The sequence below is a fragment of the Sturnira hondurensis genome, unplaced genomic scaffold, assembly GCF_014824575.4.
Source record: "Sturnira hondurensis isolate 20B ecotype Veracruz unplaced genomic scaffold, ASM1482457v3 Scaffold0006437, whole genome shotgun sequence".
NCBI classification, from domain to species: domain Eukaryota; kingdom Metazoa; phylum Chordata; class Mammalia; order Chiroptera; family Phyllostomidae; genus Sturnira; species Sturnira hondurensis.
Genome location: NW_028079068.1, coordinates 2,945,575 through 3,017,663, shown reverse-complemented (window position 1 = coordinate 3,017,663; position 72,089 = coordinate 2,945,575). Strand labels below are relative to the sequence as shown.

The following is a 72,089-nucleotide window of genomic DNA, read 5'->3' as shown; positions in this document are numbered from 1 at the left end:
AGCTTGGCACCCCCACCCCTGGCTGCCTTGTGGGAATAAAACACACAAATTGGGGGTGGGGAGCTACAATAATGACAGTGTGATATAGGCAAAAGAATAGACAAGCAGATCAGGGGAGGAGAAGAGAGGAACCAGAAATAGATCCACCTGAGTATAATCAACTGATCTTCGACAGAGGAACAAAGGCATTCATTAGAGAAAGGAGAGTGTTTTCAACAAATGAGGCTGGCGCGGCTAGACAAATACCTGTAAAAAAATTATCTAAACTTGAATCTTAACCTTTCACAAAAAGTAACTCAAAATGAACCACAGATCTAAATTTAAAATGCAAAACTGTACACTTTCTAGATTACAACATAGGAGTCCATCTAGGGGTGTTGGGTTTGGCAATTAGCTCTTTCATACAGCACCAAAGGTGTGAAAAGAAAAATGATGATGCAGGAGACTTCACGAAAGATACTCTTATAGGAAAGGAAAGACAAGCACAGACTGGTAGAAAAAAATATTTGCAAAACACATGTCTGACAAAGCACTGGTATCCAATACAAAGAACTCTTAAATTCAACAATAAGAAAACAAACAACCGGCTTATAAAATGGGCAAAATATTGAACAGACACCTCACCAAAGAAGGCGCACAGAGTGGTAAATATGTAAACAAGAAGATGCTCGACTCTGCGGGTCATTAAGAAATTTCAAATTAAAACAAGGAGAAGCCGTCACACCTGTTAGAACGGCCGAAACGCACAACGCTGACCACACTGACACTAGCAAGAATGTGGAGTGACAGGAACTCCTCCTATGTCGCTGCTAGTGGGCACACGAAGAGGCAGCTGCTGTGGGTGACAGCTTGCCAATTTCCTACCAAAGTACATGCTCTTACCCTAAAATCCAGTAATCCTGCTTCTTGGAATTGAACCAGATGACTGGGAGACTTACAACCACATAAAAACCTGCCCGTGAATGTTTCTGACAGCCTTATTTATTCATAATTACCAAAGCTTCAAGGCAAACACAATGTTCTTCAATAACTTAATGGGTTAACAAACTGTGGTGTCCACAGAAGGAGATATCGTCCAGTGACAGGAGGAAACGACCCACCAAGCCACAAAAAGATGCATGTCACTAAGCGAAGGAAATCAGTTTGAAAGCGTACATTGTGTATGCATTCAACCATATGAAATTTTGGAAATGGCAAAACTATATCAACGGTAAAAAGATCAGTGGTTGCCACAAGTTTCCAGGGAGGGAGGGAGGAAGGACAGTTGGACCACAGGGGACTTTTAGGGCCGTGGAACTAATCCCTGTGATATTGCAGTGATGGGTACGTGTCATCATGCCTTTGCCAAAACCCAGAGACCGTACAACTCAGGAGAGGAAACCCCAATTTAAACTGTGGACCTTAGTCAATAATAATATATCTCCATTGGCTCATCGATAGTAATAAAGGCACTGGGAAAACTGGGAGGAAGCTTAAGGGAGTGTGTGGAAACTCTTTTTCCTATCTGCTCATTTTTCTGTAAATATAAAAAAGAAATCTATTAATTGAAAAAAACTGTCAACTCCCCACTTCCACTGTACATTTCAAAATAAAAAATGTTACTAATTCACATGATAATGGATTCATATTCATTCTAAATATTTTGTCTGATTTTATAAACTAGCCGTACATGATAAAAAACAAAGGCAGAGTTCATTCAGGTTTACTGTGACAATTTATCCTTTCTTAAGTTATTATTAATAAAGTCCATTCTTACAAACCATGACACAAGAATAAAAAGCCTTCGGTGTCACCACCACAGAAGCCAGCAGTGAAAAAAAGATTGCTGAATATCAGAAATACGCAAGTAATAAAGAGAGTGTGAAACTGATGGAAGAATTGACAAATTGATCAATAGAATAACGTTGAGAGCCCAGGAATAACCTGCACAAACACACGTAACTGATTTGGGGCAACGGAACAAAGGCAATTCAATGGCAAAACAAAACTCTTTTCAACAAATACTACTGAAACAACTACACACCACGGGCATGAGGAGTTGCGAGGGCAAATGAACAGCCAACAAATCTCGAAAAAGAACAAATTAGGAAGACTCACATTTGCAGATATCCAAACTTGCTGGGAAGCCAAGTAGCCAGGAGAGTTCGGTATTAGTGGAATAGCAGATATGAAGATGAATGAAACGGAATTGAGTGCCCCCCCCCAATAAATTCATGAATCTGTTACAGTCAACTGATTTTCAACAAGGGTGCCAAATCATTTTTAACAAATGGTGCAATTAGGACATTCAAACTGTGTTGCCGTTAGTATTGCAATATCTTCACAAAGTTTATTTCACTCGGAGTTATTGGCTTCATTATCCAGAGGCCATGCCATCATCCGTGTAAACTGAGTTTCAGCAACGTTTCTTCAGCCTCTATAATATTATAGAAGCCATGCTAGTCACTGAGAGTTTTTCAGACCATGTTCCTCACCCCCGAGAGCTCAGGGTCCTGGGCCCAGAGACACATCGGTGGATAATCTTATTATAATGGGTCTTAGGCAGTAATGCATTTCTTTCCTTTGCAATACTGTAATATTCAGCAGATTTTATGGAAAGAACCTTCAAAAGTGTATTGATTCAGCTTGGCCTCAGAGGTCTGGAATCAGCTCAGATGTACCCTGGCCCAATGTCATGTTTACCCGATCAACATAACGTAAAGATAACAAGGATGACCATGCAGCCCTTCCCTAGCCTGGACGGGGGAGGTCAGCAACCACTGGGAGAGGAAAGAGAGAAACTGCGATAACTCAGTTGTCGCTGGGAAAGCCAGGAAAGGGGAAGCAGGGTGGGAAGAAGGAAGGAGGGAAGGAGAAAAGGGAGGGGGTGGGGGAAGGGCGGACATAAGCTTCCCCAAATCAACCATTTGGGTGAACCTAAATAACCATTGACTGAAAATAAAACAACCATAAGAATATGCGGTTGGTGAAATACATATAAAATACAGTTCCTGATAACAATGCTATAAAAATCAGGAGAGGAGTAAATGGAGTAAAGGGAANGTGGGAAGAAGGAAGGAGGGAAGGAGAAAAGGGAGGGGGTGGGGGAAGGGCGGACATAAGCTTCCCCAAATCAACCATTTGGGTGAACCTAAATAACCATTGACTGAAAATAAAACAACCATAAGAATATGCGGCTGGTGAAATACATATAAAATACAGTTCCTGATAACAATGCTATAAAAATCAGGAGAGGAGTAAATGGAGTAAAGGGAAACCTCTGAGGAAAGGTTATAAAAGGCCAACTAATACCTTTTAAATCAACTCTATCGGGGTATCATATACATACAATAAAAGGTACCCCTTTTAAGAGTATAGTTAGAGAATATTTGTCAGAATACATACCACCGTCACAATTAGATACAGGAGACATTTCCATCATCTCAAATAACCCCTTGGTGCCCCTTCCCAGTGAGTTCCAACCTTCCATCCCAGGCCCCGGGCGATCCCTGGTCAGCTTTCCATCACCGGACAGAAAGTGTTTGTCCTCATGGAAATGGACTCTTTGATGCTTCTTCCAGAATGTGCAGATTTATGCAACGCCACATAACCATGCTTCTGACTAAAGATTGCATTTCTTGGCAACGGGAGTATAGCCAGAGAGGCTGCTGTGCACACAAGTCCTGGTTTAACCAGCAACCAGAAACCACCGGCTTAATACACCTGTGGAATGGTTTGCAGAAGACTCAGCCAATGAGCCCAGAAAAATAATGGGTTTTTTTTTTCAAGATTCTCCTTAGCATTTCACAAATAATTTAGTAAGTGAATGCTTTGTGCACATATAATTTCATGTTTTTAATCATAGAGCTATGGATAGATTCCTGCTGGATCAATAAGTAAATGCACATGTGATATCACAAGCTATTTATTGACAAATTTCCCACCCCCGGGGTGCCCCGTCTTGTGTTGGGTGCCCCAACGCCTGGGGTGTTCCATTGTCAAAGCGTGAGAAGGCCCGCTCTCCCTCAGGCCCTGCACCTGGGCAGACTGTTTTCCAATCTGATATGAAAAAAATAATAATAATGTCTTAGTTATTGAATATGGATGACATTGTACATAATGGGTTGCCTCATACAGGACGCAAAATATATTCTGAACCTTCTAATTTTGCCCACTTTCATGTGGTCAACTAAAAGAGTTCCTGATTTGTTTTTGACCAAATATATTTTCTATAATTTTACATTTCACATCCGTCTCCTTAAAAGGTCTCTTACACACAGCCTTTGGATTCACGTAACAGTGAGGAGGGTTGGACCTTGGCGATGCCTGATTCATGGAGCACAGACACTGTCGGCGGGACACTCTGGGTCACTTGTCTGTGCTTTCCTCTGCCCATCAGTGACATTCTCTCATGTCATCGTCCTCCTGGTGGCAGTAACCACACTGCTTGCTTCATCATGTACACATCAACTTGAGCTTTTTAAATTCAAGAGATACCCTGATTGACCCAACCTACTTTACAGCCCTACCTTCTGGACCGATGGATACCGGCCAGGAAGCGGAGAAGACACTACGATCTGCAGCCTCTAAAATAACCAGGTGACTAGAGTAAGTCGAGGAGCAATTTTCAAAAAGATGGAGGGAGGATGCTCTGTAGAAGATGGTGGGAGTGCCAGGCAGGCAAAACAATAGATGCCCAACAGAACTGATGTGCTCTGCAATACTGCCAGGTGTAGTGTTTTTCTATTGTGGCTTCTTAGGCTTTGCTGTAGAGGCGGTCTTTACAAGGTTATTTGGGCTTGCAACAGGGTGACAAGCAGACAAATAAACAGAAAAGTCTTGGGCAACCCTGGGGCTGAATTAGAGGCTCGTTTTGGTGATCGGGATGCACCACATCGTCCCCTGGGGCTCCTCAGGCCCTGAGATTTTCTTCCCTGAATCATGATAAACCCATGAGCCTGACATAACCATCGAGAGCGAATGTTTCCACACACTGGGGGCTCGTACTTGGCAAGGCATAAATGGAAACTTCCAGCATTCGTAAAGAAGAACAGAACACATCTCACTGGTGCAAAATGGGTAACAGAGCACAGGGTATTTTTCCCCACAGTGTAAAATTGAAAATCATAAGAAGTGATAGACAAAGGAAGGACTTTATGGGATAGTCTTAAAGATGCAAAAGTTTCCAGAAATTATGTACAGTACATGGTTTCCAGGAAAAGAAACGTTTTACGTATTTCCAGTTGAAAAATTTGTCTGCAAATGAAACACTGTTACTTCATTCTTTCTGTAGTACTAAGAGTATGTATGAATACCTCTTGAATCATGTTATAAAATATGTTTCTTTCTGAGGTAAATTATATAAAATATGTGTTCACTTAAAAAAGAAGTAGTGAGACAGTGCTTGGTTTCCTGTCCCCCAGTTTTCTGTATGTCCAGAAACTTTTTGAATTGTTTACTTTGGGAGAATTGGTTACTTTGTTAAATATAAAAATGAATGTAAATTGTTGACCGTCTTACGTCTAATAGATACAGAAAAATACAAGGACGGCCTTTTTTAAGGACAGGATATAAATAGGATTTTTCTATTTTTCGAAGAAATTGTTGCTGATTAAGATGATAAATTCAATATGGGAAATGTCATTTTACTTAATATGCTTATAAATTAATTATATATTAAGACTAAAATGAAAATCTTTTATGTTCATCACCTGTTTGTATATCTATATATCTCTCTCTGTCTTAATACTTACATCTAAGGGAGTATTGGTAAACCCTTCATTACAAATTATTACATAAATAGGGGACCAAAGGAGGAAATTACAGATTGAGTCCTCTTTCTGCAAAACGAGTCAGTTATTCTCTGTCATCGAGGTTCTTTTTTTTATTGTCACTATATCCTGTTAGCCCTCATTACTTCCGGCATACACTTAACTCATTTTAACAAACAGTTCCCTATTGCTTCAAAGAACTAAAAGCTTCTGTTCATTATTGTTTCTGGTTGTGATGTGCTTTTAAAATATTGCCTGGGTGGGTAGGTGGAGGTGGCGGGGGTGGGAGGATGGAGATGGAAAGAGACTGCGTGGGGCAGAGGGCATACGATGCAGTGTGGAGATGATGTTTTCTTGGGTCGTACACTTGAAACACGTATGCTTTGGCGAACCAATGTCACCCAATAAATTCAATAAAAAAGTAAAATTTTAAAAATGTTAAATAAAACAAAAAAATAATAAATAAAACATTCCTGGAAAAAATAAAACAGTTTCTATAACTGGTCCATATCTCTGGAGACTTACATCTTACATTTATGACTTTTCTCCCCCAAAGACTTTTGATTTTACCTTCCCCAAATTTAGGCCCCAAATTCAGAAAAATAGAACAACATGGACAACAGAGTTGGCTTACAGATGGGATGGTATAACTCTATCTCTGGGTCTCCTGGATGACATTATTGCCTCTTGGCTAAGAGAGGAGCAGTTTTGCCCTGTCTGGTGTGACTCAGTGGATTGAGTGCCAAAGGGTTGCAGGTTCAATTCCCAGTCAGGACACACACCTGGGTTGTGGGCCAGGTCCCGGGTAGGGGGTGTCTGAGAGGCAACCACACACTGATGTTTTTCTCCCTCTCTTTCTCCCTCCCTTCCCCTCTCTAAAAACAAATAAATAATTTTTTTTTTAAAAAGGAGCTGTTTTATGCCAGTTGCTCAAAGGTGAAACTCCCCTAGCAACCCCACCCCAAGGCCAGTTTTTTTTAACTGGTTCATGGTGTGCTTCTGACCAAACCAGTTCAGTTAGCTGGGCTTGATTATGTGGCCAAAGAGTCATGAAAAGCTATGCTGGGAATATCATGTTTGTGTTCTAGCCTAAGCTAAGATATCACACACGGATCTTGGGGGAAGCCTGGCATGTTCCATGTGTGTGAATAGAGGAGCGTGAGCCTGGGAGGTCGTCTCTCCAACCTGTTATGCTTGCCAGCACTGCCTTGCCACGCTCTCCTTCATCTCTAAATCAAAGTGTTTTCTGACCATACAGGATCCAGCGTTTCAAAAGTCCTTTTGCAACTGAATGCAGGTCTGGCTGCCTGCTGCTTCGAAAGCAGTACTCAGGAGGCAGGTGCCCGTGTAAAGAAAAGTGTTTTCTTTCAGGTGCTGGCAAGCTGGAAGATGGGGGTCTTTTGTCTGAAAGTCCATCTGAGCCTCTCAGGCATCCCGGCTAGTTTATACAGGGGGGCCAGGGGAGAAGGGGGCCTGAGTTATTTCCGGTGATGTGCAGGCGTTCAGCAATGCTCTGAGGTGGTTTCAGAGTTATCTCCTGCGTGCCTCCTCGTGGAGTGTCATCGCTCCCTCTGTCCACAGCTGATCTGTGGAAAAGGGACCTGCCGTCTGCGTTTCTGCTGGTTCTGATAGGAGCCCCGACACTTACCCAGTTCCTTGGGGACAGGGTCGTTCCTTGGTGAAGCAGGAGCTGCACCTACTGATGTCTACAAATACTTATAAGGAAACTTTTAATATATGAATCTTCTATGAGTTGGTTTGGACAGCCTTTTCTGAATTATCACCTGATTGGTATATTATGTCTACTTCCATCACTGTTACACTTTCAAACGCCCCACCTTGCAAAACCTTTTCTTTAAAACGTCTGTTGATAACTGAACACTCATTGAATCACTAGAAAGACCACTAAGTACCACTAAGATTTATTTTTAAAATAAGTAAAAATAGCCCTGGCTGGTGTAGCTCAGTGGATTGGGTGCGAGCTGCAAACCAGGCGGTCGCCAGTTTGATTCCCAGTCAGGGCACATGCCTGGGTTGCAAGCCAGGCCCCCAGTAGGGGATGTGCAAGAGGCAACCACACATTGATATTTCCCTCCCTCTCTTTCTCCTTCCCTCCCCCTCTCTTTAAAAATAAATAAATAAAGCCTTTTAAAAATAAAATAAGTAAAAATAATAATGTTTGCTTGGCATTCTCCAAAGCTTCATTAATTTGGAGCAATTGTGCAAACTTTTTCATTCACCAAACTTAGACGGAAAAGGTAGGGGAGCCAGATAAGTAAAAAAGAAAGTTTATCTTCTTGGGTAAAATATATTAACATAAATACATACAAATAAGTGTGTGCTTTTCAGGTTAAAAGAAACATCCCCATGTTTAAATAGAAGACTGGTGAAATTACTATGTTAAAATTTTTTTTTTGCTTCAGGATTTTAGATTTAAATATTCTTGTCAATTGGAAACAATTATAGTGCATTTTATGAGATGAATGAAATGCCCTGAAGATAGGATATTGCCATCACGGCTTCTCCTTCACACATCGCTATCAGTAGCTGTGACGTTATGAGCCCAACAACGCTCCTTCTCTACCGTGATTATTTGACCTGTGTAAGCAAATGGTCTGTGCCTTGTCCACACTTTTAAATATTCCTGTCATATACTATGGGTTAATCTCAACTGGGCTGCATTGACCAAATGCTTATCACTAGAACTGCATGGGGCATAACTGACCTTGACATCACTGCAGAACCTATTCAGTTCTGTAACCGTGAGTTGTTTGGGGCCATATGGAACAGCAATGTTTAGTATTAGTAATTCGGTTGATAACTTGCACCTGATGTGTGGAGGGTTGAGAGTTCAGGTTGATCTTGTAGCTGGAATATGCTTGGGTGACAAGCTCACCTTGAACAAGTTTGGGCTTCCTGGTCCCGAGGTGCTTCATACATATGGCCTGAAGACAAAGAATATTCTAGAATATTCTAAGCACTCCACAAGTGGTGGAAGGGTAAGAAAGCTCCCACCTGACCCCTCCCAATGCACTTCCTTCTGACATTGCCGTGTTATACTTGTCGCCTGTAACATGTAAATTGAGTTCTGTGACTACTTTCAGTCATCAAACACCGAATCAAACATAGGAACACACCTTTTGAAAGTCTCAATTTTATTGTGTTCGTTACCAGCTAATACTTAAACACAAAAACTAAAGCTTGTCAAGCAGTTATGCTTCTGCAGATTCACATTCCCTCCTGGCATAGGAGCCTCTTCCAAAGTAAAGTTCCTTCAGATAATAGTTATCTGGGCCAGGCTGCCATAAATAGCGCAGAATAAACAAGCACATGTTGGTTGAACCAGTATTTTCTAGTAATCTTTGATCACTCTCGGCTTATTTTTAGGGCAGATAAGGCTTTTTTGCCAGACTTGGAATAATTTTACCTTTTACTCGAAAATGTTTATTGACCTTATCATTAATCTTCAGAAAAACGCAGCGCAAACAAACTCTAAAACTAAAAATAATCAAAGTTCTCAGAGACTAGAATTTCCACATCCCAAGCTGTTCCCATTCACTTTAATGATATCAGCGCTCCCTTTTATCAGCCAATAACAGACCACCCTGTGCATTTAGCCACTTCTCCCCAGTCCTAGTCTTTCCCTGTCTGCATCCTGAGATGAGAAAATGCGAGTTATCTTGCAATATACAGGTCCAAGCGTGGTTTTCAACTTAACGATATGTGTAGTTTTTTTAATGACCTAAAATCTAGAGGTCGGACTCTAAACACCATTCAAAAAGATTGAACATTATCCAAGTTAATTTTTTTGCTCCATGAAAGACACAGTGAAGAGAGTGAAAAAGCAAGCTACAGACAGAAAAACATTGCAAACCATGCATCCAGTAAAGAACATGTATCAACAATTTACCAAGAAATCTCAAATCTCAACACTAAGACAAACAACTGAGTTGAAAAAATAGGCAAACTACAAGAACAGGCACTTCACCAGAAAAAGATTTAGATGTCAAATAAATAGACAAAAAAAGCATTTAATGTCATTATTTACATGGGAAATGCAAATGAAAATAACCATGGGACACCATGACAAGTCTGCAAGAATGACAAAGTAAAAAACTATAGACAATATGCCCTGGCTGGTGTGGCTCAGTGGACTGAGTGCCAGACTGTGAATCAAAGAGTCTGGATTCCCAGTCAGGGCACATGCCTGGGTTGTGGACCAGGTCCCTAGCGGGGGGCCCATGAGAGGCAACCACACATTGATGTTTCTCTTTCTTTCTCCTTCCCTCCCCCTCTCTCAAAGAGTAAATGGATACAATCTTTAAAAAGCAGGAGCGACTTCCAGGGTGTAGGGGTGGTGGAGAGTGTGATTACAAAGAAATGGCATGAAGGCATTCTGTGAGTAATACAATGGTTCCAGTATCCCAAGTGTGATGGCAGTCACACGCATCTGTACCTGCGCTAACACTCATAGAGCTAAAAAGTCAATAATAAAGAGACATTCTAGCCAACATCTTAGCACACAAATGTGATTGGGTAAAGAGTATTGGTTGGGTAGATTTACAAACGATGTTGAGGACTGCTACTACCCATGACCCACACTGCCCCAACCTAGTGGGAGTCACCGTGTCCACTGGCTGATTAGCTACAGGTCAGCAAGTGTGAATTTCCTAGAGATAGGGCAAGTTGATTACAGACAAACCCCTGGACATTTTCCTCTTGTCGACTGCTGTCACCTGTATACACAGCACAGTCCTTTAGAGCAGGAATTTTTAACTGGTATGTTGCAAATTTTTTTTAATTTAGTCACTTTTGAATTATTCAAATACAGTTGACATGCATTACTATATCAGTTTCAGGTGTATACCCCAGCGATTACACATTATATAACTCAGTAAGTGATCATTCTGATGAATCTTGCACACATCTGACACCATATAGAGTTATTGAACTATTATTGACTATGTTCTCTATGCTGTACTTTACATCCCCATAACTATTCTGTAACCACCAATTCATACTTCTTAATCCCTTTATCGTGTTTACACATCCTCCCAACCCTCCTACCTACCTGGCAACTGTCAAAATGCTCTCTGTATCTATGAGTCTGTTTCTGTTTTGTTTGTTCATTTACTTTGTTTTTTTTTTAGATTCAGTCATTGATAGATTTGCATTTGTTGCCATTTCATTGGTCATTTTTTACCCTTTTTCTCCTCCTCCTTCTTCTACTTCTTCAGGAAGTCTCCTTAACATGTCATATAGTATTGGTTTTATGGTGATGAACTCCTTTAGTTTTTTTCTTTTTAATGTGAAACCCTTATGTGTCCTTGGACACTAAATGACTGCTTTTCTGAATAGAGTAATCTTGGTTGTAGGTCATTGCATTTCATCACTTGGAATATTTCTTGCCGGTTCCTTCTGGCCTGAAAAGTTTCTGTTGAGAAATCAGCTGGGAATCTTATGGGAACTCCCCTGTAGGAAACAAACTGCTTTTCTCTTGCTGCTTTTAAGAATCTCTCTCTGTCCTTAACATTTTGGGTTCCTTTGCCTGGTTGTTTTAGTTACTCTTAATCTTTATTATATTTTTTAACATTACCTCTCAGTCCCCTTATATTCATTCCCCTCCTCTAGCAATTACCACACACATTTTGCATTTTAATTATGATGTGTCTTGGTGTAGGCCTCTTTGGATTCATCTTGTTCGGGACTTTCCGTGCTTCCTAAACTTGTGTGTCTATTTCCTTCACCAAGTTAGGGAAGTTTGCTGTCATTATTTTTTCAAATAGGTTTCCCATTTCTTGCTCTCTCTCTCTTCTTCTGGCACCCATGATCTAAATGTTTGAACTTGCCCCAGAGACTGCTTATAATAGCCTCATTTTTGTTTTTGGATTCTATTCTTCTTGCTATTTTGATTGGATGTTTTTTGCTCTATCTTCCAAATCTCTGATAGGATTCTCTGCTTCATCTATGATACTGTTTCTGCCTTATAATATATTCTCATTTCAGTTAGAGTATTCTTCATTTCTGACTGGTTCTTTTTATGTTTTCCATCTCTGTTTTTATGTTTCCTATCTCCTCGTTGATGTTCTCACTAGTTCTTCTAGCTCTTCCCCTAAGTTCACTGAGCATCCTTATAACCAGTGTTTTGAACTTCGCATCTCGTCAATTGCTTGTCTCCATTTTGTTTAGTTCTTCTTTTTGGAGTTTTGTTCCTTCATCTGAGATATGTTTCTTTGTCTCTTCATTTTGGCAGCCTTCCTGTGTTTATTTTTCTATAGTAGCTAGAGCTTCTACATCTTTCAGGCTTAGCAAAGTGGCGCAATATAGTAGGTATTCTGGAGGTCTAGTGCCACAGCCCCTTCTATCACCCATGCTGCCTACTTGAGGTACACCCCACCCCCGTGGGTTGTGTACACCCTCCTCTCACAATTGAGCCCTGATTGCTGTTGGCACATTGATGGGAGGGATTTACCCCCAGGCTGATCATCTGCAAGGACTGGCCATGACCACCAACGTTTCACCACCATGAAGGGTCAGCTGTGGAGGGCCTAGCCACAGAGCAGGACTTACTTCGGTGTGGCTCTGGTGGCCCCTGAGTCTGCCCCTGGAGATTGTTGCTTGTGGAGGTGGTTGGGTACTAGTGTTTCAACATGATCTGAACCTGCCCACTAGATGTGCTGGCGCTGAGGCCTCTTGAAAGGGGCAAGCCAAGGTCACCCACTACCTGTGTTCTTCCAGGGGCCACCCAGCTTGAGCTATAAGGCAATCTGCAGGTGGCTACTGTTTGTGCTGGGCTTGGAGGTGCCCAAGAGAGGCCAAAATGTGAACCAAGGATGGTTGTTACTAATGCCAGGCCTGGGGCCTCTTAGCAAGAGGTATGGGGCACACTAAGGTCAGAGGCTACTTGTTTGAGAGATTTTAGGAAAATCTGAATCATGAACCAAGAGAGGATGGAGTCTCAGATATGGCACCTGCCTGCCAGCTCTGTGGATGGAGGGCCCATCAAAGGAACAATAGCCTCTTCCAGCACTTGTATCTGAGAGAAAGCTACCCCCTCCTCCTCGTTCTCGTCCTGATGCTGGACAATTTAATTCCTTCCTCTATGTCTCTGGTGCCTTTCAAGCTGTTGCCCCAGAACTGGAGCTCAGAGGGAGTAAATCCAAGTAAGTCTATGTGTAGGTGCTCGAAGAGGAACTGTCTGGGACTCCAGCCAACCTCCACCTCCCTCAGCCTCAATCTCCACTGTACTTTTATTTTTTAATCCTCACCCAAGGACATTTTTTTTCATTGCTTTTTAGAAAGAGAGGAAAGGAGAAAGAGAAATATTGATGGGAGAGAGAATCTTCCATTGGTTGCCTCCTGTACACACTTGGACTGGGGACTGAGCCTACAGCCTAGGCATGTGCTCTGACTGGAAATTGTGCCTGCAACCTTTTGGTTATGGGGCAACGCTTCCATCAACTGCGCCACACTGGCCAAGGCCCCACTGACTTTTACAGTCAGAAGTTACGATGACTTTTCAGGAACCCTGGGCAGGAGGGTCTGGTGTGGGGCTGGAGACACTCACTCCCTGGAGGGAGACCTGTGCAGCTGAGATATCCTTCCCAGTTTTTGTCCACCGTACCTGCGGGTGTGGGACAAGCCCATTCCATGTCTCTGCCCCTCCTACCAGTCTCAGTGTGGCTTCTTCTTTNATTGCTTTTTAGAAAGAGAGGAAAGGAGAAAGAGAAATATTGATGGGAGAGAGAATCTTCCATTGGTTGCCTCCTGTACACACTTGGACTGGGGACTGAGCCTACAGCCTAGGCATGTGCTCTGACTGGAAATTGTGCCTGCAACCTTTTGGTTATGGGGCAACGCTTCCATCAACTGCACCACACTGGCCAAGGCCCCACTGACTTTTACAGTCAGAAGTTACGATGACTTTTCAGGAACCCTGGGCAGGAGGGTCTGGTGTGGGGCTGGAGCCACTCACTCCCTGGAGGGAGACCTGTGCAGCTGAGATATCCTTCCCAGTTTTTGTCCACCGTACCTGCGGGTGTGGGACGAGCCCATTCCATGTCTCTGCCCCTCCTACCAGTCTCAGTGTGGCTTCTTCTTTAATTCCCTACTTCTAGGACCTCCATTCAGCTAGATTCCGGGCGGTTCGGAATGATGGTTGTTCTCTAGCGTACCTGTAATTTTGCAGGGGGAGGTGAGTACCATGTTTACATAGGCTGCCATCTCGACCAGAACTCTGAAAGAATTCTTTAAACGCATGTAATGCCTGACTTTTAGTCAGAGACACTGGCTTGGGTTGTGAAATTTTTTTAAAAAATGACAATAGCCAACACAGCAATAACTGTCTAGTGTGAATGAATCAAAATTATTCCTATTTTTTGGTCAGATCAGCAAAAAAACATATTTTTGGTGTGTCACAGAATTTTAGTCATTAGTTTATGGGTGCCATGAGATAAAAAGGTTGAAAATTACTGCTTTAGAGAAAGACTATAGGAAACAATTGTTAATTGTTTCCCTAATTACTACTTCTTTTCATTTGCTTAACAATGTCCAGGATCTTCCAGGAGGGATTAACTCTGACTCCACGTGTAGAAACTGCTTCTAATTCTCTGAAGCCAGTCAAATCCGTCTTTTATTTCCTTTGACCACTATGCGGGATTTAAGCGACAATCATCCAACCAAGGGAGTCAATTGAGGCAAAAAAAGAGACTCTTTTTCCTGGATTATTGTTGAGCTACAGAGGAAAGTCTCCTTCTTGTTGGGTTTGAACCTAGAACAGAGCCACCTCAGGGACGGATCACTACCTTTTGATGAGACGGGGAGCATTATATGAGAGAGCTAGGAGGCAAAAGAGAAGAACTGGAGAGCGAGGAACTTGTTCCTGGCCCTGTAACAGGGTGCAGTCCAGAGAGGGGGGCCCAAATAGGGATTTGGAAAGGGGTCTAGAACTCAAGGTATCCAGGAAATATTAGAATGTCCTCACCCCTTCCCCCACCACAGGTGTGAGTTGGGGGAAGGGACAAATGGAGCAGGGCCATTGAGAGCTGTTTTGCACATCAACAGCTTTGTAGCTAACCTCTGGCATGGTCATTGAACACGTCTATAACCATTAACTGGTTGCATAGATATGTTAAATAGCTGTGGCCATGCTCTGAGACAGGGAGAAGGAAGTGACTTCCACCCAAGACTTACCTGGGTGGAAGGCAACTGGGGGGCAACTCCCCCTGGTTACGGCGCCTGCGTGAGAGCTTGGAGATGACTGGCTCCAGGCCATGGGGCCACACCTGCCCAGACTCATGATGGCAGCCCAGTAAAGCTAGAAGGAGGGGGAGTGCTGGCCGGCGTAGCTAATTGTGGGAGGAGTCAGAAATGTGGCTGCAGAAGATGATGGGCATGGGAATTTAAACCCAGGTGCGGCAGCCATTGAGGAGAGAACCACGCGGCTTTGGCAGAGTGGAGACGTCCCACAGCTCTGGTGAAGAGAAAACCGTGCAGCTGCCGAGAGCCTGAATCCCAGACGTTTGCTTCTTTTCCTGAGATACGGTACCTCGAATTAGGGCAGTGGGGAGAAGGAAGCATTGTGGGCATCTATAGGTATCCAAAAGGACTTTGATATTTTAGTGAAGACATTAGGTCACTACTTTAAGTCTACGTAGCCTGAAATAAACATTTCATTTCCTTTCCACAAATCTCTGGCATTGAGAGACATCTTTTCTTTGGTGGCAGACAAATGAAACTAGTGAGGGGTCCCTTCGGTAATAGTATATCGTACCCCTTGGATCCCCGTGTTTTGTTACAGCCTATTGTCTTTCCTCTAGCCCAGTGTTTCCCCAGTTTAATTGGGTGATAAAAATCCCAGGTCTCTCCCCTGTCCTCTGCATCAGAATTTCCAGGGAAGTCCTGGAAAACTTCTCCAGTCTCACCTCAAACTGGCCCTAATGTTGAAGTGTTCAGGCATATGAACCAGTAAATTTCCTTTATAGTTTAAGAGTATTTGAGATAGACTTGTTATTTGGCAACAAGCACATTTTAACTGATAGAACCCAGCTTGATTTGTTTCTTTTTGGGTTTTTTCCCACCTTTTCTCTGAAGAAAGGTAAGCATAAACTCTCAATGGGTTACTTATACATCTCTGATAAAGTTCAAAGGACAACCTCAGTTAGGATTTCCAGGATGACATGGAAGAAAACAGGTTGAGAAACAGATCGGTCAATCTGCCTTCCCTCCCACTGCTCCTCCCTCTGACCCCCGTTTCTTTGATTAAACAGGCCCTAGGTCACTTGTTCGAAAAGTGTGTAGAATCACCCCTAGAAATCTGAAATCCCAGGCTCTCGGCCAGATGGACCTCGGTGCAGCCGATCTCCGCATACCTCTAAGTGATGGGAACAGCATTCCTATCATCGGGCTTGGTACCTACTCAGATCCTAAGTCGGTAAGTGTGTCTGTCTATGTGCTTTTTCTCATAAGAAACTTTCCTAAAGCATAGTCTGCAATTCATGTTGAGTGGATCTCATTGATTTCCTTCTTTTAACGAAAGAAAGCAACCTCCAAGAGCTCATATCTGGCTGAATGAGTATTGTGGCAAATATGACACTGAACCGGTTTGTGACTTAAAATGATCCTGAATTAAAGGAGGGGACCTTTCTGCTTCCTTTGCGAAAATGAAGCTGGAGGTTTATTATTTGATTGATCCCCAGCACGTGAAATTACGGAGTTTGTGGCCTGTGATTTTTTTTTAAGTTCATATTTGAAGATTTTTAGTTTAGTCTAACAAACATATAGTGAAAACCTACCATGTATGAAGCACTAAGATCCAGAAGTTTCAAATATAAAGAGAATAGTCTCTACTACCTAGGGATTAAAAATCTAATAGAAGAGACACACTTTCTAATAACTAACTAATGAAAAATGAAGTTGAGAGTAAACGATACAAACAGCATCTCTGGGAAAACACCATAATCCCTTCCCTTTTTTTTCACCCAGCAACCCCCTTCCTAACCATGAACTTTCTGTTTGTTCTCTCTGTCTGTGAGTCTGCTTCCATTTTGTTTGTTTATTTTGTTCTTTAGAGTGTATTTAGAAGTGAAATAGCAGGGTATTTGCCTTTGTCTGGTTCAGTTCACTTAGCAAAAATGCCCTCTAGGTAAGCGATTTTCAACCTCTTTCATCTCAGGGCACACATGAACTAATTACTAAAACTCTGCACGCACCAAAAAATATATTGTTTGCCAATCCGAGCAAAAAATAGGTATAACTTTGATTCATTCACACTGGACAGCTATTGTTGTATTGGCTGTTGTCATTATTTTTATTTGACAAAACAAGGGAAAAGAGGTCAGTGTCCCTGACAAAACAGGTATGCATGTTTTAAAAATTCTTGTGACACACCAGTTGAAAATTGCTGCTCCGGGTCCATGCTGTAGCAAACGGTAAGATTTTATTCTTTTTTTATGGCCAAGTGATAGTTTATTGCGTAAATGTACCAGTGCTTTTTTACCCACTCAGCCTTTGGTGAGTACTTGGGTTGCTTCCATATCTTGGTTATTGTAAATGAAGCTACAATGACCATAGAGGTGCATATATTCTTTTGAACTAGTATTTTGTGGAATCACTGGGTCAGGGAATAGTTACATGTGACCGTGGAGAGCGAAGTGGGTCTCCATTAAAACATGATAAAGTTTCTACTCAAGTCTTTCTGCTGTTCTCATTGTAATTCAACACTTGGTGCTGATTACCAAAATAAAAAGTGGTATGTGTAGAAATGCTACTGACATTTGAGTGATCGTGAATGAATGAACTCTGGACAGCTGTGAACGAGCTAGTCAGGCAGAGACGCAGAGCTGAGGCCAGGCATTTTAGGCAGAAGAGAAGCGCAGAGTCACAAGCTATATGGCATGTCCAGGAAAGGCCAAGTCCACAGTGGCTGACACATGGAATTAGTGGTGGAGGTAATGGCAAGTGAGACTGGACTGCAGAAGAGGAGGAATTATTTCAAGTTTAGGAACCGAGGGATAGCAGCGTCAGATCAGTATTTTTGAAAGATAACTCTGGGGTAGCGTGGAGAATGGAGGAGAGAGGCAGAAAACTGAACTACAAATGCTGAGAGCAGTTAATAACACTGGTACCACAATCCCACATTCCATGCCCGTTGCCACTGTTTCGGTAATGCCAAGGAAAGTCACTGTTGGCACGATTCTAAGAGTCTGGATATCGACCCCTTCCTCTTCTTACTTGGCCCACTGTCTCTGTATGACCTCATTCATTATCTCTGCTGCAAGCACATAAATGCAGAGGCCCCTAAATCTGTATTTCCTATTCTGTTTGTTATAGCTCCCTGTACAACTGTGCACTGGCTATGACAGGACCTCCTGGGGCATTTTGGAAAACTACAGATCTTTAGGCTTCACCTCGGGTCTACAGAATTTGGATCTCAAGGGATAGAGCCTAAGAATCTGCATTTAACATGTTCCTTGGATATAATTCTGCTGTACAATCAAATAGGCACTCCAACCTCCACAGGCCCCTCTAAGTCAACACAGCAAAATATACTCATCAACTCTCCTTCCCTGCAAAATACTCCTTCTCCTAGCAAACAGCACCATTGCCAGCCATGCAGGTTAGAAATCTAAGTGTATTTCCTCGTCTGCCCTCTTCCTCACCTCTCTGCATTACATGCTAATGGTTGCTAAATAACTATTGAATTTATTTCAGAAATATCTCCTCATTTCACAGCCTGCTCTTTATCCATTGCTACCTGCCTTCGTTTAGGATCGCAATTTATCTTTGGGCTATCCTTCCAATTTTGTTCCCGTCCAACTACTTATCCAAAGTGGGGCCCTCGGGAGCTTCCTCGGGCCCAGATCTGATCACGGCACTCTGCTGTTTAATCATTTCAGTGGCTCCCTACCAATTACAGTGTGAAGTCCACACCCCTCACCTTGCGCACTGGGCCTTTATGGTTCAGTCAAGACCCACCTGTGCAGCAGCCCCTACCACCCATCTGCCAACCTCTCCCTTTATGGAAAACATAATAACCTAAGTTCTTTGAACATCATCCTCGTCTCCATGCCTCTGGACAGGCTGCCTTCTACCTGGAACCCCCTTTCTCCTCATCTGTTCACTCGACTAACTTCTACTAGACCTTCCAGGCGCAGCTCAAGGATCTCTCTCCTTAGAAGCCCATGTCCCGGCCCCCACAACTTGCCCCTTCTGTGTGTTCACATAGCTTCTTGTGCTCGCCTCTGTTGTAGCACTTATCAGGCTATATTGTTGTCCTTGTCCCTCCGCAATCTTTGCCACAAGACTGTGAACTTCATCAGGAAACAGATAAGGTCTTGCTTAGCTCTCTATTCCCAGCATGTTGTCTAGTAGGCGATGGGTGTTCAGCTGATGCTTGTCCACTTAGTGGATGAGTTTCTGGAAGCAGATGCGTACGTCTGTGAGCATCAGAGGACACGGGGATGCAAATGGACACAATAAGAACAGCTAATTTTGGGGGGACACTTAACCATGTGCCAGGAACTCTTTTAAGTGCTTCACATTACATGCATTTTCTAATTTAATTCTCACAATATTTTGAGAGAAATACCATTTAGCAAAATTTGTATAGATGAGAAAACAGGGGTTAATAAATTGCCCCAAACTTATAATGGGGTCCCTACTAAGGGACAGAGCAAGGATTTTAACCAATGTAGTTTGGGTTCAGATCTTGTGCTTTAATCCCTATATTATATTGCCTGTTACGAATATATCTTCTATTAATGAAGCTGCATATTTCTCACTGTGACTTTCTGTGTACATTTCTGTATAAGAAAGTATGTAGGAACATACGCCCTGCAGTATGTATCCTAGGATATATAAGTGCTATGGGTTAAAGACATTCAAAAGCATTCATGTGCCATTTCCCAAAAAGAGCTGTAACTTACTTCGCAAGATACCATATACAACAATCAAAGAATGTGACGTGAGAGGCACTCTGCTGGAAGTGATCACGTGTGCCCAAGCCACATTTGTGATCCGAAATGTTATCAGTTGCAAAATAATGTATGGAGTTGACAGTACATCTCACAAAATCAGAAACTGTAATGTGAAGAAAAATACACATGTGTCCGACAGATCTCGGGTAGGGGAAGAGGAGGGGCGGGAATATAGGGGCTGAGGGGAATAAAGGGGATGGAGTATCTCACACAGAGCAGACTCATGGCTTTCTGCTCCCAGCCAAACGACTGCAAATTGCTTTATCATCTACCCAGGGCTGATGAGGCAGAGGCTTAGAACCACCTGTCCCCAACCTGGTCACCCTGCAGCAAAAATACTGATTTAGGTTCAACCTCAGAATCAGTCTTATTTCTGGAGGCGGAGGCTGATGCCAAAATTTAGTCTTCTCCACTTCACATGCCCAAGAGTCTCTTCAAAACCTTTCCCTCCACAAGAGATACAAAGTGAATGCCAAGTTCAGGTAACTCTTTAACTGGAACTCATTTGCGTTTTGTGTACATAGTGAACTCAGTCAATATTTTTCCCGGGGTCCTGTTCAGTGGGGATACAGAAGTTAGAGAGCAGCCGGGCCCCGAGTGAAGATTAAAGCATGTCTTCAGTGGAGGATGGGGTCGGAGCAGAGATGGGAGGCTAAAATAAGGAGACTAACACCGTCTCTTCCAACTCCTGCCTGGCCGAGGTCCCACTGGAACATATGGAGACAGGAACCCTGGGGAAGCAGCTGGGGAAAGCAGTTTTATGGAACCACGTGAGGCTGACCAACCTAGGTTTTCCTGACCTGCAAAGCCTTTCTCTCTCCTCTCTCAACATGCCCAACTTTCTTGGAAAGGTGCTTCATGCCTGTGAATTCAGGGAACGTGAGACGAACCAAGATTAGTAGCATTAAGCACTCTGTGTATTACCTCACCTAATAATCACTAACAAAAAACCCCAAGTGCATAAATTATCTACGTGATCTTTCTCTATGAAAGCTTCCCAGAATGCTCTCATACGGGGATGAAACACTCTATAACAGCCTCCCAACACATCTCCCTTTTCTCTAGCTTTTTCCCCACAACTCCATCTGATAAGTCCCATCAGTGACAGTCTTGAGTCTTGTTCCTTTTTCTTTGTTTTTGCTTTGACAGAAATCAATGCACTTTGTACCAGTATCAGCTCATAGACTTAGTAGCTAATATGAATCAAAAACTTCAAGTGAAACGCAAGAACATTACCAGGTGGGCAAAGGACACAAATCTAGGATCAATGGCAACCATTTTGGAAAATGGCCAATACTTCAGTTCAAAAAATATTTAGTGTGTGCCTACCACATGTGAGGCATTTTTGTACATGATACAGGAATCAAAACAATGGGCTAGGGACAAGGCATTTAAAATCTGTGAGCGGATAAGTGTGGCAGCAAAAACAGATACATGTAGAAACACGGTACAAGGCAAAGCTGAGGCTCTCTAAGAGAGAACACTTATTCAAAGATGAAAGCAACGATGAAAACAATCTAGTCATCAAGTGTGGAGGAAGAGGCCTAGGAAGGTGGATTGGGGTCATAATTGATCCAGTATTTTGTCCTGGATGGCCCTGTTTGAGATTTTTGTAATGGCAAACAGTTTTTACAACCTGGAGAGTGAGCCAATGGCTTTGCATATGGGGCAAAGGTAAGGTGACATTCAAACCCTTAATGAACCAAAGACGCCTGTATCGTCAAGTCCGTTTTGCCTCTTGGGCTAGAGGGGACGGTGGGCACAAGGCTCAGAACCCCTTCTCGGAACTATGCCACCCTTTAAGATTTTATTTATTTATTTTTAGAGAAAGAAGAAGGGAGGGAGAAGGAGAGGGAGAGAAACATTGATGGATTGTCTCTCACACAACCCCAAATGGGAACCTGGCCTGAAACCCAGGCAAGTGCCCTGACTGGAAATTGAACCGGCGACCTTTTGGTTCACAGGCTGGCACTCAATCCACTGAGCCATACCAACCAGGGCAGAACTATGCCATCCTTTAAAAATTCCTCCTTTCTCCTCAATGTCTACCTTATCTCTCTCTTCCTCTCCATCCAGGGAACACTGTTTCAGTTGGAGAAGGCAAAGTCTTGTTCTCATATCAAGTATTTTTTTATACTGGGGACAGGGTGTTAAAGAAAAACTTATTCAGTGACACCTGTTAAAGCATGGTAATGAAGACTTTTTTTTTAATTTTTATTTAATTCTTGTTCAAGTACAGTTTTCTATCTTGTATTCCCAGCCCTGCACCCCCAGTGCTCCCCACCCCCCTCCCATCTCTGCCCCCCACCTTAGTTATTGTCCATGTGTCCTTTATACTTGTTCCTGTAAACCCTTCCCCTTTTCCCCTGTGATTCTCTCCACTCTCCCCTCTGGTCCCTGTCAGCCTGTTCTGTATTTCAGTGTCTTTGGTCATGTTTTGCTTGCTTGTTTGTTTTGTTGTTTAGATTCCTGTTAACGGCGATATCATATGGTATTTGTCTTTCACTGCCTGACTTATTTTGCTCAGCATAATGCTCTCCAGTTCCATCCATGATGTTGCAAAGGGTAGGAGCTCCTTCTTCCTTTCTGCAGCATAGAATTCCATTGTGTAAATGTACCATAGTTTTTTGATCCAGTCATTGACCGATGGGCATCTAGGTTGCTTCCAACTCTTGGCTATCGTAAATTGTGCTGCTATGAACATCGGGGTGCATAGGTTCTTTTGGATTGGTGTTTCAGGGTTCTTAGGATATACTCCTAAGAGTGGAATTGCTGGGTCAAAAGGCACGTTCATTTTTAGTTTTCTTAGAAAATTCCATACTGTTTTCCATAGTGGTTGTACCAGTCTGCAATCCCACCAACAGTGAACTAGGGTCCCCTTTTCCCCACAACCTCTCCAGCACTTGTTGTTTGTTTCTTTGTTTATGATAGCCATTCTGACTGGTGTTAAGTGGTATCTCATTGTGGTTTTAATTTGCATCTCTCTGATAGCTAGCGATATCGAGCATCTTTTCATGTGTCTCTGGATCCTCTGTATGTCCTCCTTGGAGAAATGTCTGTTCAAGTCCTCTGCCCATTTTTTAATCGGGTTGCTTGTCTTCTTTGAGTGGAGTCGAGTGAGTTCTTTGTATATTTTGGAGATTAAACCTTTGTCTGAGGTATCATTGGCAAATATGTTTTCCCAAACAGTTGCTTCTCTTTTTATCTTGATACTGTTTTCCTTAGCCATGCAGAAGCTTTTAATTTTGATGAGATCCCATTTGTTTATTCTTTCCTTTATATCCCTTGCTCTAGGGGACGTATCAGTAAAAATATTGCTGCGTGGAATATCTGAGATTTTCTTGCCAAGGCTCTCCTCTAGGGTTTTAATGGTTTCACGGCTTATATTTAAGTCTTTTATCCACCTTGAATTTATTTTGGTGTATGGTGTAAGTTGGTGCTCAAGTTTCATTTTTTTGCATGTAGCTGTCCAGTTCTCCCAACACCATTTGTTGAAAAGGCTGTCTTTACTCCATTTTATGTTATTGCCCCCTTTGTCGAATATTAATTGACTGTAGAGAGTTGGGTTTATTTCTGGGCTCTCTGTTCTATTCCATTGGTCTATGTGCCTGTTTTTGTGCCAGTACCAGGCTGTTTTGATTACAGTGGCCTTGTAATACAGTTTGATATCAGGTATTGTGATCCCTCCTACTTTGTTCTTCTTTCTCAAAATTGCAGCAGCTATTCGGGGTCTTTTCTGGTTCCATATAAATTTTTGAAGTGTTTGTTCTATGTCTGTGAAATACGCCATTGGTACTTTAATAGGTATTGCATTGAATCTGTAAATTGCTTTGGGTAGTATGGACATTTTGATGATGTTAATTCTTCCAATCCATGAACACGGTATATGTTTCCATTTATTTGTGTCTTCCTTGATTTCTTTCTTCAGTGTTGTGTAGTTTTCTGCATACAGGTCTTTTACCTCCTTGGTTAGGTTTATTCCCAGATATTTTATTTTTCTTTTTGCTATATCGAATGGGATTTTTTTCCTGATTTCTGCTTCTGCTGCTTCATTGTTGGTATACAAAAATGCCTTTGATTTCTGGATATTAACTTTGTATCCCGCTGTTATGCCAAATTCATTTATTAGTTCCAGCAGTTTTTTGGTAGAGGCTATAGGGTTTTCCATGTACACTATCATGTCATCTGCAAACAATGCCAGTTTTGTTTCCTCCTTTCCGATTTGGATGCCTTTTATTTCCTTTTCTTGTCTGATCGCTGCAGCTAGAACTTCTAATACTATATTGAATAGAAGTGGTGAAAGTGGGCAACCTTGTCTTGTACCTGATCTTAGTGGAAAAGCTTTTAGTTTTTGCCCATTGAGTATGATGTTGGCTGTAGGTCTTTCATATATGGCCTTTATTATATTGAGGAATGTTCCCTCTATTCCCACCTTGCTGAGTACCTTTATCATAAATGGGTGTTGTACCTTATCAAAAGCTTTTTCCGCATCTATTGATATGACCATGTGGTTTTTGTCTTTGCTTTTGTTTATTTGGTGTATTACATTTATTGATTTGCGTATATTGAACCATCCTTGCATCCCCGGGATGAATCCCACTTGGTCGTGGTGTATGATCTTTTTGATATATTGTTGGATGCGATTTGCCAATATTTTGTTGAGGATTTTAGCATCTATGTTCATCAGTGATATTGGTCTGTAATTTTCTTTCTTTGTTGTGTCTCTATCTGGCTTTGGGATTAGGGTGATGCTGGCTTCATAGAAAGAGTTGGGGAGTTTTCCCTCCTTTTGGATTTTTTGGAATAGTCTGTGAAGAATAGGGGTTAGCTCTTCCTTAAAAGCTTTGTAGAATTCTCCTGTGAAACCATCTGGCCCAGGGCTTTTGTGTGATGGGAGTTTTTTGATTACTTCTTCAATTTCATTTGCTGTTATTGGCCTGTTCAGGTTTTCTGCTTCTTTTTCATTGAGTTTTGGAAGATTATATTTTTCTAGAAATTTGTCCATTTCACCCAGGTTTTCAAATTTCTTGGCATACAGTTCCGCATAGTAATTTCTTACAATCCTTTCTATTTCTGTGGTATCAGTTGTAATCTCTCCTCTTTCATTTCTGATTGTGTTTATTTGTGTCCTCTCTCTTCTTTTCTTAATGAGCCTACTTAAAGGTTTGTCTATTTTGTTTATCTTTTCAAAAAACCAACTCCTGGATTCATTGATCTTTAGAATTGTGCTTTTAGTCTCTATGTCATTTAATTCTGCTTTGATCTTGGTTATTTCCTTCCTTCTACTTGCTCTGGGCTGTCTTTGTTGTTGTTCCTCGAGTTCTTGCAGGCGTTGGGTTAGGTTGTTTGTTTGAAATGTTTCTATCCTCTTTAGGTGAGCCTGTATCGCTATGAACTTCCCTCTCAGGACTGCCTTCACTGTGTCCCATAAATTTTGGGTTGTGGTGAGTTCATTTTCATTTGTTTCAAGGAGTTTTTTGATTTCCTCCCTAATTTCAATCTTGACCCATTCATTGTTCAATAGCCTACCATTCAGTCTCCATGATTTTGGGTGTTTTGGGTTTTTTCCTGTGGGGTTGGTTTCCAATTTCAGTCCCTTGTGATCAGAGAAGATGCTTGGTATGATTTCTATTTTCCTGAAGTTGTTGAGACTGGTTTTGTGTCCTATCATGTGATCTATCTTTGAAAATGTTCCATGTGCGTTTGAAAAGAAAGTGTATTTAGTTTCTTTGGGATGGATGGCTCTATATATATCAATTAGGTCCATTTCTTCTAGAGTGTCGTTTAATGCTGCTATATCTTTGTTGATATTTTGTTTGGAAGATCTGTCCATTTTTGACAGTGGGGTGTTAAAATCCCCTACTATAATTGTGTTGCTGTCAATATCTTTCTTGAGGTCCTCTAGGATTTTCTTTATATATTTGGGTGCTCCTGTGTTGGGTGCATATATATTTATGATGTTAATGTCTTCTTGGTGGATTCTTCCCTTGAGTATTATGAAGTGACCTTCTGGGTCTCTCTTTATAGCCTTTTTTTTGAAGTCTATTTTGTCTGATATGAGGATTGCTACCCCGGCTTTTTTTTCATGTCCATTTGCTTGGAAAATTTGTTTCCATCCTTTCACTTTCAGTCTGTGGTGGTCTTTTGTCCTCAGGTGAGTCTCTTGTAGGCAGCATATGTGTGGGTCATGCTTTCTTATCCATTCAGCTATTCTATGTCTCTTAATTGGTGCATTTAATCCATTTACGTTTAAAGTTATTATCGAAAGGTACTTATTCATTGCCATTTATGTACCTGTGTTCCTCTCTGTCTCTCTCTTTTCCTTCCTTTCCTTAAAGCAGCCCTTTTAGTAATTCTTGTAGAGCAGGTTTTGTGGAGGCGTATTCTTTTAGACTTCTTTTGTCTTGGAAGCTCTTTATTTGGCCTTCTATCTTGATTGAGAGCCTTGCTGGATAAAGCAGTCTCGGTTGTAGGCCTCTGTTTCTCATTACTTGGAATATTTCCTGCCATTCTTTTCTTGCTTGGAATGTTTCCGTTGAGAAGTCATTAGCCAACCTTATTGGGACCCCCTTGTATGTTACTTCCTTTTTCTCCCTTGCTGCCTTTAGGATTTTCTCTTTGTCTTGGAGGTTTGCCATTTTAATGATGACGTGTCTTGCAGTAGGCCTCTTTGGGTTCCACCTGCCTGGGACTCTCTGTGATTCCTGGATCTGTGTGACTTTCTCTCTCCTCAACTTAGGAAAATTTTCTGTTATTACTCTTTCAAGTAGGTTTTCTATCCCTTGTTCTTCTTCCTCTCCTTCTGGTATTCCTATTATTCAGATATTATTACATTTCATGTTGTCTTGCATTTCTCTTAAATTCTCCTCATTTTTTTCTGATTCTCTTTTCCATTACTTGGTCCATCTGGGAGATTCTTTCTATCCTGTCTTCGATCTCATTTATGCGATCTTCCGCCATATCGATTCTATTCTTCATACCTTCCACTGCGTTCTTCAGTTCAGAAATTTTATTCTTCATTTCCTCTTGGCCTTTACTGATGGTTTCTATTTCCTTTTTCATGTTGGTATAGTTTGCAGAGAGTTCATTGTAGCTCCCCTGTAGTTTCTGGTAGCTCGTTGTAAGTTCTTTGAATTTCCTGATAACCAGTGCTTTGAATTCCACATCTGATAGTTGACTTGCCTCTATTTCATCTAACATTCTTTCTGGGGCTTCCTCCTTTTCTTTTATTTGGGGACTGTTTCTTTGTCTTCCCGTTGTTTGTGATACTCTTCTTGTTGGCCTCAGCTTCTTAAATTGATTTGTTCTGGTTCCCTGGGTTTATGGTGTGAACTTCTGTGGTAGGATACCTGTGAAATTCAGTGGTGCAGTCTCCTGCAGGTATCTTGGTGTTCTCCGCTTCCACCTACTCCTTTCTTTATTCTGCGTGTGTGATCAGGTGGAGGGGGAGGCAAAATGGTTTATGATAGCAGATTGTTTTATGTTACTTACAGACACAGTCGGCAGAGAAGAAATAGACAATCTTTAGGCTATATATAGAGTTAACCGTGCTCTTCGACCCAGCTTGCCACTTTTAGGAAAGGATGGACATAAGTTAAGTCTCTTGTTGGGAAGGGGGTGCTTGTGAGTTGTATTTAGAAAGCAGTGTGGTTGCAGGCGGTCAGATTTGAGGTAAGGTGAGAGTACAGGTTAGTAACTAGGTGTAGCGTGTGAGTAAATAGAGTAATAGAATTCAGGAACCTGTAAGGTGGTCTAAGGTCCGAGAGATGTGTTATGAAATATTACTGTTGTATAGAACAGCTCTTATTTACAATACTATTAGAGCAACACTCACGTGATAGACTCAATGTGATCTGTCTAAATGGGGGTTATAGAGCTTGGGTAGTATGGCAAAGGAAAGCAAGTGAATTATAGAAAATTAGCAATACACTGTGGGGGAAAGAGCAGTGAGAACCTGTCAGGTAGTACAATATAACCAGACAGGATTAAGAAACCTATACAGAAAGAGGAGGGATACAAAGATATTCTTTTTTTTTTCTTTTAAAAAATCATAAGGTAAATTTAATAGTTGGTAGGACTTATAAATTGTACCCACTCACAATTTTTTTTATTTAACTCTTGTTCAAGTACAGTTTTCTTTTTTGTATTCCCAGCCCTGCCCCCCCAAGTGCTCCCCACCTCCCTCCCATCTCTGCCCCCAACTTTAGTTATTGTCCATGTGTCCTTTATACTTGTTCATGTGAGTACTTCCCCTTTTCCCCTGTGATTCTCTCCCCTCTCCCCTCTAGACCCTGTCAGCACGTTCTGTATTTCAGTGTCTTTGGTTACATTTTGCTTGCTTGTTTGTTTTGTTGTTTAGATTCCTGTTAAAGGTGATATTCTTAAAATTAAAAAAAGAAGTAAGACTAATGCAAAAAAATAATAATGCACCTAAAAGAAAACTAAGCAACACACAAACAATCCAACACACACACAAAAGTCAGGAGAAAAGAGGAATATGCGGAAAATTTGGGAAGAACGGAAGGACTAAAACCAGACAAAAAGAAGAAGAAATGAGGGACAGAGTATTGAAAGATAGAGTAACAATACAGTTTAAAAGATATAAGATTACTTAAAAAAGAAGTTGAGAGAGAAAAGGGAAGGGGGAGAAAAAAACCACACACCCACACACACACACGCATTAAAAAAAAAAAAAAAACACCGTTCCTTTGTCGGTTTCAAACTGTCCAAATTGGTTTTTCTGATTGCGTCCAGCTGGGCCTCTCTGAGGTCAGATATGCAGGCGCGCACGCGTGGGTGCGAGCCACGCTACCGGATCGGGAAGTGGGCGCCCACACCCCTGGGAGGCTGCCTGTGTCCTGTGGTATCTGGCACTGTCCTTCCCAGTCCCGTGGCGGGACCCAGGTGTTCCCACCCCTCCCCTGGATGGCTGCTGGGTGATTGGGCCGTGAGGCAAGATGCTGTCGCAGAGCACCTCAGTTCACTTTCCAATAGAGACTTCTCCACAAAGCCTGCCTCTCAGCCCAGCCCAATCCCAAAAGATCGGCAACCACAGTGTCCTTCTTAAATCCCTGGGGCTGGTGGGCTGGCGGGCTGGTGACCACAGAGTCCGCAGCTGAATAGGGTCCTCCGCCCTTGCCACCCTTTACGTTAACTTAAGCCCACAGGTCTCTGCCCGGTATTAACCTGCCTGCCTAGACAGGGAGGGGGGAGTCAGTTCTCTCCCCTGGAGTCTGTAGCTGGCCCACCCAGTGCCGGGCCTCTGGAGTTCCCTCCGTCACAGGCGCCCCGGCCCTGGATTCAGACGGAACCTCTGTTTCCCACTGATGGTGCAGGCCCAGATTGCCTGCCACTTCTCGGAGGCACTCACACACCGCCGCTGGAGGTCGCCTGCCTTGGGTGTGCCCCAGGCGCAGTCACTTTTGTCCTCACTCGCTTTCTGGAGTCCTCGCCGACCTGCAGCTGTCTGGTTCCTCTGTCACACTCTCTGGTCTCTTATTTTCATAAATGTTGGGAAATTGTTGGTTGATTATGCTGTTCTTCGGTAGATCCACCTGGATTTTCTACCAGATGCATGGGAGCTGGATTCCCTCCGTGCATCTGGTAGAACACCCATTACACCCTACTCGGTTGCCATCTTCCCAACTTCCTGAATATCAGGAAGACTTTATTTGAGGAGAGGGACAGCTTTGGTGGATATAGGGACTATTGTGATGGAATTTTGAGGTAGGAGAGATCGGGCTCAACTCTGAACACAGCAAAGGCAAGTGGGAGCAGAATGGGGGTGCGTGGGCAGAAAATGACTAAGAGCAAACATTAGGGGGTAAGGGAGGATTCTGGTTAAACCTAGCTAACAGGATTCTTGCTGAAGACAGAACTGGATGACCAGACATCGCTGAGGGTGGTGGAGGATGAGGAAATAACTTGATTGGTTATCAAAGGTGATCAGACCTGGAAGATGGGGCAGGGGGTGTTGCTAAGCTGACTGAGCAGGATTTTGCTCGAATCAGCTAATGCAGAGATGAGTAAGGAAGTCCATGTTGGAAAGGGGTTCTAGTGGGGCATGATTGGGGTTGGATCGGTGAAAGAATTTCTGTTGGGGAAGAGGGCAGTCTCACAATCTCTACCTAAAGGGGCCAGAGACTAAGTATAACACTCCCTTGGTCTATTCATGCTGTCACAAGTTGTAAGATTTCATTCTTATATATTACTGAGTAATATTCCATTTATATGTATATATGTAACACATCTTCTTTATCCTGTTGTCTATTGATGGATACAGGTTGATTCTATGTCTTGACTATCGTAAACAATGTGCAATGAACATAGGAATACATTTGTCTTTTTGAATTAATGCTTTGGGTTTCTTCAGCCCAATACTCAGAAATGCAATTGCTGGGTCATAGGTAGTTCTATTTTTAGAACTATTTTGAAGAACCTCCGTGCTTTTCCCCTCCATACTTAGGGGGCTACACAACCTGCTCCCATTAACATGCACAAAGGTTCCCTTGTCTCCATGTCTTTGCAAATACTTGCTGTTTGTTGCTTTGTTGATGATAGCCATTCTGGCAGGTGTGAGGTGATATCTCAATGTGGTTTTAATTTGTATTTCCCTAATGAGCAGTGGCGTTGAGCATTCTTTCATGTGTCTATTGGCCACCTGTACATTGAGACATACTCTTACATATTTAAAATGCCTCTAGAGAGCATGATGGCAGAGTGTATAGACCCCTGTGTATCTCCACTTAAATCTATGGCCAATCAGACTTCTATAACACAACAAAGGTTCTTCTGTTCAACACACTAGCAAGCTTGGGAGATGTACACATTGGTGCATTTGAAGGAGGTTGTATCAAAACACATAGGGGAGGTGGATGAGAGAGAATACAGGGTTGTTTCTTGAATATGTAATTCCATAGCCACCATGGCTGGCCTGTGGCTCCAGCTCATGGGGTAGTGGTGCAGGAGTCAGGGTGCAGCCCCACACTATGGCCCAGTAGAGGGCAAGAAAGAGAGAAACAGCATTGGCACCTGAGGACCTGCTCCCTTCCCCCTTATTACAGTGGAGCCTGAAAGCAGAAGCGAGGACCAGTCTCTGGCCTCCCAGCTGTTGTGCAATGGCACCAGCAGGAAGGGAACCAGGTAGCAGCACAGTGGGCTCACAAACCCAGCTGTCCCCTCGCCCACCACATCCTCACACCACTGAGACCCAGTGACCCAAAATCAGTAGGAACACTCACCACCTTGTCTCACAAGCTGCAACTCCCATGACCACAGTTACAACCCCTATCCAAAGGGGCCAGTAGTATAAGTAAGAGAAGACAAAAGTTTGTACTACAGTACCATCCACTGGAAAACAAAGCAAAGACCTCTATTACCAACCTGCTGCACTGTTAAAATCAAAATGGTGCCCAATAGTGATGTGGACCCTGGCTCGTGGGGTCCACGGACATGGTAGATGCAGAAGAGACATTCTCATGGACTACCAAGTCCTATGGAGGAAAAGGGACAACATGGATTTTTCTCTCAAGGGGAGCAGAAGCCAAGGCCTCCGCCATGACAGGCCTTTATCTATTTTCTCCATGCATTACGTGATGGTCCTCATTTACTCTGCACAGGTTCATTTCAGGTGGTTACAGAAAACAAAGGAGCTGATGCCGCTAATCACATCACAGAAGAAGGATATTTGCAAGTGAAAAAGGAAAAGTAGTTGAACCAGTTACATTCCATACTGAGGAGTTTTAGCATGGATTTTAGGAAGTTACAGTAAGCACTTGCTGTCTCAATTCAGGATGAGGGAGTTTTAGCAAAAGCAACTCTCAAAGTGGCCTAGGTACATTGCAGGCCTGATTCCCCATGGGAGAACCTAGCTGTGGGTGTGGGTCCTGTGCATCTCCAAGTGGGAGCTGGGCCCATGCCACGCAGAACGGTGTCCTACGCAATAGAGCAGATCATATGGAAGGGAGGATTAGTGAGGTCGAAGATAGAAATCCAGATTCAGATGGAAGAGGAGAGAAGACCTAGATGTTTTTCAAGTGAAGGAACTCTACAAGAACTATCTGACTCTATTAGAAAGGGCAACATAAACATAGTGGGTATCCTAGAAGGAGAAGAAAAGGAGAAGGAAACTGAGGGGTTATTCAAAGGAATAATTGATGAGAACTTCCAAACCTAAGGAAGGAACTGGACATTCAAGTATAAGAAGCTAACAGAGCACCTAATTATCTCAAGTCAAAAGACCTTTTCCAAGACACATTATGTTAAACCTGCCAGAAGTTAATAGGTAATCAGAAAATAAAGACAGTAACCTACAAAAGAAGACCCATCAGAATATCATCAGATTTCTCAGCAGGAACCCTTCAGCTCATGAAAGAATGGAATGATAGATTCAGAATATTGAGAGAGAGAAATCACCATCCAAGAGTAATATATACAACAAAGTGATCTTTTAGACATGAAGGAGAAATAAAGGATTTCCCAGACCAATGAAAGCTGAGGGAATGTACTACAAAACCTGTATTATAAGAAATGTTGAAAAGAACACTTCTACCTGAAATAAAAAAGACAAAAATACACAGAACTGTGAGTAAGGTGACAAAGAGAAGAAAATTGCAACTCTGTTTAAGAATAGGGTTTTAAACAATTATAACATAAAGATGAAAGGGAAAAATGCTAAAAATATAATAACCACAATTTGATAATGAACACACAACATTAAAAAAGGGATAAGAAACAAACACATAAAAGGGGAGGATGTAACTTGTATAAGTAAATGAAGATGACATGTTATCAGAATAAAATAGACTGTTTTATCTACAAGACAATATACACACAAACCTCATGGTAACCACAAAACCAAAAATCCAGAGCTGAGATACAAACCATAAAATTACAGGAAACAGAAACATAGAAAACCACCAAACTAAAATAGCAGATAGAAAAACAAGGGAAAAGAGACAGTGGAGATCCAGAGCAATCAGAAAACAAAATACACAGTGGTAGTTACCAGTAAGTCCTCAAATATCAATAATCACCCTGTATGTAAATAGACCGAATTTACTAATCAAAAGACACAGAGCAGGTGATCAGAAAACAAGACCATAAGAGACCAATCTCAGCTCCAAAGACAAACATAGACTCAAAGGGAAGAAGTGGTAGCTAATTCTCGAAGCAAATAGGACCCAGAGAAAACTTGGCACAGTCATACTGATATCAGACAAAGTAGATTTCAAGACAAAAAAATAACAAAAGACAAAACTGAATGTTTAGTGGTACTAAAGAAGACAGTCCATCAAGAATACATTTACTAACATACATACACCCAACCTAGGAGCACCAAAATACATAAAGTACTTATTAACAGACCCAAAGGGAGAAATGAATAGTAACATCATAATAGTCGGAGACTGTAGCACCCCACTTACACCAATGGGTTGATCATCTAGACGGATAGTAAACAAAAAAAATCAGTCCTAAATCAACATTAGATCAGGTGGACTGGAATAGACATTTATAGAGTTTCTTACCCCAAAGTGATAGAATACACATTCTTCTCAATTGCATAGGGAACATTCTCAAGGGTAGACAATATGTGGGGACACAAAAAAGTCTCAATAAATTTAAGAAAATTGAAATGATATCAGCATGTTTTCCAATCACAATAATAGAAACTAGAACTCAACTACTAGAAGAAAGCTGGAAAACTACAAGTATGTGGAGATTAAACAACATATTATCAACAACTATTGGGTCAATGAAGAAGTCAATAAAAATTAAACAATGCATAGAGACAAATGAAAATTAAAATAAAACATAGCAAAATCTTTGGGATGCAGCAAAACTGATGCTGAAATCAATTCATCGATACAGATGCTGTATTGATGCTTTACGTCAATACAGGCCTACCTCAAGAAACAAGAAACACCTCAAATAAACAGTCGGCATTACACCTGAAGGAACTAGAAAAAGAACAAACGAAGCCCAAAGTTATTAGAAGGATGAAAATAATAAAAATACAAGCAGAAATAAAAGAGATCGAGAATAAAAAGACAATAGAAATTAAGTTTTCTATTGGCTCTTTGAAAAGATAAAAAATGATACAACTTTACCTAGAGTCACTGAGGAAAAAAGAGATGAATCAAATAAAATCAGAGATGAATCAAATAAAATCAGAGATGAATGGGAAAAAGTTATTACGGATATCACAGAAGTACCAATGATGATCAAAGAATACTATTGGAGATCCAAGATGGTGGAAATCACACTCCCTCCTTCCCAGAAACAAAGTGGAATTACAACTAAATTATAGTGCAATCCATCTGAATAATCAACAGAAGGCTAGCTGAACAGAACACTGATAACTAAGGATGTACAGAGGCACCACATGGAGACCAGAAGGAAGGGTGCAGGTGTGAACATGGCTGGCCCTGCACTGATATGTGGTGTGGTTGAGAAGACAGAGGGGTATCTCAGCTGCCAAGGACCCCCCTGAGGAGGTAAGGGCTCAGCTGCACTCCAGGCTCTGAGCCAGGAACACCAGTGCTGAGAAGAGAACCCCATACACCATCTGTCTATAAAAATTGGTGGGGAATCCATCTGCCAGGACAGCCAGAAGGCTGCTAGAAACCAAGGCACCCTCCAAAAGGGCCAACACACAATTGCATTCACAAGTATTCCCCTGGGGTCTAAGGGAGGGACGGCAACTCATAGCAAACTGGAGTCATACAGGGAGAGATTGGGTTGTGTCGCTTCAGGGAGAGGGCTAGAGGGACAGCCACCATTGCCCCTGAGCTGAGTCCCTCTCCAAGGCTGCCACACACACCATCTTTTCTGCACTTCCCTCCACAAGGCATCAGTGTGCAGAGCTGTACTTGCCCCCTGCTCCTGACTCCCTGTGGCTGACCCCTGCCAAGCTCCTGCCTTGTGAAAAAATTAGCTAGCTGCAGGCAGCCTGGGTCTGCTGCAGGTTTTCTTATCAGGCTCTTCAGAAGGCCCATGTAGACTCAGGGGTTGGCAGAGACACACCGGAAGAGACTGAGCTGTGTGCCTCGGGGCGAGGGCCTTTTTACCCACTAGCCCCACTGGCATTCCCCCGCAGCCCCCCAACACACACACAGCATTGGCCTGGGGATAGCCACTTTCCCACCCTTCCTGATTCCCTGTGGACCCTGCCTGCCTAGCTGTCGTTATTGGCAGATGACATGATACTGTATAAGAGAACCCTCAAGATTCCACCAAAAAACTACTAGCAGTGATACATGAGTTCGCCAAAATAGCAGAATACAAAATAAGTCTCCCAAAACTTCGGTTGCACTTTTACACACCAATAATGAACTATCAGAAAGGGAAACAGAAAAAGAATCCCATTTCCAACTGCCTCAGAAAAAATAAAAATAAAATGCCTAGGAATAAATTTAATCAAGTAGGTAGAAAACCTGTACTTGGAAAACTGTAAGACACTGAAGAAAATACAAATAAATAGAAGCATATACTGTGCTCATGGATAGGAAGAATTAACAGCATTAAAATGCCCATGTAACCCGAAACAATCTAGTGATTCAATGCAATCCCTATCAAAATACTAATGTTGTTTTTCACAGAAATATAACAAAATCCTAAAATTTGTATGGAACAACAAAAGACCCTGTATAGCCAAATCAATTCTAAGAAAAAAAGAACAAAGCCAGAGATATCACTCTTACTGATTTTAAACTATCCTACAAAGTTCTAGTGAACAAAACAGTATGGTGTTGACAGAAAAACAGATGAACAGAACAAGGGATCAGAGCTGAGAGCCCAGAAATAAATCCACACATATTTGGGTAACTAATATATGATAAAGGAGCCAAGAACATGCCAAGAACAAGAAAGAAAAGCCTCTTCAATAAATAATGTTGGGAAAACTAGGGACCGTATGCAAAATAATGAAATTGGACCACTACCTTATACCATAAGCAAAAATTAACTCGAAGTGGATTACAAAGTTGAAGGTAAGACCCGAAACAATGAAATACATAAAAGAAAACATAGACACGACGCGTCTGAACATTGGTCTTGATGGTGTTTTTGTGAATTTGACTCCAAAAGCAAGGAAACAAAAGCAAAAATAAACAAATGGGATTAATCAAACTAAAGAGCTTTAAAGCAAAGGAAACTGTCAATAACAAAAAGGCAAGCAAGTAAATGGGAGAAAAAAATTACATATATATATATAATATTATATATATAAACTATATTCTACATGTAAATGAAATCATATGGCATTTGTCTTTCTCTAGTCTGATTTTATGTCACTGAGGGGTCTATGTCACTGAGCACCATACCCCATAGGTCCATCCATGCTGTTGCAGATGGCAAGACTTCATTTTTTTTAAGTCTGAGTCATATTTCACTGTACATATACACCACTTCTTTATCCACTCATCTATTTTTTAAAGATTTATATATATATATTATATATAAATATATAAACTATAATATATATAAACTATATATATAATATATATGTGCATATATATATATGCAGGCACACACACACGTAGTCACCCAACCCTACCAAAAAATGAAAGGAAAAATCCCAATTAAAATTTGGCAGATATCCGAATAGCCATTTTTCCAAGGAAAACATAAAGATGGCCCATAGGCATATGAAAAAATGCTTATCATCACTAATTATTAGGGAAATGCAAATCAAAATCACAATGTGATACCACCTCATACCTGTTTGAATGGCTTTTATCCAAAAGACAGTATTAGAGAGGATGCGACGAACAGGGAGTGCTTACACACTGTTGGAGCGACTGTGAATTGCTGCAGCCACTATGAAAACAGTAGGGCGGTTCCTCAAAATATTAAGAATACAACTACCATATGATCCAGACATTCCTCTTTCGGGTATTTATCCAAAAAATATGAAAACACTCATTTAAAAAGATATATGCACCCCACATTATTTGCAGCACTCTTTACAATAGCCAAGATACGGAAAAACCTAAGTGTCTATCAACAGATAAATGGATAAAGCTGGTTTTAGATATATATTTATATGTATACAATGAAATATTACTCAGCCGTAAAAAAGATGACACATTGCTATTTGTGACAAGATGGATGAACCTTGAAGGTATTATGCTGAATGAAATAGGTCAGACAGAAAAGGACCAAAACCTCTTATATATGGACTAGAAAACAAAAGTGTAATGAACTAACAAAAGAAAGCAAAAACTAACTCATAGGTACAGACACCAGAATGGTGGCTACCAGAAGAGAAGGCGGTGGAGGGCAAGGGCAAAATTAGTAAAGGGGTCAAATATATAATAATGAAGAGAAACCAGACTTTGGGTGATAAGCACACAATAGAGTGACAGATATCAAATTATAATGTTGTTCACCTGAAATGTATATGTTACCAATCAACATTACCTAAATAAAAAATAATGTCATCATAACTAAAGAACAGTGACTTATGTGCCATCTGGAAAATGGATAACTTATGTCATGTTAAGAATTTGTGCTTTTTTTTTTCCCTGTCAACACTCAGGGGAGAGCATATTCTCCTTCTTAGGCTTCATGCAGGTTAATGAAATGAACAGTTTTAGCTCCCAACCTTGATAAAAACATATCTTGAAAAATCTAGCACGCTCCTCAACAATCTTTCCCCCCGGCTTTACTGAAGTATAATTGATGTACAGAAACACTGCACCGATTTTTTAAAATTTTATTGTTGTTCCAGTACCGTTGTCTGCCTTTCCCACCCCCGGCCTCTTCTGCCCCCCACCCCAGCCATCCCCCCAAACTGCACACATTTAAAGTATACAATCAACGAGCCTGGCACAAGCGCGAACCCACGAAGCCACCACTGCATTCAAGATGGTGAACGTATCCATTGCTGCCAGGCCTCCTGGTGCTCCTTGGGGATCCCAGGTCCACAACCCCCACTCCAGGCAATCACTGACCTGTGCCTGTTGCTATAGATTATTTTTCATTTTCTAGCTTCTTTCCTTCAGTATAGTTATTTGATATTCACCCAGGTTGCTGGGTGTATCCACGGTTCATTCCTTTTTTATACATATTCCATTCTGTGGATATATCTCTCGGTTTATTCAGCCGAACCTTTGGTTTTCAACTGAGCAATCGTCCGTGAACTTGTGCCCTCCTACGGCCCAGATACCATGAAATCCGCCGTCACTGGTTAAAAATGCTGGGGGCAGTCCTGGGATGGACGGAATCTCCCCCTGAGGGCAGGATGCTCCCTGGGAGGCCGGTTTCTCCAGCCTCCGGGTACCATTTCCAATCACAACAGCACGGCATTGGGAATGTCATGTTCACTCTAAAACCATGTACAGCGAATTGTCCTGGTTAGTAATGATGGAACTAAAGAAAAGACCCATTTCTCTTCTCCTAAATCCCGACCCCCTTGTCATTTCAGACCCCTCAGGGGGTCTGTGCAGCATCGGTGAAGGTAGCCATTGACGTGGGGTACCGGCACATCGACGCGGCCTACGTCTACCACAATGAACACGAGGTGGGAAAGGCCATCAGAGAGAAGATAGCAGAAGGGAAGGTGCGGAGAGAGGATATCTTCTACTGCGGGAAGGTGAGAGCTTCCCTCCTCCCTCCATCACCTCATACTAACAGTGGGCCTGACCTCCCTTCTCTCTGCCACAGAATGTTGGATTCAGCAACAGGAGTGAATTTTCAACTGCCTCCTTCCGTACTCCTGCCAGGAACTTAGGGACTAACAAGCCCCTTGAAGCGAGCTTAAGAAAAAGCTCCTTCTTCACACATGGCCAAGGATTTAAAACCCATACAAAGAACCAAATCCACAAAGCAAAGACTTGGGGAGTGGAAGAAGAGGAGGAGATGGTTCATATTACAGAAGCACTTGCCAAGGCTTTCTTTAAAGGGACGGCTTTCTTTTTCTTTGGTGTTTACCTATTTGTTCAGAGATCATTCATTTCTTTATGGAACTATAATTCGTGTACCACAAAGTTCACCCTTTTAAAATCAGTGGTTGTTAGTAAATTCACAGAAGTTGCACAACCATAACCACTACCTAATTTCGAAATATTTTCGTCGCTCCAAAAATAAAAACCAAAACCCAGGGCCCCTAGCAGTCACTTCCCACTGATTCCTCTCTGCCCCTCCCCCAACACTGGCCACCACGGACCTCCTTTCTGTTCAAATAGTTTTCCTATTTTGAACATTTCATACAAACGGAATCATGGAATACGCGGCCTTTGGGGTCTAGCTTCTTTCACTCTGTATAATGTTTCTAGGTCCATCCAGGTTGTAACAACTGTCAGAATATAATTTCTTTTAGTGGCCAAATAAGATTCCATTGTATGGAAATACCACATTTGTCTAGATCACGACCTTGTGAGCAGTTTAAATCTCCAGTGTTAGAAATCCCTGTGCGTTGAAGAACAATCAGAAAGATAAAAGCATCGTGAGTAAAATGAAAGGCAATGGAAAGATGGCATGTATATTTACAGGCAGCTCTGGAGGCACATAATACAATTCTCTTGAGGGTTCCAAAGAGAAAAAGACAGTGGGGGTGTCTAGGGGTGGGCTTCTGATTTCGCCCACCCCTAGACCTCCCCTCCTCCAGCTCCCCACTCGGCTCCTTCCAAGTTTCCCAGGGTTTGCCATTCCCCAAATCACCAGCTACTTATGGGTTATGGCCCAAGGGCCGCATGGAGCCCCTGTTCCAAAAGATCAGCTTGGAGCTCTCACCTTATTAGAGCTTTACAGTTCTGGTTCCTAAAGAGGTTATTATTACACAGTCTCTCACTGGAGTGAAACATTAAATCTTAAATAGGTGCTCGCCCCCTGTTTCGGTACAAGAGTAAACTTGACTTCATAGCCTAAGGACCTATGCCAAAGCAGCCTGCCTACAGCCAGAGATATTTTTGAACACTTTGTCTTAGCTTACATTTTTTCTTAACTTTTATATTGTCTCCACAATTTATTCTTGTTTGTTTCGTGTAAGAATGAGGTTTTAAATAACCACCAGGAACAACAGACCCCGAAAGTTTCCTTTGTGTCTCTTTGAAGAACGGTAAAGTCGTTGCATCATCTGTCATGTCGAAAAAATCGAACCAAATGAAACCAACTATTCCATAAAGCTGCTATGAGTTAACATTTACAAAACACTTACACGGTACCCGTTACAAAGCTGGAACTCTATGGGTTTGTGGCAGAAAAGTAAGTAAAACACATGAAACAGAATTTTCACTGCAGTGGGTTGGCGGAATGACACCCACAGACACACAATTATAGCTGAACCCATCTGGCCACTACTGTCTCCACCTGAAGTGTCCTGTTCGGCAAATCCAAAGCTTCAAGAAGATGTACTAATTCAACCCGAGACTCTGAGTACCCTTCAGCAACCTAGGTTTTCCTGACTTCAAGGGCACAGGGGCTCCAACTTGACAATCCAGACCTTAATCTTTCATCGCCTAACACTTTAAGATCGAGCAATTTCTTCTTCCTTTTTTTCTTGTCAAGCCATCTAAGTTTATTTCATTGACTGTACTTTTTCCACACTTATTGAAGTATAATTGACATGGGGCCTTAGGCGAATTTAAGGGCAACATGTTGACCTGATACACTTACATATTGCAACATGATTACCACCGGAGCGTCCGCGAACAGCCCCACCCCTCACGTAATTACCACTCCTTGTTTGTAGTGAGGACATTGGAGACCTACTCTCTTAGCAACTTCAAAGTACGTAATCCAGCATCGTTGATATAATCATTATGCTGTGCATTAGATCCCCAGGACTTGCTCCTCAGGTAGCTGGAGTCTGTGCCCTGGGACCGACGTCTCCCGTTTTCATCCATGCACAGCTGTCGCATTGTTGGCCTTGTGGTGGAGTGAGCCTGGGCTCTCCTAGCCCAGCATTTCGGTGACATTATCAGTTCCGCCAGACATCCAGCATGTTCTCAGTAGGGACTGGCAGAATGTCCCTGGGGTCCGAGTAGGAAATGAGAACAAAGGAGCAGTGAGAGAGAATCTAAATCTTGTCCATAATGTAAAATTTCACCGCCTTCTGTACTGCCGGTCACATGGGAAGCATCCAGTGAAGTGACTCGCACAACTCTATTTCTTGCTCAAATGAAGCCCATCTTTTGTCAGACTGACATGAAAAGGAAGTGCCTGCCCAGGTCAGCACAGCTGTTCGGATACTCGCTCCCTCGTTACACGGCAAGGAGAAGTTCAAGGCCTGAGTCCAGTGGGACATTAGCACTGAGCAGAGGAAGACTTTGTCTCCAAATTAGACCCTCTGTGGTTCTGGGGGGGGTCTTTAAGTCTCTGGTCCTATATTCTTTTTTCAAATAATTTTTATCTTTCAAATATAGTTGATGTACCATATTACGCTGGTTTTAGGTGTGCAACCCAACAATGAAACATTTATGTAATTTACAAAGGGATTACATCTACTACCCATTGACACCACAATCATTATTACAGCACTTTGACTATACTCCCTATGCTATATTTTGCATCCCATGACTATTCCATAACTACCAATTTGTACTTCATTTTTAAAATATATTTTATTGATTATGCTATTACAGCTGTCCCATTTTCCTCCTTTTAGTCCCCTCTGCCCTAAACACCCGCTCCCACCCACACCCTGCCCTTTAGTTCGTGTCCATGGGTCATACATATAAGTTCTTTGGCTTCTCCATTTCCTATACTATTCTTAACCTCCCCCTGACTATTTTGTATCGACTATTTATGCATCGACTATTTATGCTCCTTATTCCCTGTGCCCATTTACCCATTCCTCCCTCCTCTTCCCTGCTGATAATGCTTCACCTTTTTCACCCATCCCCACCCCCCAACCTGGCAACCGTCAAAATGTTCTCTGCATCTATGACTTTATTTTATTTTGTTTGCTATATTCTACATGCAAATGAAATCATATGGCATTTGTCTTTCTCTAGTCTGATTTATATCACTGAGCACAATACCCCGTAGGTCCATCCATGCTGTTGCAGATGGCAAGACTTCATTTTTTTTAAGTCTGAGTCATATTTCACTGTACATATACACCACTTCTTTATCCACTCATCTATTTTTTTAAAGATTTTATTTATTTTTAGAGAGAGGGAAAGGGAGGAAGAAAGAAAGGAAGACAAACATCAATGTGTGGTTGCTTCTCATCACCCCCTACTGGGCACCTGGCCCACAACCCAGGTGTGTGCCGTGACCGGGAATCCAACCCTTTGACCCTTTGGTTCACAGGTCGGCACTCACCCCACTTGAGCCACACCAGCCAGAACAACAGTTGCACTTTTAGTTTTTTGAGACACCTCCAAACTGCTTTCCACAGTGGCTGCACCAGTCTACATTCCCACCAACAGTGCATGAGGGTTCCCTTTCCTCCACACCCTCCCAGCACTTGTGTGTTGATTTACTGATGATGGCCATTCTGACAGGTGTGAGGTGATAGCTCATTGTGGGTTTAATTTGCATTTCTTTCATCTTAGTGATGTTGAGCATCTTTTCCTATGTCTATTGGCCATCTGCATGTGCTCTTGGGAGAAACGTCTATTCAGATCTTCTGCCCATTTTTAAATTGGATTGTTCGTGCTTTTGTTGTTGAATTTTATAAATTCTTTATAAGTTCTGGATATCAATCCCTTATCGGATGCTATATCCACTCATCTATGGATGGGCACTTAGGTTGCTTTGATATCTTGGCCATTATAAATAATGCTGCAATGAATATATGGATGTCTATTCTGGTACTATATTCTGATAAAGTTACAATATAGCCCTCAAGAGTAATACCAGTTTATGTTGTACTCAGGTAAAACTTTAGCATAAACATATTTTTGTGCAGTTAAGTGAATGAATAAAATGTGTATGAAGGCTTTGTAAAGAGTAACGGGCTGAATTATCATTTTTAAAAAACGCAGCATGCATATTAGTTAACTAAGCCCTTTTGACCCCTTCAGCTTTGGTGTACAGCTCTTGAACCGGATCACGTCCGCCCATTCCTGGAGAGGACACTCAAGCTCCTCCAGCTGGATTATGTCGACCTTTACATCATTGAATTACCCATGGCTTTTCAGGTGAGTCCAGATACCCAGAGCTTTGCCCTCGGCTCTTTGGTGACCATGAGCTAGTTCATTCCTTAGCACCATAGAATGTCATTGTTTTTGATACCAGAGATCAGAGAGCACTGACCTTGCCCAACAAGTGGCCGAAAGGATTATGTATAACAGGCTCAGGCTTGGATCCCATGTGTCTTCACTCATAATCCAATGCTCTTTTTATTAGATCATGTCTTTACACCTGTAGTTTAAACTCTCTACATAAAACCGTCACATACTCCCCAAAGAGCGGTCCATGTTTTAGTTGTCTGGCATCCAGACACACCCTTCTTGTCACTTACTGAATCATAAAAGTGTCCCTGCATGACATAATGCAAAATAATACAATATGTACAGCTGAAAACGTATTCACCCTCCAAAGGGAAATAACCCAAAGAACGGTCAGGTGTTTTGGAGTTCGCGACAAGATCAGGGCGCTATCCTTCTAGTTCAATGGCACTTCTTCCTTGAACTTTCCCCATCTGTGGACTCCGTGTTCACTTAACCACCAACAGCACATCCCATATACACTGCTGAAGAGAAATAACTGCTTTAAATTTTCACTGAGAGAAGGAGAGATTGAAAGTGAAACTGGACACTTGTGCACGAAGCAAGTCAGACCCTGTTGGTCAAGAACGAGGACTCTCTCCCATTGCCACGGCCACGGCCAGGATCCCTTTATGCAGCCAACCTGGCTGCCACTGTTCTGTCCTCTGGAAGCACTTTCCTTGGTGACTCTCCTCTGTGGTCATGGGCAAGATGAACTCTGGGAAAGATTCCCCTTTCACATTCTCCTTCATGGAGATGCATACGGGTTTTCAGGCTTCACAATGGCCTTGGTAATCTAAGGCTTTGGTTGGTCTGGTTGGGATTTCACAGACAAGACAGTATCCCTTAAAATTCTGTTAGGCTTTCAGTAAATTCACATTCAGTCAGCTCCATAAAAGAGTAATTAAAGCTAGGGTCAATTTTTTGTATCTAATCCTAACCCATGGTTTGTGCATCTTGGTAAAGAACATGCGTGTTCTACTCATCTGCTCAGGCTTCAGTTTGCTAGGCCCCCATCTGGCTTGAAATAATGTAAAACAGGGAGGCACAGCTAACGTGTTCCTCGCACCGAGTCTGCTCCTCATTGGATGGTGCTCCTTTGTCAGGTAGGGCATCCGTGGGCCGAGATCTTGCTTTCAGAGATACATGGACAAGAATTCCCCCAAAGTCCAATTTTATTTCCCTCTAGAGTTCCCACCTTCCTGTTTTGGCTGACACTGACTTTGGACTTTAGAGCTCAATTTCTGACATTTTGATAGCATCCAGAAGCAGAAAGTAGCTGTTTTAGCAAAATACAATCTTACCTCTTGTCTTACAAACCAAGAAGCAATAAACACACATATCTTTCTTTAGGACCTTACTGAAGGCTGCAAAAATGGCCAGTAAACTCTAACACCCAACATTTTTCTACTAAACCCCCTACAGCTTCAGTCTCATTGGCCTTAGAAGGCCAATCTTGAGACCCACTGTCAGAGTCTCAAAACACAACAAAGCAACATGGTAACAAGATGACATACTATTGCATAGAAAGAATAGCCAATTATCAGCTGGACGTGGGAAAATCCTCACATCCAATCCCATACACACCTAGCTAATTCCACATTTTTAGTCCATTACTTGCTATTCCCCCACACCTTTGTGTAAGTTGGGACTTTTGTTACAAATGGCAAAGTCCAACTTAAATTGGCATTAGCAAAAAGAAGAACTAAGAAGTCCAAGGGATATCTGGTTCAGGCACAACTAGATCCAGAAGTTGAAACTACGTATATACACTCTGGCCCTTTCTCTATCAACCCGTTGGCTTCATTCTCAAAAACCCCTTTCCACATGACGGTAAAATGCTCACTGACGTGGCAAGTTTTATTTTCAATAAAACTTAAGAATTCAGGAAACAAGAGACCACACATTAAACCTCATAGAGAGATACCGGTTAGCCTTGCTTGGGTCATGTATTAATTGTACCTATTGCTGAGTGATTTTTGTGTGTGAGGATGTGGATGACTGACTGACATGTATGGCCAAGAGTTGGAGCCAGGTTAGCCCACACAGACAATGTGGCATGAGCTCCTCTGTAGAAGATGGCATAAGGATGGTGGAAAACAAAATAACAGATTCCCACTGCACTCACTGGAGGTCACTAAGCAAGCACAGAGGTACGAAGCAGAGCTCTCAAGCCAGGCTGCCTGGTTTGACTCCCAGCTCTGTGGCCTATGAGCCAGATGACTTGGTCAAGTTATTACCTGGTCTCCTAACACATCCCCTAAGCACAATGCGTAGGAAAGAGTATGGACTTTGGAGTCAAACACAACAGGGACTGACTTTCAGCTTTTTTACTTACCGGCATGGTCGCTTTGATATTTCTGAACTTCAATTTCATCGTTGGTAAATCGAAGCCTCTAATAACTGACTTGCTGAGTTCTGTGAGGAGTTGTTAAAATTATACGTGTGAAATTACCAACACAGTGCCTAACATTTCATAAATAATAAAAGACACTACTGTGAAATGTTCAGGCCGAAATATATACCCCAATATATAGAATATCTTCGCTTCACACAAGAGAAAGTTGAGGCCCCAGGCAATGAAGTCGCTAACTCGGGTTTAAAATCCATCAGAATGGGGGCCCTGGCTGGTGTGGCTCAGTGGATTGAGTGCCAGCCTGTGAACCAAAGTGTCCCAATGGTTCAATTGGTTCAATTCCCAATCAGGGCACATGCCTGGGTTGGGGGCCAGGTCCCCCCATAGGGAGTGCTTGAGAGACAACCACACATTAATGTTTCTGTCCCTCTATTTCTCCCCTCCTCTAAAAATACATAAATAATAAATCTTTTTTAAAAAGACTTCCATGCTGCCAACCATATACAAGAGACACTTTATCCTCAAGTTATTTGACCTATTTCAACACACTTGCCCACTGCCTCCTGTACACATGTCCTTTTTCTGGCTTCTAGAATGTTACCCTATCATGATTCTTTGGCAGCTTCTTCCCTGACAACCTCCGAATGGTGTAAGGCCCAGTGCCTCTAATCCTAAATATGCCCATCTTACTGAGACACACTTTCTCTCTAAGCGATCTCATATAGTTGCATGGACTGAATACCATTTTATATGTTGAGAGCGACCAAATTCTGTCTGCAGCCATGACCTCTTTTGGGGACTTCTCTGTTTAATTGCCTCCTCAGATAACCCCTTGAACTAGGTCTGGTCATTTCAAGCAGAAAATGTCCTAAACAATACTCTTGATTCCTAAGCTAACCTCGGGGAATGATTACCACCATCCACCCAAGGGACCTAGGAATCATCTTTTATTTTTCTCTATTCCAAGCCCATAAGGAATGGGTCCCATTTTTAGGAACAGCCAAAAAGGAGAACTCTGAGAGACCAAATCCCACACCAGAGTTAGTTTTAGTTGGGGACAGATCACCCAAAAACCCAGAGAGGGAAATTTGACCTTCAGATAACGTGTGAAGTAGGAAAAAGAGACGCCAAACCCCTGGAGGGCCCGAAAGCGGAAGGAAAAGAGCCAGTGAGCAAGTTACCACCCCAAACTGAGAAGCCACGTACCGTGCTGTCCGCTCCTTTGTCAAGTCTGGATGAACTGTGACGACACTGAGTCTGGAAGTCCCCATTCTCAACCTCCACTCTTGTCTTGAGTGACTTAAGAACAATAATCTGCCAGTAAATAAAGGGAAAATTAATACCAGGGTAGGATAAGGAGATTACTGTGTCACACATTTTAGAAAAATGAAGGAATTTCTGGACCATCCCACAAAGGTAAGAAAATATATATAATTTATTATATGATTACATAAACATATAAGTAATTAAACTTGAATTGCTTTCCCCGGGCTGCAGTATATTTGCATAATGGCAATTCAGATCCCATCATTTCAATGCCCAGATATAAATACAATGAATTACACTTTTCTTTTTAAGCCTGGAGATAGACTCTATCCTAGAGATGAGAATGGCAAATTGTTATATCACAAGACAAATCTGTGTGCCACTTGGGAGGTAAGTTCCAGTGGGTCTTCTGTTTTAAAAGACTCTATTTCTGAATTTTGATCTGATTATTCCTGTTTGATGTATGTAGAAATGCAGCCTTTGTGTTCCTATTCCACACTCCAAAGGCCTGGAATACATTCTCACGAGTACAGTGCCTCTTCCCAATGGCGGTCCCCCTCTAGGTGACGGCTGAAAATCCGAAAAGTGGAGCCGTGTTGAAGGGTGAGGGTGCAGTTTTACTGGTTTTCTCCTGCCTGGGGCTAGAGAGTCCACACACTCACTCCTGACCTCACCTGAGCTAACTAGATTTGGAGTCTGGTATTTCACTCTAAGAGTCTGCTAGACAGGAAAGTTGTATCCCCAGGAGAAAATGAGCTCACAGCTCAAAAAAAACAACCCAGGGTATTTATCTCATAAGGAAACAACATATCTCCATTACAGATCCCAACATAAATAGAACAGAGGACCAAGACTTTCAAGTTAGCCAATTAGTATATTAAAGGATATAAGAATAGATATTAGCAATGAGAAACAAGAACAAGAAAACTTTTTTAAAGCATGAAATAATAATCAGGAAAAATAAAAAACAATGCAACATATGAGAGAAAAGTGACATGGATATAAATAAGGAAAAGTTATTGGGTTAAAAGGTCAGGATGAGAAAATCTCCCAATATAAAGAAAAAAAGGACGAGAAAAAAATAAATATAAAGGAAAAGCTAAGAGATGTACATTATACAATCAGAATTTACAATACTCACATAATAAAAAGTTCAGGAAAGACGAGAAAAGGAAAAGAGGTAATATTTGAAGGGGGAAAAACAGAGATACCGAAAGGGTATAGATTCCTCGTACCTAGGAAACCATATCTAGACGCATTATAGAGGAATTTCAGAACATCAAATACGAAAAGAAAATGTTAATGCTTCCAGAGCATAGCAAACAAGCCAAAAAAGGAGACAAACATGAAAAAATAAAAGACAATCAATCCAAGAGAAGGCAGGAAAAGAAAAGCAGAAGGAAAATGAAAAAGTGGGGAAATAGGAAACAAATACCAAGAGGGGAGGTTTAAACTCAGTGATATCAATAATCAGTCTATGTAGGTAGTTGAAACAATCCAATTAAAAGGCAGAGTTTGCCAGAATGGAAAAAGCAAAAGCAAAACCTCACTATATATTATATATAAGAAACCCACTTTAAATAAACACACACACGTTTGTTTAAAAAATTAAAGGTTAAAAAATTAAGAGGCTAGAAAAGATACACTAGGCTCACGGTAATTAAAAGAAAGTGGGAGCAGCTATTTTAATATCAACAAAGGTTTCAGAGCAAAAAGTATTACCAGGGATAAAGAAGTTTGTTTTATAATAAAAATAATCAATCCTAAATATCTATGTACTTAATTACAGAACCTAAAAATACATGAAGCATAAACTAAGAGAATTGAAAAGGGAAAGACAATAATCCACAATTATAGTCAAAGATTTTTAAACTTCCATCTCAATAATTGAGATACAAAGTAAACAGAAAATCTATAGATTATAGGAGAGTTAAACAATACCATTCAACTTGACCTAGTTGACATTTATAGAATACTTGGCCAAAATAGAACGCTATTGTTCAAGTGTATACTAAACATTTCATAAACCATTTTATGAGACAAAAAGTAAATCTCAATTCATTCAAAATATTCTAACCATGCAAAGTAGGCTAATTATAATTGGAATTAAATTTGATATTAATAACAAATCTGAAAAAAATATCAAATATTTTGAAACTAAGGACTTCCGCCAAGATGGAGGCATAGGTGGAAACACTGTGCCTTCTCCCACAACCAAGTTTGGATACAACAAAAGTTTTGGAGAACTAACACACACCCAGAGGCCAGAAAACCGAATTATACGGAAGTCCGACAGCTACAAACCATTCAACGGGGACGGTAAGAGAGGCAAAGCCAGCAGTGGAGCAGGGTTGGGAAGGACAGACCTAGGAGCGCAGGCAGCCCGGACCTAGTCGGGGTGCGGGACAGACTGACCAAGGTCGCACATTCGCGCGCAGTGAGACGGACCACCCAGGCCCCAGGGGGCGAACCCAGTGGTGGAGGGCTGACAGCGGTGGCACACTCACGTGCAGTGGAGTGGGGCGCGTGGCCCTGGTGACAGTGGTGGCTGCGGTGCTGGTGGGGGTCGAAGCGGCCGCGGGCGCCGGAGGGAAGCCATTGTCCCTCTTTGACCCCGCCCCCACATACGACGTCACAACCCAGCGACTGAGTGGCCCTGCTCTGGTGAAAACCTAGCACTCCGTTCCTGCTACTTAACAGGCACGAACAACCCAAAGGATGGCTCAAGAAGAACTCAAAGTCCCAGAGCCAATAACTCTAAGTGACCAACAGATTGCCAGGCTCTCAGAAGCCCAATTTAAAACACTATTTATCAGGATGCTCACAGAATTGGTAGAGTACAGTCATAAATTGGAGGAACATATGAAGGCTAAACTAATTGAAATGAAGGGAGATGCACAGGAAACCAATAGTGATGGAAAGGAAACTGGGACTCAAATCAATGGAATGGACCAGAAGGAAGAACAAAACATCCCACCAGAAAGGAATGAAGAAATGAGAATTCAAAAAAATGAGGAGAGGCTTAGGAACCTCCAGGACATCTTTAAACGTTCCAACATCCGGATTATAGGGGTACCAGAAGGGGGAAAGAAACAGCCACGAGTGGAAAACTTATTTGAACAAATAATAAAGGAGAACTTCCCCAGTCTGGCAAAGGAAATAGACTTCCAGGAAATCCAGGAAGCTCAGAGAGTGCCAAAGAAGTTGGACCCAAGAAGGAACACACCAAGGCACATCATAATTACATTAGCCAAGACTAAAATGAAGGAGAGAATCCTAGAAGCAGCAAGGGATAAGGGGACAGTCACCTACAAAGGAGTACCCATCAGACTGTCAGCGGATTTCTCAAAAGAGACCTTACAGGCAAGAAGGGGCTAGAAAGAAGTATTCCAAGTCATGAAATCCAAAGACCTACAGCCAAGATTGCTTTATCCAGCAAAACTTTCATTTAGAATGGAAGGACAGATAAAGTGCTTCTCAGATAAGGTCAAGTTCAAGGAGTTCATCATCAACAAGCCCTTATTATATGAAATGCTAAAGGGACTTATATAAGAAAAAGAAGATGAAAAATATGAACAGTGAAAGGACAGCAAACACAGTTATTAACAACCACACCTAAAACAAAAGCAAACTAAGAGGACAGCTAAATCAGGAGTGGAACCATAGAAATGGAAATCACATGGAGGGTTAGCAACAGGGGAGTGGGAGGAGGAGAAGGGGGGAGAAGGTACAGAAAATAGCATAGGGGGGAGGGCAAGAATAGTGGGGGAAATATAGAATCTAAAGAACTTGAGACGTGGTTATAAACTAAGGGGGGAGAATGGTGGGGGAGGGAGTGTGCGGGAGGAGGGGAATGAAGGGGGGAATAGAACAACTGGAATGGTATAATCGATAAAATATATTTTAAAAAAATAAAAATAAAAATAAAAAAATGTTAAATATTTAGAGATAAATTTAACAAAATATGTACAAGAGGTATACCATGTGCTTTGACCAGAGCCTCAATACATCTGATATTAATTCTCTATAGAGTCAATGCAGTCCCAATGAAAATTTCAATAGAAATTGAAAAGCTGATTTTAAAATGTACAGGAAAATGCTAATGACCCAAAGAGCCAAAACAACTTTGAGAAAGAAGGACCCATTTTTTAGCACTTATGCTAACTAACCTCAAGAAATATTATACAACTGCAGTGATCGAGACCCTGCTGTGTTGACCTAAAGGTAATTGTACAGATCAATGGAACAAAACAGAGACCGCCAAAATAGACACACACACACGTGGTCTAGCACAAATAACGCCCTTTTATTACAAAATCTTCAATTACAAAATCAGAAGCATGGAATTCTGTAACATAACAATATCACACTCAAGCACCCCATGTGCCATTTTAGGTCAAATGTTCAAACTAAAATTATAAATTATTACAACCAACCATACCCAAGCAAGCCTTACTTCTGCCGGACCCTGTACATGGTCAGTTGATTTTCAGCAGAGGTGCCAAGCAATGTAGCAGGCAAAGGATCATATTTCCAGGCGTACAGGAGCTGGCACATTCCAGCCAGCAAGAACTGCCCATGCATCCCTCCTCCTCACCCCTGACTGGGTGACGTGGTGTTGTGAAGTGCAAGGCACCTGGCGAGAACAGTTACACTGCAGAAATTGACAAAGACCACACACTGCGGGCCCTTTATTTCCCCTGGACAACTGGTTGTTAAACATTTACCCATATTTTCATTGCTTATGTTCATGATCTTGATGGCAGTGATTTTACTGCGCACAAATATGTCAAAATTCATCAGCATGTACACTTCAAGTATGTAGTTATTGCATATTAATAATACCTCAATAAATCTGTCAGAAAGAAAGAATCAGTCATAGTAATGAGATTGGTAACAGTTTTGTTTGGATAGGTTCTGTTTCATTATCAGCAGCACAGGGTGCAAAAGAGACAATAGAAAAGTATTCTTTTTTTTTAAAGATTTTATTTATTTATCTTTAGAGGGGAAGGGAAGGAGAGAAGGAGAGAAATATCAATGTATGGTTGCCTCTCCTGCGTCCCCTGCTGGGAGCTGGCCTGCAACCCAGGCATGTTGCCCTGGCTGGGAGAAAAGTATTCTTGAAGAATTGAAAGATAAAGAACATTAACCTTGAAGCCTATGACCAGTCAAACTGTACGGCAAAATGATGCATGAACAAACAAGTCCTGGCGAGGACGTGGAGAAGTATGGAACCCTTTTGCACCATTGATGGGAACGCAGACTGGTGCAGCCACTGTGGAAAGCAGTATGGAGATACCTCAAAAAATTAAAAATGGGTCTGCCTTATGACCCAGTGATCCCATTTCTTGGAATATATCTGAAGGAACACAAAACAGTAACTTAAAAGAACATAAGAAACCCTATGTTCATTGCAGCATTATTTACAATAGCCAAGATATGGAAGCAGCCCAAGTGTCCATCAATAGATGAGTGGATAAAACAACTATGTGACATTTACATAATGTTATTCTAGACAACCATAAAAAAAGGAAGAAAATTTTACCCTTTGCAATAGTATGGATGGACTTGGAGAACACTGCTAAGTGAAATAAGCCAGTCAGAGAAAGACAAATACCATACAATTTCGTTTATTTGTGGAATCTAATGAACAAATTGACCTAAAAGCAAAACAGACACAGACTCATAGGTGGAGAACAGATGACAGTTAGTGAGGGGGTGGAGGGATTGAGCTAAAAGGAAAAAGCACGCATGGACAACAGAGTGGTGATTGCTGGGGGTGGAGGGTATAAGTGGACTAAATGGTAATGGGGAATACAGTAAAGATCAAACTTTAAAAAAAGATGCTTTGCCCTGGCTGGCATACCTCAGTGGATTGAGCACGGGCCTGCAAACCAAAGGGTCTCGGTTTAATTCCCAGTCAGGTCACATGCCTGGGTTGCAGGCCAGTTCCCAGAAAGGGATGCACAGGAGGCAACCATACACTGATATTTCTCTCCCTCTCTCCTCTCCTTCCCCTCTAAAGATAAATAAACAAAATCTTTTAAAAAAGATGCTTTGATAAAAAACATTTTCTGATCTACACACTACTCAGAAGTTTTGCACATAAAGACCAACACTGAAAACCATTGCTAAATAAGAGAAGCAAAAATCTAAAAGATGCTCCAAGAAATGTATAAAGTCAAACATATATATTTTTTATTTATTTATCTTTAGAGGGGAAGGGAAGGAGAGAGGGAGAGAAATATCAATGTATGGTTGCCTCTTGTGGGTCCCCTGCTGGGAACTGGCCTGCAACCCAGGCATGTGCCCTGACTGGGAATCGAACCTCGGTTGTTTGGTCTGCAGGCCCGAGCTCAATCCACTGAGCTATATCAGCCAGGGCTAAAGTCAAACTTTATATAGTTATTATTATCTATAAAACTTTCTAAGATCAAATAAGAAGAGAAAAATATAACTTTAATAATTGAAAATTAAATTCTAGATAGACTATAAACCTCATAGATGTTGGGGAGGGGAGTAAGTCAAGAAATATATGAGCATGTTAAGTTCTTGTCTTTGTTTTAAAAAAAGATATACCCTGGCTGGCATAGCTCAGTGGATTGAGCTCGGGCCTGCAAACCAGAGGATCGCAGTTCGATTCCCAGTCAGAGCACATGCCTGGGTTGCAGGCCAGTTCCCAGCAGGGGACTCATGAGAGGCAACCATACATTGATACTTCTCTCCCTCTTTCCTTCCCTTGCCCTCTAAAGATAAATAAATAAAATATTTAAAAAATTAAAAAAATTAAAAAATATAAACTTTTGAAAGAAAGTACTAAAAACAAACAGAAAAGTTAGGATAAACTGAAATAAGAAATTAAGATGGTAGAAACAGTCCAAATATATTTATAGTTGCAATAAATATAAACTAAACTCACCTACTACAAAGACAAAGATTGACTGATTAGAATTAGACACATCAAACATAAAGACATGTAAAACTTAAAATTTGTTTTTTTAAATTATATTTATTTATTTATTTTTAGAGAGAGGAGGATGCAAGGCGAAAGAGAAGGGGAGAAAACGTTGATTGGTTGCCTCTAGTACACGCCCCCACTGGTGACCTACCCAGCAACCCAGGCATGTGCCCTGACCAGGACTCAAACCAACAAACTTTCACTTTGCAGGATGATGTCCAACCAACTTAGCCACAGTGGTCAGTGGCTGAAAATTAAAACTTAAAGGTTGAGGGGGGAATCTTATCAGTCAAATACTTATCAGAAAAAGTTGTATAGTTATATTAATATCTGACAAAATAAGCTTAAAATTCAAAAGCATTATTAGGGATGGAAAGGGTCCCACATCATGATAAAAGATTAAATTTACCAAGAAGATGTATCAATTTTTTAACACATATGTACCCAATAAAATATCTTCAAAATACATAAAGCAAAAATGATGGGAAAACATATTAAAAAATGAAACACATGGAGTCATTGATAAATCCAATATTATAATGGGAAATTTCTGACATATTCCTTTAAATTACTGAGAAGCCAATTATTGAGAAAATAAAAGTTTATACTAGGAAAAGCTATCCCTAATTTTATATGTGTGTGTGTGTACCAGTATGTGTATATATGTTCATATATATATGAGAGTGAGAACCAGACAGGGGAGAGAGATTTGCATCCAAAAACAGGAGGATATATACTTTTTTACACATATCAAACACAAAAATTGATTAGGTACCATGCCATAAAAAAGCCTCAACAAATTTCAAGAAATAGGATCCTTATATATGTTACAAGGGGAAGATATAGTATACAATACACCTCAAACTCAATCACATAATTCCTGCTTGTCTCCACCACTTATGTGCTTCACAGAATGCCTATTGACGTACCCAGGGGCTTTCATTTTTAAAGAATTTATATTAAGTCCTGGCTGGTGTGGCTCAGTGGTTGGGTGTCATTCCATAAACAGAAAGGTCACCAGTTTGATGCCTGGTCAAGGCACATGCCTGGTTGTCAGGTTTGGTCCCAGTCAAGGTGGGAACGGAAGACCACTGATTGATGTTTCTCTTCCTCTCTTTCTTTCTCCCTTCCACTCTAAAAAAATTTTTTTAATAAAAAAAAGAATTTATATTAACCTTATAAACATTCATTCTTGCTCATTTTGAGACTTCTTTCTTAATTTATTTATATTGTATATCAAATTAGCAAAGCTTTTGTTTTACTTTTTCTTGTTTGATTCATTGGCATTTTACTCCACAGGCTTTGGAAGCTTGCAAAGATGCGGGCCTGGTGAAATCTCTTGGCGTATCCAATTTTAACCGCAGGCAGCTGGAGCTCATTCTGAACAAACCGGGACTCAAATATAAACCAGTCAGCAACCAGGTACAGTTTGGCAGGTGGATGGGATGTGGCCAGGGATTCCAACAGTTACTTAGTAGAAAGAACCCGGACTACGAGTCAGAAAGTTCTGCGGTCACTATACATAAAACCCGGGCAAGTCTTTTAATTTCTCTCAATTTATGTTTGTTTAAAAAAAAAAAAGACTTGAAAGTTTAAATCCAGACAAAAGTAACTAACCTCCCCACAAAATTTTCAAGAACAATAATGAGGGGGAATAAGACCTGCCAGATATCAAGACATATAGAATATTTATAATAATGTAAGATTAGTGCAAGAAGCAAGAATACAGATAAATAGAAAATAAGAAATATTGTACAAACAGGTCCCCATATAAGAACTTGATGTAAAATAAAGTAGCACAAACTAGTCACAAAAGGATGGATTTTTCACTAAATGGTGTGGGGAAAATGCTCAGTTATATGGAAACAGTATGGATCTTTGTCTTATATCACACTCCAAAGCAAATGTCTCTATGATCAAGAGTTAAAGAGAAAGAGGAAGTCATTGGTAAATACTACACAAGAATTTCAGTTTTCTGGAGCTATAAATAGAAAAGGGAAGTTATTTATTTATTTATTTATTTATTTATAAATAAATAAAAAGCCATGGGAAGATGATAGAGAAAAGATTAGATTTAGTAGTATGAAAATGGCAAATCTAAAAATAATATCAGAAACAAAGAGCAAGCAAAAATAATTAGATTTGTTTAAATGTTACGGAAAAAGAGGCTCATGTCCTTGTGAATTAAAAAAACAATAAAAAATCAATAAAAATATAGTGAGAAAAAATACTCAGGCTCAACAGAAAAATGGGCTAAAGAAATTCACAGAAGTAAAACTGCAAGACTGGTAAACATATGAAAACGTTTAATTGAACCACTAATGACCAAAATTTAAATTTAAATGTGATCTTTATATTTTTTATCCAATTAGCGAAGCTTTCGTTTTATTTTTTAACACAAAGTTCTCACTAACCTTGTCATAATTAATCTCCCTGGGATACAAACTGTGTAAGTTTTCTTGTTAGGAAAAATACTCAGGAGTCATCTCATTATCCGTAATACTTTAAAATGAATGTTATTCAGGGATTTTTTAAAAGTAGGTACCGTAGCGTTCCTCGCCAAGGCCTTGATTTTGCGCCCTGTTCTTCAATGTATTCACACAGGTCGAATGCCACCCATACTTCATCCAGACAAAACTCCTGAAATTTTGTCGACAACATGACATTGTCATTGTCGCGTACAGCCCTCTGGGGACCAGTAGGGATCCATCATGGTAAGACTGCATGTCTCTTTAGAAATTGTTTCCTTCGATGTGGAGTATGAGGCTCCTGTGAATTTTTTGAGTAAAATGACTCAACTTGACTGTGTGAACTTAAGAAAGTTACTTAATCTCTTCCAATCATTCTGCATATGTAAATGGAGCCAATAAAATCTCCCTCACTTAGATGTTGTAAGAATTGATTATGCTACATGTATGAAATGACCTCACAGTGCCTGTGACAGAAATGCTCCATAAATGTCAGCTTAGGCATTCTTCGACAGAGTCCTTATGGCCGTGTTCTGAACGTGTAGAATATTTTGATCTCTGTGTTCAATGGCAACACATCTCCTGGGCTGCGTTGCACAGACCAAAGGGAACATCTTTCTACCCTAACTGATTCCAAGAGTTGTGCCCCTGTTTATTCTCACATATTGCCTGCTTTTAACCCCGTTCTCTCTGTAAAACACATCAAAAAAATATATCATTTACTTTATGGAAAAGGCAGAGCTCTATAAATTTGCCCCTTTTGATCTCCCCACACCAAAAACAACTCTCCACTGAGGACTCCGCAGTCAGAGAAACTGGGTACAGATGGTCTGAAATGGCCTGGTAGGTTCCCAGGTGAATGGGAAGACGGAGGAGGAGGCGGCTTGATGGACCCTTGGTTCTCACTGAGCAAGCTAAACATAATGCATGGGTCTTTTTTTTTTTTTAAGGGTGAATCTATCTTCCCCACCTTTGTTAATGGATCCACTTCTAAACTCATTGGGGAAAAAGTACAATAAGACAGCAGCTCAAATCGCTTTACGTTTCAACGTCCAGCGAGGGGTGGTTGTCATTCCGAAAAGTTTCAACCCTCAAAGGATCAAAGACAACTTTCAAGTAAGAGAATGGCTTCTGAAAATATAAAAACTACAGGGTTTTTTTTGTTTGTTTAGAGAATTTTCTGCTTAGATTAATAAGAAACTTGTAATGCCTTCCTGTTTTCTTGTACACCAGCTCACTGACTCACTCTGTCCATATCTGGTTTAATTTTAGCTGAATTTGAGACAATTCCTAGTACTTTGGGGATTGCTTTGCTACTTGTATATTACAGGCATACTTTGGAAATATTGCGGGTACAGTTCCAGACCACCACACAAAAAAAGTGTGTAACACAATAAAGCAAGTCAATAGCGTATGTCAAAAAATGTACATCCTTAATTTAAAGATACTTTATTGCTAAGCCATGCTAACTACCATCCAAGCCTTCAGTGAGCCAGAGTCTTCTTGCTGGTGGAGGTCTTGCTGGCAGCCCAATGTTGATGGGCTGCTGGTGGCTGCTGACTGTTGGGGTGGCCGTGGCGATGTCTCCAAACAAGAAAACAATGATGTTTGCCAGTTGGTTGGTTCTTTTTTTTTTATTTTTTTAATTATATTTTATTGATTATGCCATTACAGTTGTCCTATTCCCCCCCTTCATTTCCCTCCACCCTGCACACCCCCTCCCTAACCATTCCCCCCCTTTAGTTTATGTCCATGTGTCACAAGTTCTTCAGATTCTGTATTTCCCCCACTATTCTTGCCCTCCCCCCTATCTATTTTCCACCCACCGTCTCTGCTATTTATTCTCTGTACCTTCTTGCCCCTTCTCCTCCTCCCACTCCCCTGTTGCTAACCCTCCATGTGATTTCCATTTCTATGGTTCCACTCCCGATTTAGCTGTCCTCTTAGTTTGCTTTTGTTTTAGGTGTGGTTGTTAATAAATGTGAGTTTGCTGTCCTTTCACTGTTCATATTTTTCATCTTCTTTTTCTTATATAAGTCCCTTTAGCATTTCATATAATAAGGGCTTGGTGATGATGAACTCCTTGAACCTGACCTTATCTGAGAAGCACTTTATCTGTCCTTCCATTCTAAATGAAAGCTTTGCTGGATAGAGCAATCATGGCTGTAGGTCTTTGGATTTCCTGACTTGGAATACTTCTTTCCAGCCCCTTCTTGCCTGTAAGGTCTCTTTTGAGAAATCTGCTGACAGTCTGATGGGAACTCCTTTGTAGGTGACTATCCCCTTATCTCTTGCTGCTTCTAGAATTCTCTGCTTTATTTTCATCTTGGCTAATGTAATTATGATGTGCCTTGGTGTGTTCCTCCTTGGGTCAAACTTCTTTGGGACTCTCTGAGCTTCCTGGATTTCCTAGAAGTCTATTTCCTTTGCCAGATTGGGGAAGTTCTCCTTTATTATTTGTTCAAATATGTTTTCCACTCATGGCTATTCCTCTTCCCCTTCTGGTACCCCTATAATTCAGATGTTGGAATGTTTAAAGATGTCTTGGAGGTTCCTAAGCCTCTCCTCATTTTTTTGAATTCTTGTTTCTTCATTCTTTTCTGTTTGGTCATTTTTTTCTTCTTTCTGGTTCACTCCCTTGATTTGAGACTAGGTCGCCCCGCCCTGGTGAACACCTAAGGCTCCGCCCCTCCTACATAACAGGTGCGAACAGACCAAAACATGGCTCAAGAAGAACTCAAAGCCCCAGAGCCTATAATTCTAAGCGACTGAGAAATAGCGAACCTCTCAGATGCACAGTTTAAAACATTGGTGATCAGGATGCTCACAGAATTGGTTGATTTTAGCCACAAATTAGAGGAACATATGAAGGCTAAACTGATTGAAATGAAGGGAAATGCACAGGAAACCAATAGTGACGAAAAGGAAACTGGGACTCAAATCTTTCTTTCATAGACAATTTCCATGTTACATGTGATGCTGCTTCATAGCACTTTACCCACAGAACTTCTTTCCAAATTGGAGTTAATTCTCTCAAACCCTGCTGTATCTACTAAGTTTACATCAGATTCTAAATCCTCCGTTGTCATTTCAACAGTACTGACAGCATCTTCACCAGGAGTGGTTTCCATTTCAAGAAACCACTCTGTTTGCTCACCCATAAGAAGCAACTCCTCACCCACTAGAGTTTTATTGTGAGATTGCAGCAATTTAGTCACATATTCAGGCTCCACTTCTGGGTGTAGTTCTCATGCTATTTCCACATTTGTGACTGCTTCCTCCACTGAAGTCTCGAACCCCTCAAAGTCATCCACGAGGGTTGGAATCAATGTCTTCCAAATTCCTGTTAATGTTGATATTTTGGCCTCTTCCCATGAATCAAGAATGTTCTTAAAGGCATCTAGAATGGTGAATCCTTTCCAGAAGGTTTTCAATTTACATTGAAACTAGTCCCAGAGCCATAGGCTGCAGAAGAAATATTGTGTTAGCGGGCATAAAACATTCATCTCATTGTACATCTCCACTGAAGCTCTTGAGTGACCAGGTGCATTGTCAATGAGAAGTAATATTTTGAAAGAAATCTTTCTTTATTTTTCCCTGAGCAGTAGGTCTCAACAGTAGGCTCAAAACATTTAGCAAATGGCCCTGACCACTGTGGCTCGGTTGGTTGGATGTTGTCTTGCAAACCAGAAGGTCGCAGGTTCAATTCCTGGTCAGGGCACATGCCTGGGTTGCAGGTTCGGTCCCCAGTTAGGGGTGTGCAAGAGGCAACCAATCAATGTTTCCCTCACATATTGATGTTCTCTCCCTCTCTTTCTTCCTCCCTTGCCCTCTCTCTAAAACACAAATAGAAAAAAAAACATTCAGCAAATCATGTTGTAAACAAATGTGTTGTCATCCCACCTTTGTTGTTCTAGAGTAGCCTTACCATAATTCTTAAAATTCTAGTTTTTCAGAATGGTAAACATTAGCTTCAACTTGAAGTCACCAGCTGCACTGGCCCCGAAGATGAGAGTCAGGCTGTCCTTTGAGGTTTTGAGGCCAGGCGCTGGCTTCTCTCAAGCTATGAAAGTTCTAAACGGCCTCCTTTTCTCAACAGAAGGTTGTTTTGTCTACGGTGAAAATGTGTTGCTCACTGTGGCCACCCTCAATAACGACCCGAGCTAGAGATTCCGGGTAACTTGCTGCTTCACCCGGCCCTTTTCTGTGTCACATTTTGGCAATTCTTGCAATATTTCACACATTTTTAACAGAATGGAGGAGACAGCTTGTTTGCTTAAACTTCTTGAACCAGCTTCATGAGCTGCAAATTTTTCTTCCACAGCTTCCTCCCCTCCCTCGGCCTTACAGACTGCAGAGAGTTAGGGTCTTGCTCTGGATTAGGCCTCGGTTTGAGGAAATGTGGTGGCTGGTTTGATCCTCTATCCAGACCAATACGACTTTTGCCACATTAGCAATAAGACTGTTTCGCTCTCTCATCACTCCTGTGTTTACTGGAGTAGCACTTTCAATGTCCTTCAAGAACTTTTCCTTGGCCTTCATGGTGTGGCTTTTTGGCACAAGAGGTCTTGGCTTTCGACACACCTTCCTCACCACCCCAAACTGTTTCTAGCTTTTGATTTAAAGTGAGAGACTCGAAATGTTCATTTTACTTGGGCACTTAGAGGCTACGGCCGGGTTATTAACTGGGGAACAGCTGGTTGAAGGAGCCGTGAGAACACACCCAAGTAAGTTTGCTGTTTTATACGGGTGCCGTTCGTGGTACCCCAAACAAATCACAATAATAACACCAAAGATTACGGATCACAGATCACTATAACAAGTATAATAATAATGAAGAAGTGTGAAATATTGCAAGAATTACCAAAATGTGACAATGAGACAAGATATGAACTAATATTGTTGGGAAAATGGCATCAGGAGGCTTGCTTGACAGAAGGTTTCACAAACCTTTCATTTGTAAACACACACACGCACAATTATCTGTGAAACACAGTAAAGCAAAGCACAACATACACTGTACTGTGTGTTCACCACCCCAAGCCAGGTCTCCTTCCATCACCATTTATTTTCCTCCTTACTCTCTCCTACCTCCTACCACTCACCTTTTCCTCTGGTAATCACCACACTGTTCCCTCTGAGTTTTGTTGTGTGGGTTTTGGGGGGAAGGGCTTAATCCCATCACCTTTTTCACTCAGCCCCCCATCAACCCCCTCCTTTCTGACAGCTGTCAGTTTGTTCTCTGTATCCATGAGTCTCCTTCTCTATGGCTAGTTAGTTAATTTTGTTCATTAGATTTCACATATAAGTGAGATCATATGGCACTTTCTCTGATGAGCTTATTTCACTTGGCATAAGATTCTCCAAGTCCATTGACGCTGCTGCAAAGGGTGAGATTTGCTTCCTCTTATGACTCAGCAGTATTCCATTGTGTAAATGTACCACTGCTTTTTTAATACACTATTGATGGACACTTGGACTGTTTCCAAATCTTGGCTATTGTAAATAACATAGGGGTGCCTATATTCTTTCAAATTAGTGTTTTGGGTTTTTCAGATAGATTCCCAGAAGTGGAATCACTGGTCCATAAGGCAGTTTCATTTTTAATTTGGGGGGGAAACCCCATACTGCTTTCCACAGTGGCTGTCTGCATTCCCACCAACAGTACATGAGGGTTCCCCTTTCTCCACATCCTCACCAACATTTGTTGAGTTATTGATGTAGCCATTCTGACAGGTGTGAGGTGATATGTCACGGTGGTTTTAATTTGCATTTCTCTGATGGTTAGTGATGCTGAGTATCTTTTCTCATGTTTGTTGACCATCTTCATGTCTTCTTTGGAGAAGGTGTCCTTTCAGGTCCTTTGTCCATTTTTTTAAATTGGATTGCTTGCGGGGGGTGCGGTTTCATGTTGAGTTTTGTAAGTTCTTTATAAATTTTGGTGACAGAATTCTACAAAGAGTTTTCCAATCTAATTGCAACATAGCAAACCCATTTTGTAAAGTAATCTCACTAAACAAAAGCCTAAAATCAGTCTCTACTTAGTCTCCACTTAAGGGAACACAGGTATAAAGACATCACAAGCACAAAAGAGGACATCACTTTCATGAGAGGCAAATAAAGATGAGATTTCCACCTCACTGTGGGTCCACAAAGTGTTCGCACCTGCACCATATATGGCGTCTCTGCCTGACCCCCAGGAGGAAACCCTGCACCCACCTGTGCTGTCTTCAGTTCTGATTGCTATGTTGTCATTTCCACCGTATGTCTCAAATTCCTGTTTCCCTCTCTGGTCAAAACAGTCAAAAGCTCTGTTCCTGGGTCTGTCTTTGCTCTACAGGCCCCCTCTTGGGCCTTCACATCCTCTCAGTGGTCCACCTCTATCAAATCTGTCACCTGGTTTTTCATCTGTAACCTTCACAGGTGTAAAGTCTCCCTTCCTCTTGGTCTCATAGGGTTGATATTCCTTCCAGAGAAAAAGTCCTTCCAAAGAAAGACTTTTGTCAGAGCTTGTGTCAATCCCCGATTATTCCTTGGTGGGTCGTGGACCATCCCCTATTATTCACTGTGTCCAGCAAGTAAGATAATTCAATTGGTCCCCTGGGCTATACCCCCATTCGTGGGTGGGAGTTGAGGGCATGACAAACAAACAGCCCTGCTAGGTGGTAGGAAGAAAGTTCATAAAAGGAAAAGAAAGGATTCTGTGATTAGCAAAGAGAGGAAAAGATGCTAGATATTTATATCAACTACTAACAGTATATTAAAACCAACATACCTCACAATAAAAAGTCTCCAGCCCACTTAAAAGAAAAAGAGAATCATGGAATGGCTAATGTGTAGGGTCATCAAAATTTTTTAAAAAACAAATTCTGATTCATGCACCCAAAACAAATGTTTTCATGGATTCAAGGTTTTACTGTTCAGAAATTGAGAGTGGTCACACATGGTCTGTGCAATGGAAGGGTAACATCTTTGAACTTGATGTCACTTAGCAAATCACACTTTTGTACTGAAGGGTCTGTCATTCTCTTGAAAATTTTCATTGCAACTAATGATGTTATATTTCACTGACTTCCAATCCCCTGAGAATAAGGGATGGAGTTCAAAGATTTGCGCGCCACAAGAAAATATGAAAGGGGGGCAGATTTACGAGAAAAATGAGGATGGAAATCACAGCCAATTTTTGCTCTTTAAGTTCTGGACTCATCTGGTACCGACGAACTTTACTTGGTGTTAAAACCAACACAACACAATGCCCTTTTAGAACTGAGGTAAAAATAAACCCTTAAAATATTTTTAAAAATAGTAAAGAGCCACAAAATGGAAAGGGCAAAGGAAACATAAATGTGTTTACTGTAAAAGAAGAGAAAGAGAAATAAAAATTATGTAGTGAAAACTTAAACTATAAGTTGGCAACATTAAAAACTAAATAGAATTCAAGGTAAAAATTAAGGAAACCAGTAAAGAAGCAGAACATTTTAAATATTTTTTAAATATTTTTATTTATCTTTAGAGGGGAAGGGAAGGAGAGAGGGAGAGAAATATCAATGTATGGTTGCCCCTGCTGAGGACACACAATGTATCATGTGTCCCCTGCCGGGAACTGGCCTGCGACCCAGGCATGTGCCCTGACTGGGAATCGAACCTCGATCCTCTGGTTTGCAGGCCCGTGCTCAATCCACTGAGCTACACCAGCCAGGGCCAGAACATTTTAAATATTAAAACAATAATAAAAAATATCAAATTACGCCACCCACTGTGCAGCCTCCACTGACCCCATTCCTTGAAGGTCCTATCTCCTGTCTCACTTTTACTGTCCCCAACATTCCCCCTGTCACAGTTCTTAGTGAATGCAAAGAAGATGGTCCTTTCCATAACCAGGCGGGACAGTCTTTGAGCCTCCTCTCCTGCAATGATCTTGTTTTATATATTTCAGCCACTGATACCCACTGTATTTCTCGGAAACTATGATTACTCCTATGTAATAACTTCTCCATAATCTTTAGATGTTCCGCTCTGACTCCTGCATTATCAACGATCTTTCTCTTAATTGCCATGACCATACACATGTAGAACCTCCAATCTCCAAAAGTCCAATCCAATCTAGACTCCCCTTCCTCTCCAGCTATTATCCATTACTCTCTGTTGACAGCCAACCCCTTACAGCAGAATTCTATTCTCATGGCCTCCAAGCCCCGTTCCCCCATTGAAACCCATTGAAACCAAGCTTCCTCCCTGAGCATCCCACCGAAACAGCTCTCGCCAAGGTTTCCCCACCTTCCCAGACCCAGTAATTGGCTCCTGGTTCTGTCCCGCTAGATCCTTCAGTGGCAGCTGGATCAGTTCGTACTCCCTCCTTCTTGAAAGATTTACTGTCAGAGACGCAAGTTTGGGGAGAAACGTCAGGAGCTCAATTTTCTAATATGAGATCCTCATTCACGTAGGATACTTTGGGCCACACACACAAAAAATGATTTCTGAAATCAATCCACATGCTGAGGAAACACATTGCACAGAAATCATGGAGGGGTAGGGGATTTAGAAATTTATGTTAAAATGGAAACTGAAATTTATGAAAGTAATTTTACCCACTTTGTCTTTTTTTAATTTTATTTTTAATCCTGACTCAAGGACATTTTTTCATTGCTTTTTAGAGGAAGAGGGAGGGAGAGAGTATAACACTGATGTGAGAGAGGAACACTGATTGGTTGCCTTCCATAGGTGCCTTGACTGGGAAGCGAACCCGCAACCTTTCCATTATGGACGATGCTCCAACCAAATTAGCCCCACGGGCCATGGCTACTCATTCTATATGAAACAAAGTTTAGGTTAAAATCACCAATGGGCACTAAATTTTAGAAGAACTGGTGTGAATCTGTGTTGATTTTTAATATACACTTCACCAAATGACACAACACGACATCCTCTACTTCACAAAGGTTTCTGTAACGGGATCATGAAAACAGTAATTGTGGTAAGATTTCAGAGAGCTTCATCTGAAGGAGATTCTTAGTCCCCTCTTTCTCCAAATCATACTCTGTGATATATCGACCAAAGTAAAATTTCACTGTGTTGGATTCTCGTTTGAAAGAGAGCGTGCCTGTAACAGACCAAAGCTCCAAGATCACGGTCGCTGCCTTCATGAAATCCTGCGCCTTCAGCAGGGTCTGCAACTTCACATTGCTGTTAGGGTACATTGTCTGTTCCCTGGAGTTCAAGGCCGACTCACCAACACTCAGAAAAGCAAAAGGGAGGCTTGAGTAAGGATTCCCTTTACACATGATTGGAGTACGAATTAAAAGCGAGAAAAAGAGGCATTAAAAATGACAAGAGAAATGATCAGGAGGACAAAATAAAGCAAGTTAAAACTTTTTTTCAAAGTACAGGAGCAAATTTAGAGACAAGGGAATTTTTTTTAAGTATTCAAAGGCTCTAGTTCAGAATCAAAAGTTCAGCATCTTATCCAGAAATAATAAGAATTCTTTATTCCTGGAATTTCAGATGTCCTCAACTAACATTTCCTGGCATTTGGAATTTTTTGCAAGGTGTCCCCAGCAGACCTGTCTTAAAGACAAAGCGCAAAAGAAAATTCCTGCTCCACATTGGTGGGGCGGCCCCCCAGCCCTCGTCCAACTCTCCTTAGAATTTGCAGAGATGTTCCTAAATCTTTGAAGGTTTCTGACTGCGGGCTCCACTCCCTCCCTGATCCTGAGCTTGACCCATTTTCTATTACTACCAAAGTCTATCTTTTATTGCCGCTATTTCAGATCTTTGACTTCTCTCTCACTGAAGAAGAAATGAAGAGCGTTGAAGCCTTGAACAAAAATGTCCGCTTTGTGGAAATGCGCATGTGAGTTCTGGGAGGTCACTAGTCAGGTGTCCCCCAGGGGTGCTGGGTTGTCCAGCATCAGCCGAGAGAGCTCTAGGCACCGGACCTATGTCCACAGAAGCCCAGGCTACAGGCCGTTGGGCAGCATATGCTGCATATTAAATAGAGCTGGGTAAATTATACTCATTCTAGGAACTTACTGCAAATCTATGTTTTCATTTAAAAGGAGATTTCTGGCATTCACAGGACATATCATGACCAGTGAGGCCTGGCAGGCTAAAGACTGAGAATTTAGTCACAGTGTGCATCCAATACAATACAAATTAATACAATAGTGGCACAATTATTCAAACGCCATGTGTATTTCTTCCTGAAAACAAAAGTGATGCACAAATTAGAGCCAAGTTAGCAACAAACAGCAATGCCTAGGACAGAGACATGAGAGTGTGGTAGAAACAGCACCAGGGTCAGAGACCAGAATGTAGTTCTAGACGAAATACCTGCTGTGAGATTCAAAGGTGTTAGCTCACCTGTCAGGAGACTTTGCACAAGCAGTGTAGCCCGCACTCCTTCAAATGTTGCCAGAGTCAGCCATGGGCCCTTTAAAAGAAAAAGCAAATATATATACAGGATCTGGCACCAGTAAGTTACATGGAATTCTGTAACGTAACAATATCACACTCAAGCACACCCTATGACATTTTAGGTGACATGTTCTAATTACAACTATAAATCATTACACCCATATTATTACCCTACCAACCACTCAAGTAGGTGTTACCTCTGCTAGACCCGATATGTATATATCCTCTACATACACACACATATTTTTCTTCTTAATCATTCTTTATTGCTATTTCCCATTCTTCAGATCACCTGGATAGTCACCTTCTTTTTTCCCGATCTTTTCTTTAAGGGAACACTGATAAATGCTCATTAAAATGGTTCATATAATTTGGACACCCACTTTTTTTCGAGAGTCAGAAACTGCTCTATGTTAACATCAAATTTCTGAATTAATAAAACAGCTTCCTAATGGGAATTTTCCAGGGGGCAAAATTATCAACATCAAAACATATCACCACCTAGTCTTGAGAATGAAAGGGTGAACACAAACTTGGAGCTAAGAAACACTTATAGGTTAATTAATAGCTCTTGAAGATAAATGATTTCTACTGAATAAATATCATTCAATTAATAAGAGTAAGATATAGTCAATCTACCAATGTGCTGATATTTTTTACAGACAGTTAATTGATGACATTATTTGGTTGGACATTTGACATATTTAATACCTAATTCTAGAAACACTGAGAAAAATAACTAATTGTGCCAGGAAGCAAATAGAAAAATCAGCAAAGAGGAACAGAAATTAGGCCCCAGGGGTCAACAAAATGTATTATTTAGTCATGCGGGGCAATGCAAGAGTCTTTTCTTTCATCCAATTAACCCTTGACTGAATTTCAGAGCCTTTTTTCTTTCAATTTAATTTATTTTATTTCAATTTATATTTCAATTTATATTTTAATTTAAAGCTCAGAGTACTTGTATGGAACTGGGTCTTAAACGCGGCCCAGGACAGACGCACATGCGTGCGCGCATGCGCGTGCACACATACGCACCCTTGTCCTTTTAGAGGCTCTTCCACCTGCGCTGTTTAAGAGATAGGTTCATCGTCATCATTGCCATCACTATAGCAGAAACTTACTTTGCTGGTCATCATTCCGGATCTCAAACCATCAGCTCTCAGGAGGCCTAGTAAGAAAGGCAAGGAAGGACTATAAGGAGAAGAGGGGACCCTTGCTAGTGGCCCCGCAGTGAAGAGGAGCGCTCCAGGGACCCTTGGTCTGGGGGGCAGCCTGTATCAGGGCATCAGAAGGGAGGGAGGGGTCGGAACGTGGTGGGCATCACTCACTGCCTGTGGTTTTGTTCTGAGCAAATTATTGGTGTAGCTGCAGCCAGCCCCGCCCCCACCAAGCCCCAAACACACACACTTAAACCCAGGTGCTGTCTGGGGCTTCGGTGGACGAGCTGCCTGAATGAAAACTGGGAGGAGGGCGCGTCAGAAACAGAGGGAAGGATTAAGAGAGCCAGGGAGTGGTCAGTGAAATGGTCCTGAGGTGCTAGTAACAGATGCAGCTGTGCGACTTTGGAGTGAAATTTTCCCCTTTGGGGACTTGATTTGGCAGGTGGAGTGACCATCCCGAATACCCATTTCATGATGAATACTGACTTCCGAGAGCTCCTGAGTGATTTTTCCCTCCGGTGTGTGCCAGGACCTTTGGCCGGTGCTTCCCCTCGGATGAAGTGGTGATGGGTTTGACGTCGGTGCGATATATGATTTTGACTTAGCTATACTGAGAAAAGTTTGAATCTGTTGAAATAATGGTTTGGGAGCAATTAGGGGGATGGCAAAGCCCTAATGATTTGGTGGCTGTTTCCATTCAGCGTTTGATTAGTTGGTACCCAGCTTTAAGGATGGATAATTGCTCATTCTCTCCTGTATGCTTTAAAGGGCCAGAAATTCACATACCTGGTGACCCTTACACTGTTACCCCCACGCCTCATACCACCACCATTACGCAGACTGTCTTGAGACTATCACCATATGCAGATAAACCCCTGTATGGTGAGATTGTCCAAAGATGGCTATTTTAAAAGAAGGCATTTAAAAGGGGGGCTTTGGGGGAAAAGTTAAAAAAAGAAACTTTATAAAATTATTATACTAAAGACTTTTCTAAAGTGTTTTTGAGATAAATATGTAAATTTCAAGATAGCAAGTTCAAAACAACACTGGGCATTTTCCTGTGTGTAATTTTTTAAGTGAATGAGATTATTAGAATTTTGCAATACAGATATACCTATTTTCAACTCAAGCAATATGTTTTATTCACTCACGTTAGGTCACCTTCACAAGGCATTGTTTGAAAAATCATATTTGTCCAAACAGATAATCTTCAATGACCTGAAAATGAACACTTTTGAGAAGTTCTCACTTAAAAAAATGATCTCTACTATTTCCACAGATTTCAGTATTAATACTTATAATGTTGTCCTCTGGAAAAATGTTCTGTTCAAAAAAATTAATATTAAAGTGTGATGATTTGCTCCACCATGTGAATCTCCATTTTGTTGTTGGAGGGGGGAGGGGGAGGGGAGGGGCAGGGCTGGTCATCTGAGGTCATTCCATTGAGGGGCCTTTGATCCGGTTCCCACTGCACGCCGAGCTCTGGGAAGAGAGGGAAGGAGAAGAAGCAGAAACTAGAGTCCTGGTCTCTGTCATCAAACCCCTTCAAAATATTTTGAGGGGCCCAGTGTGGAGGAGGGACCACACTTACCCAACCATTTTTAAAAGACAAGCAATGGAAAAAGGAGTCCCATGATTTGTCAGAGGGGAAATGTATATATTTCTATAGATTGCAAGGGGGAATCCTCCCTAAGTCATCACAGAGAGGCTGAGGACAGAAAGTAGGAAGGTCGGGGAAGAGGGATAGTCTGATATGAGCTTCTGCATGTCAATCCCCCCTCCCCCTCAATCCCCTCCAGCTTCCCTTCTCTGTTAGGGTGAACTGTATCCCCAAAATGTATATGTTAAAATCCTAGCCCCCAGTACCTCTGAAGGTGACCTTATTTGGAAATAAGGGTATTACAGATGTCATTAGTTAAGGTGAGGCCATTCGGGTGGACCTAGTCCAATATGACTGGTGTCCTTATAAGGAGAGGACATTTGAATGCTGACACTCACACAAGAAGGGTGCCATGTGAGGACAGAGGAGGAGATGAGGGTGATGCTTTTACAAGGAAAGGAACCTCCAAGATTTACCGCACACCACCAGAAGCTTGGGAGGAGGCGTAGACCAAATTCTCCCTCTCAGCCCTCGGAAGGAGCCAACCTGGCTGACTCCATGATCTCGGACCCGGCCTCCAGAATGGTGAGGTGATAAACGTGCTGTGTGAGTCACCGTGTTTGCAGCACATTATCACAGTAGCCCTAGCACACTAACTCGCCATCCCTCTGTCCAGATTTCCAGCCTGTCCGATTGACACCAATGATAAATGTGGCCTCACTCAGTCAGAGCTTTGCTGAGCTCAGGCACTGATGACCAATCCTGTGGACCCTCCTGGGGACTTATGTGACCCCAGAGATGTTTATTAACCCAAGTCAATCTCCTGTCTAATCAGGTGCCTCTGGCCTGCTAGGAAGTAAGACACATCAATGGGGACGTAACCTTCCAAGAAAAGGAAAAGCCAAAAGCATGCTGTGCTTCCTGTCCATAAAAGCACAGGGACAGGAGCAGCCAGGACTTGCTGCCCCAGGCTGCAGAAGGCTTCTTGACCTGCCTACTTTGACTGTTCTCCTCAAGGACCTCCCTCGGGCTCCATCTTCCCAAGGTGATGACAATGAGGCCAATGAGAAGCCAAGAGATGGACATAAACAATGGTCCCATGTCTGCAGCCTTCAATTCTTTGAGATGTGCACGCGTTTATGACCACAGTTACGGGAATTAAGGAAGGCTGAGCAAAATCAAATTCCCCACGCTTGGTATTTCTCTGGAACTCCCTAACAGTTTCAGGCATCTGCTGGTGACTTTCCTCTCTGATCACTGTAGACTGGTTAACTAAATCTGGATGTTTCGTTGTGGAGACCTGGCCCTGGAACGTGAGCTCCCCCTGAATCTGAACTGTAGACTTCATGTTTCTACCTCCAGATACCAAATCCCTGCATTTTCACTTCCCTTGGCTAGGGCTGGGGGTGGGGAAGAATAGATAATCACTTTTAATCCTAATCTCCTCTGGGCACTGGTGTTTTAGCCAGTTTGAGAGTGAGATGCAGAGTATGCAGGCAGGGAGTAGTAAATGAGTAGTAAATGGGTTTATGTAGGGTCCCCCTTAGATTTGGCTATTGGTAAACTTCCTTCAAAGGCTATGCAGAGCTACGTGGAATCGCTAGGTTGTCAGTAGACTAGGGACTCAGGTTAAGTCCTGCCAAGGAGGTCGGGGAGGGACAGCCTTACCAGGAGCACACAGAAATAACTGCCCAGTTTTTTTTTTTACAACTGTGCTGTGATTTGATAGTGCTCCATTAGGCATTTTTCTATTGATATTTATATATAAGACTATTCTGTAGTTTTCTTCATGCATACTCTTTAATTCGTTTCTATTATCAAGTTGGCTCACTCCATGGTTAAGAAGAGAAAGCTAGATTTTCTTTCACTCTCTCTGCTCTAGAAAAAATTAAGTTCAATGTAAATTATTTGTTCCTTAAAGTGTTGGTGGAATTTGCCTGAGAATTTCATCTGTCACTCGGGAGACTGTATACTTTCTATCTCATCTAGGATCAATTTTTCACATTTTTCTTCTTGAAATTTTTCAATGTTGTATATAGTTTGGCAAATGTAAATGTATTCATTCATTTAGTCAAGCACCATTTTCTGAATGCCACTCTGCTAGGCTCTATCCTAAGTAGTTGGGACAGATGAGTAAACAAAATTAAAATCCCTAAGCTCTCCTACACACTTGTACTCTCTTGATTCCTTTAATTTGCCTAAACCTGTGGTTATTTCCCCCTTTTTTGTTCTTATTTTGTATGTCTCTCTGTTGTTTTTCCTGTTCGTTAATTAGTAGATTATCAAGTCATTTTTGCTTGTTTCTGGATTTCACTTAGAGCAAATTGCCCAAAGGAAAAGAAAATTCATGAACTGGTTCTGCTGTTTTCTGTTTTCTAATTCCCTAATATCTCATTTTCTTTTACTGATTTCTTGTCTATTTCTCTTAGTTTTTCAATAGACCTCTAACTTTTTAGGTTGAATGCCTATTTCATTGATTTTTGTTTGGTTTTCTTTTCCTTGTTTTACAATATAAACATTGACGACATTACTTTTTCTTTTGAGCACTGATTTAGTTAAGGTTTTAAAAATCAATTTTGTTACTTTCTAGACATTCTCGAATTGGGTTTTTCTTTATTCTTTGGCTAATAGTTGTTTACAAGAGTTCCTGTCGTACTTTAATTCTAATGTTAGAGCTTTTTTCCTAGCTTTCACATTCTACTTTTAACCACGCTGAGCTCAGAGAGCATCGGTATTTTCAATATTTCATGGGACTGTGAGAAGACACAGTCTATTGTAAAGTACTGAGTTGGATATAATGGACATGCAATTCTACGTTATATATTTTATCATCTAATATTTGAAAAGCTACTTTGGGTGAGTGGTTCTTTCACTCAGCAGGGAGTTTTTTAAATTATATTTTATTGTTTATGCTATGACAGTTGTCCCTATTTTTTCCCCTTTGCCCTCCCCCCCCCCAACAGTGGTTCTCAATTGGGGA

General features: G+C 41.4%; 1 protein-coding gene across 1 annotated transcript; it reads left to right on the top strand.

Moving 5' to 3' along the window:
- Nucleotides 1-15,172: 15,172 nt before the first annotated feature.
- On the top strand, nucleotides 15,173-68,455 carry AKR1D1 (aldo-keto reductase family 1 member D1). The gene is made up of 10 exons (XM_037049121.1): nucleotides 15,173-15,293; nucleotides 16,020-16,182; nucleotides 38,154-38,321; nucleotides 42,700-42,816; nucleotides 46,820-46,897; nucleotides 54,765-54,887; nucleotides 56,070-56,179; nucleotides 56,884-57,049; nucleotides 65,701-65,783; nucleotides 67,952-68,455. The coding sequence occupies exons 2-10, from the start codon at nucleotides 16,090-16,092 to the stop codon at nucleotides 67,992-67,994; spliced, it is 981 nt and encodes a 326-aa protein (XP_036905016.1). The 5' UTR covers nucleotides 15,173-15,293; nucleotides 16,020-16,089; the 3' UTR covers nucleotides 67,995-68,455.
- Nucleotides 68,456-72,089: the final 3,634 nt, after the last annotated feature.

Excerpts from the sequence above, each read along its gene's own strand:
- AKR1D1 (XM_037049121.1), top strand. The coding sequence starts at position 16,090 with ATGGACCTCGGTGCAGCCGATCTCCGCATACCTCTAAGTGATGGGAAC. Across the intron at positions 38,322-42,699 it reads ATATCTTCTACTGCGGGAAG|CTTTGGTGTACAGCTCTTGA; the intron begins GTGAGAGCTTCC and ends TGACCCCTTCAG. Across the intron at positions 57,050-65,700 it reads GGATCAAAGACAACTTTCAA|ATCTTTGACTTCTCTCTCAC; the intron begins GTAAGAGAATGG and ends CCGCTATTTCAG.